General features: G+C 35.6%; 2 protein-coding genes and 1 long non-coding RNA gene across 4 annotated transcripts; 2 read left to right on the top strand and 1 right to left on the bottom strand.

The window, feature by feature from the left end:
• Positions 1 to 17,611: 17,611 nt before the first annotated feature.
• LOC117317277 lies at positions 17,612 to 18,934 on the bottom strand. Its single transcript, XR_004530155.1, has 2 exons — positions 18,692 to 18,934; positions 17,612 to 18,076 (listed from the first exon to the last, which is right to left on the bottom strand). It is a non-coding gene; the product is annotated as an uncharacterized LOC117317277 (long non-coding RNA).
• A 2,897-nt stretch (positions 18,935 to 21,831) lies between these two features.
• Positions 21,832 to 50,242, top strand: LOC117317914 (C-type Lectin CRL-like). Of its 2 annotated transcripts, XM_033872880.1 has the most exons (4): positions 21,832 to 22,168; positions 48,143 to 48,172; positions 48,526 to 48,699; positions 49,671 to 50,242. In XM_033872880.1, the coding sequence occupies exons 1-4, from the start codon at positions 21,898 to 21,900 to the stop codon at positions 49,880 to 49,882; spliced, it is 687 nt and encodes a 228-aa protein (XP_033728771.1). In that variant the 5' UTR covers positions 21,832 to 21,897; the 3' UTR covers positions 49,883 to 50,242. The 2 variants fall into 2 exon arrangements, with proteins under 2 accessions (XP_033728771.1, XP_033728772.1); XM_033872881.1 differs by lacking the exon at positions 21,832 to 22,168 and having other exon boundaries at positions 47,394 to 48,172.
• Positions 50,243 to 65,106: 14,864 nt separating this feature from the next.
• LOC117317932 (macrophage mannose receptor 1-like) lies at positions 65,107 to 67,320 on the top strand. Its single transcript, XM_033872900.1, has 2 exons — positions 65,107 to 65,396; positions 66,811 to 67,320. The coding sequence occupies exons 1-2, from the start codon at positions 65,186 to 65,188 to the stop codon at positions 67,020 to 67,022; spliced, it is 423 nt and encodes a 140-aa protein (XP_033728791.1). The 5' UTR covers positions 65,107 to 65,185; the 3' UTR covers positions 67,023 to 67,320.
• The last annotated feature ends 4,769 nt before the right edge of the window (positions 67,321 to 72,089 follow it).

Raw genomic sequence — 72,089 nt, 5'->3', positions numbered from 1 at the left:
ACCGGAAACATTTCTCGATAAAAGTATCATTATGTTCTTTTGGTCATTTGCGATTAACTCTATACCGGGTGAAGTAATTAGGCTCGCATATAGAGGTAAATGGCTGAATCCCACATGAATTTTGTGTGTTTTGCTTTAAAACAGAAAAAAAACATAGGCAAGTATTCTGCTAGAGCGTCATTGTGAGATTATTTATATCAGTTTTAAAGCGTTGTATTTAACATCATGCAGTATTGCAGGCAATTTAATTCCGAACGACATTTGAGTAAGCCGTCATATTTTTTTTCAATGGCAACCCTCGTCTATTGCCCCGTTGGAAAATAACCCACCCAAAAAATTATTGTCAATCAGCAACAAGCCTTGCGATGAAGAGTATATCAAATCACATACTATAATTTGGAAAACGTTTGTCTAATGTACTATTACATTGGCACCAAGTACTTAGTAATTAGTACAATGTACAATGTATAACACTTTAAACAATTGTTTTACCGTCAAATTGCATTTTGTTATTGTTCAAATGATTTGGCAAATGATATTTTGAAATTATGACTTTCAATTTGATATCTAGAAGTAATTTGAACCGAACGATACCTGCGTTGATATGGCTAAAATTAGGCTAAATCTAGTTATCGTTGTCATTCACATAACTAAGAGCTCAGCGATGAATGAGAGTCAAGCTAACAATAAGTCACGCTTTTTGTGTAATCCTTTGCATTTTGAATATATTTCATCTTCAGATCATTATATTATAAGTTCTATTGTGGCCATTTTAAATCCAATTGCAACCGTAGACTGAGTTTATAGGTTAATGTAGTTCTTTCCGCGCTTTGGAACAACTATTTTTGAAAAAAGGAGGTGGGATTGGGAGGTATATATGTCCATCGGTTATCAAAAAGAGTATATCGCTGAATTATTGTTTTTCAATCCAAGGTATATCACAACATTTCACTTAATTATCATTAGTATTGACTCGTCTTTTCTAGTGGTTTTCAATTCTCGAAAGCTAATCAAAATTTAGATGCCTAAAATATTACTCTTTAACGAGTTATCTTACAATATCTCTTGTTTGTTCAACTTTGAATGAAAAACAGAGAAAATATTTTGTTTCTTTTGCTTTTATTTTTATTATAAGGAATTTCTTGTCCAGTATTTGATACATTATTTCGAACATATTTCACAGGTAGATGTAGCTGTCCAACACATACTGGCTACGTATACAACGAGACCCTTGACTGGTGTTATCGTTTGATAGAGCAGGAGATAAACACAACGCAAGCTGTAGACTTTTGTCGTCTTGATGGAGCTCGTATGCTGAGGATAACGTCACTGGAAAAACAACTTCACGTAAACAATTTCTTATGTGAGTGGTTTTTAAGTAACTCATTCTGATTCGAGCATTACATAACAAATTCAGGGAAAAACAAAAACACGGCAATTTGAACAAGAAATATTCTCTCTTAAGGGTAGGCATCATCGGCTTCATCGGCGACTCTTATACTGAAGGTCTAGACCATATCAGAGTTAAGTAACATTCTCTGAATGAGAACCACCGCGGTGACAATGGAACCACTAGACGTAAATAAATGATTTTAAGATATTAAAGCATTCCATTGCGTACCATGAAATGATTTCATATCATTTCACAAAATAGGCATCATGGAGGCCCCTACGTTGAGATTCTGCAAAAAGAAAGGTCTGTCAATAAAATTTTCAACAAAAACACGGATAAAAATGTCTAATTCTCGCTCCAGAAGTATGCATGAATGTGTATATATTCAGAATTAGCTCATAATGCTTTATGTTTGCGAACTTCCAATAAGAATAAATTTGAAATCATCATGGTCCGATTCTATCCTTGATCATGTAAATAGTCCGAATGGACAGTCGACTGGGGGTCAAGTCCCTGTACGTCGCGCGGTCGAAATGACGCATCTTTAGAAATAAAATAAATCTTCAAAGGAAGTTCAATCGATCAAAACGAACTATCAGTAAACATAACATCAATGATGCATCACCTTTTAATCAGTTGTAGTGCTCGTATCAAGGTCTAAAACCAACTCCGTAACATATTTCGAATCGTATAGATGGCTGTTCACTTTGTATCTGAGCGGGTGCAACCGGAGAGCACGTCATTATTCTTCCGCGCAACTGGCGGAGCGTTTTTAAAATATATTTTTACTCAGCGACAAACTTAATGTTTCAATTCAATCATGCTATTGTTGATATTGTTTAATGGTCAATGTGTTGCGTAATCGTATTTTTGTCTTAATGATACAGTTTGGTAATCATCAAATGAGGGACTATTTCTTTTAGCACAAACTATCAGTCTTGCACAAGTTCTAGTAACTGAATACATGTACCTCTTCAATTTATTTTTAAAAAAATGCTTGTTAATTGAAATTATTATAAGGATCGAACGTTGCTTTGGTAGATTTCATGGAGTGATGAATTAAGCTGCTCTTGAGACAAATTCAACATGAACTGCTTCGCCAAATTCATCACCACATGAAATCGACCAAAGCAGCAATTCAATCCTTAAGTGAAAAACTTCACTAAAACAAATCAGCGTGATGCTGAAATTGCGCACCTATAGCGAAATGCCTACAGCGAAAAAATAAATCCGCTATTATATATGTATATATATACGCTTACAGCTTGCAGATTTACCCTGTACGGATTTTGCAATACCGTTATTATTCATTTTAGTTTCCCGTGATATACATTCAGTCTGGATCGGAGGACAGTCTGTCAACAGAGATAACATTTTCGTCTTCGAGGACGGTACACCTTTATTGTATTTCAATTGGCGGGGAAAAAAACCCTGATGGTAAAATCTATATCCGAATGAAGAAGGAGTACCACTACTCTTGGGAAAACGCAAATGGGATTTACGAACGTGCTTTCATGTGTGAAAAATAAGCGTTAAATGAAAACTGATACTGTTTGATTCACATACAAACAAAGAAAAACAAATGTGCCTTTTTCCTGGATGTTTGGCGTAACTAACCATGGATGTGCCATATGATATTTTTCAAATAATAGTATTTGCATGTAAAAGTTTAAATGCAGTATATTTACATTATGTGTGATAGTCTCCCATTACTCCTGTGTTAAACCAGATGGTATTGATCACCGTATAAATGCAGCCCAGACTTCGCGTACTAATACAGTACACAGCTATTTATGTAAACAAGCAAGATGGCCGTCATAGTCCTGATTACTTCACCTCGGCTTTGAGAATTTGACATGTTTTTTTAACAAGTATGACAGAATATCGATATTTTCACGAATGCGAAGCACGAGTGAAAAATATCGAAATATTTTGTCATACGAGAGACATAATTTATATTTAACGGAAAACCATTCAATATTCTTTTTATTGCATTTCATATGCTTAAAAACAAAATTAAAACATCGAAAAATGAATAGTGTCAAAAAGTGCGGGAATCAGTAATGACGTCATCTCTGTGCGACGTTACTCAACGTCAATTTGACGGCGCCATATTGAAAGGACTGATCAGCGCAATGTAAGCGTTTTCTGCTGTTATCGGAGAATCTGTGCATAATAGCTAACATCGAGTGAGTATTTTGTCAAAAACCAGTCAAAATATTTCAGAAATACAGCAAAATAACCAATGTATCTATCTTCGCTTCGATTGGGAAAATCGGCAAGTTTCAATATGATGAATACAAATGTTCAATCTGATTGGTCAAAATGGAAAACTCATGATTTCACTGCAAAACTTCTATTTTCACATCAGAATCTTATATTTTCACTGCTCATCGCTGCAGTGAAAATATAAGTTTTATTAATTTGATAAATTTGTATATTTCACTTGCAAGAATGCAATGAATAATATTGCTAACTCTGTCCTTGATCATCAGTACCTAAGCCTTGTTAACGCTTACGTTTCAGTTGCCAAATCGATATCACCTGCCTCTGAAACAAACACATTGCCAACTCCGTACCTATTCATCTATATCCAAAGCCATATATATCGTCATTACGTTTTAATAGAAATGTGTCATATCCCTTTAGTGATAAACTTACTCAGTTCGCCAGTAGCCTATTTGGTTACCAGTTGCATATGGCAGTTGGTTTTGTTAAAGTACACGTTTTATTACTTTTGTCTGTAGTGAATAGAGGCTAGGTATATTTTACACTGATGATGAAGTGTTGGTGAAACAAAAGCAATAGTAAAGGAGATGTTAATACGAGTCTTTTATATGTTCATTTTGTAAGAAGATATAGTTCGGTGCCTAAAGAGTTTGTATAGATTAAAAGCCTATGTACTTATAAAAAATGATATCGCTTTAGCGGAGCTGGACTGGGCTAAACGTCAATGGTCAGATAGCTCAAATAGTTCGAACGTCTGCCTAGGATTTTGTGGCCCTTCGTTCGAGTCCCAGGCTGGTCGTTGCATTTTTCATCTCCTGTTATATCACAAATACATTCCATGTATATGAAGATTTCTATCTAGTTTGATTAGTGCATATTTAAGGTATTAGGAAGTCATCCCGAATTTCTAATAGTTTCAATGAACAAATTAAGTATTATTTTTATTCTATTACCTTTACATCACCTTAACTATCAATAACAAACACTTTATACTCTGTCCCCAATTCCTTGTTGTATTTTAACCCTACAGCAATGTTAAAATTGTTAGAAAAATTGTTATATTATTTTCTTACAACCCCAGTATTAACTGTCCTGATGTTTTGAGTACAAAGTCCATATTACCTAACTTTTAATTCAAACATCTTGCTAACTCTGTCCCTGATCATTTGTACACAAAGTCTTATCAAATCCTATGTATTAGTTACCAAATTAATATCGCCTGCCTCTCAAATAAACACATCGCCAACTCCGTACCTAATCATCTATATCCAAAGCCATATATACTCTGCCCTTTATTATCAGTACGAAAAAAAACCTAATAAGCACTTACGTTCTAGTAACCAAATCAATATTCGACTGCTTTTTAAACAAACACATTGCAAACTCTGTATTTGATCATCTGTAATTGAAATAATATAAGCTGTCAGTGTCATCATTACGTTTTAATACAAATGTGACATTTCCTTTTAGTGATTAACTTACTCCGTTCGCCACAGGCCTTTTCGTTTAACAATTGCATATGGCCGTTAAGCGAACATGGTTTGTTTATATGATATATTTGTCTGTAACGTATATAGTTTACCTGTAGGGATCTGATGCACTGGTAATGAAGCGTTAGTGAAACAAAAAGTTATTGATTTGTGACCGTTTTTTGTTGTTATTTTTTATTCACATTGTAAGAATAGTTCATAATGAATGGCAAACATAACAAACAGCCTCATTATATCAAGTATATTAATCTGTCATTGTCAACACAATATTTCCTTTTTTTAGAACGCGGTCAATGAATGGTGTCGTTAATGGTTCCAGGATCTAGTTTTTTCTGTAAACGAGTAAGGACATTGAGAGTAATTTGGAAAATGATATTTTATCATATTTACGGTTTTCTTTTCTTCTCGTATTGTTCTTGTGAGATTATCACTTCACATTTTATTGAAATGACAGACATGACAGACTTAAGAGTAGAAAATGATTCCAGTGTTATTGTTTCAACCAGTAGCGTCTTTGAGTGTTCGATAAAATGCGCTAACAGCTTGGATTGCGAATCGATGTCATACCACAGTGACTCACACATTTGTATAATCTATCGTTTGCTGATAAGTAAAGATACAGCAAGGTTGATTAGTGAGGATGGGAGGAAGTCTTACAAGCATTGTGGAGGTAAGATGTTTTAATAAATGTTGTACTTAAGCTAGGCTTTTGTCGCTATGGTGACATTAACAGTATATATTTATATATCCCTCTCTCTCTCTTGTTCAGCTTCGTAAACTCTGACTTTTTTCGATTTCTGAATGTCAGATTTCGATTCAAGTTCCTTTACAGTGAATGTTATGTAGAGAATCAACCAACTTTTATCCTTTTGATACTGTGCGATTAACTCTGTGTATCTCTGACTTTTGCGTTGCATTACACATCATGCAATGATGCACACCGTTTTATTCAATACGAAAGTAAAATAAGCCGTCATAAGTTTTCAATGACAACCATCGCAGATGAGCCCATTAGGAAATCACCTGATGCTTGTTTCGGAATGATTCACTCAGCAACATGTTTTGTGGTGAAGTGTTCATTGGATAATATACTAAAATCTGGTAGAGGCAACAACTAACGTATACGTTATTAATTACTCAATGCTTATTACTATTTATAGCACTAAGATCAATTGTTGTATCGCTTAATTGCGCTTTATTACTGTACAAATGATTTGGCAAATTATATTTGAAAATGTACGTTCCTTATAAATTTCAATTTGATATCAAGAAGTAATTTGATTCGAATTTTTTTTAAAGATGACTCTAAGATCTTGCGTTGATATGGTATGAATTTGAATAAATCTAGTTCTTGTGGTCAGTCAGATAACTTGGATCTAATCATTAAAATGGAAGTCAATCAGAGCATAAACAAAGGATGCCTTGTACTTGTGGCGAAATTGTCAGAAAAATAAAATCTATGACGACTTTTCCCTAAGCATTTGGTAAATAAAATCATTTTCAAATAGACTTCATGTGCGTATCATTATATTTGAAGTTATATCGTAGTAGTTTTAAATACGATATACCAATAAGTTCCTGTTGTGTTGGAAGCCAGTGGGAAAGGAGGGATTAGTTTATGATTAAGGTAGTTTTTCCCGAGCTTGGAACAAATTAAAACAATAAATAAATAAAAAAAAAATGCTTTCCTTTTTATATGTCCACGGGTTATCACCAGGAGATTATATCTAGATAATTTTCAGTCGTTGCAATATCACAACCGTTCACCTATTTAGTATTATTATTGTCTTGTCTTTTCTTCTGGTTTTCATTTCCCGGCAGCAAAGCAAAGTGTGGATGGGAAAGTGCATAAAATATAAATCTTTGATTAATTAACTTACAATGTCCCTTGCTTATTCATCTTTGACTGAAATACGAGAAAGCCTTTTTTCACTTTTTTGTTGCTTATATTTTGATTTCTATTAATTATTTCTCAACCATTTCTTGCCTATAGTTTATTTCGTAATGTATTTTACAGTAGTGTTTCTAATATCACTTAATAAATTATTTCGAACATATTTCACAGGTAGATGTAGCTGCCCAACATATAATAACTACATATATAATGAGACCCTTGACTGGTGCTATCGTTTGGTAGGGCAGAAGATGGGCATAACGCAAGCTGCTGACTTTTGCCGTTTTGATGGAGCTCGTATGCTCAGGATAACGTCAATGGAAAGACAACATCACGTAAACGATTTTTTATGTGAGTATTTGTTAAGAGACTCACACGGATTCGAGCATTACATTACAAATCTATGACAACAAAACATGGAAATATATCAACAATTAATGTAGATGTTCACAAACTACATTAAAGGTATCAGGTTGATAGGGCCAGATGTTCCGGAATGGCGAGTTCGGCTTCATCATGTTATGTAAATCTACATCATATCTGAGTTAAATTTAAACGAGGACCACCACGGTGACAGCCGGACCACTAGACATAAATCAAAGAGGAATCAGCTTCACGTAAGGAATTCCTTATGCGAGTGCTTCTAATACTTTATACTCCTTATACGGAATTTCAGATATGACAGCATTTCATGACGTATTACTCAGCATGTTTTACCTACACATCGACATATGCGTCTTATATTTGTAACATATGACAAATTAGGAGAACGCATCATAAACTACCGTTGCTTAGTGGAGAACATGTTTACCCCATAATTCCATAACCTACAAATGTACCTCAGTCTCCGTACGTAGCAACAAAATGATGTGACCCGGATAACTACGCGACACAATATTGTTCGTAATGAAGGAATTCTTATTATTTACTTTAGATACACGACTTAAATGGATATTCCAAAATATTTGTAAGCTATGTAATTTAACAAAATGAAATATTACTCTGGCATTCATTGTGTTCGCCTGTTTAAGAAATAGCACATGTGACTCTACGCAAATATTCAAAGATACCACCGCGAAGTCGAACGTTACAGCTAAATATAAGCATAGTCAGATTCAATTAGCGGTCCTTTCCTGGACTTGATAGTTATGATTTTATTGTGTTAGCATGGTATCTCCGCATCAGTTTACTGACAAGAGACAAGTGTTCCAATATAGATTTTTATATTGTTTGTGTTTTGGATAAAATTACTGGTGAAGATCAGAAGTATGAAAGAAACGTGTTTATTTGACAGGGGTCAGTTTTGATGAAAACGTCATGATTAGGTGTATGATGGGCGTAGTTATTGGTTAAATATATAACGTGATGTTTAAGGCTAAAGTTTTCGTGTTATCATGTTGCTGAATATATCAAATTCCCATTAGCTACCATTGACTGAATTACATTAACGAGTTATGTGCCACTGGGCCTATTTTACTTTGATTAACACGTCATTTATTTATTTCTGAAAATATTCTTATCTTAATCTTATTTTAGCTTAAAACGTTAACATATCAGCATGTTGATGAAATGGCGTACCTATAATGCTTGTAAAAAGTATTAAGAACTTTCAATAAACGAAATCATTATTTAGCGGAATGCCTACAGCGCGGAAAACGCCAAACTAAGATAAACTCTAAAATATTTAGTTAACAGTAAGCAGACCTAATCTGGACGGGATTTTCACTGTCGTTATTGTTCATTTCAGCTTCCCGTGGAATAGATATAGCCTGGATCGGAGGACATTCAGTCAACAGCGATAACACGTTCGTTTTCGAGGACGGTACACCTTTGTTGTATTTCAATTGGCAGGAACAACAACCTGTTAGTAGATTCTACATACGAATAAAGAAGGAGTACAACAATTATTCTTGGCAAAACGTACATGGGACTGGTGACCGTTATTTCATGTGTGAAAGATAAGTATAAAGTGATACCGTTTGATTAACATAAAACAGACAAACGAAGAAAAAAAATGTGCATTTATCGTGAATTTTTAGCCTAACTTATTCTGCTTGTCATGTCTTAAATTATTCTGAATAATTCTTGCCAATATTCCAAGTTTTAAATTTAGAATGATTTGACCATCCTCCTGCTATGTTCATTATACATAATGTATATATCGTTCTTTCCTTTACGATTTCCATTCTTTTAACCACAAACAATAAAGAGTCCTAAATTGGCGAAATGCTGTGACATATCATTAGGCATATAAGTTCCTTCACTAAATTTGGATATCAAAATGATAAAAAAAAAACAATATTTCAATATTTATTTTCTCAGTTATGATGGCATGTATTAGTGACCTGCATCAACACTTTTTTAAATGCATGACAGGCATTACTATGGCAAATGTCACACCAGGCCTTTTCTCAGAAGCACGAGTGAAAAATATCGAAATATTCTGTCATACGAGTGAAATATATGTTATACTAAACTGGAAACCAATATATATACTTAAAAACAAAATTAAAAACATCGAAAAATTAAAAGTGTCACAAGTGCGGGAATCAGTAATGATGTCATCTCTTTGTGACGTTATTCCACGTCAACTTGACAGCGCCATTTTGAAAGGACTGATCGACGCAATTTAAGCGTTTTCTGCTATTATTGGAGAATCTGTGCATGAATAGCTAGCGTCAAGTGAATATTTTGTCAAAAACTAGTCAATATTTCAGAAATACAGCAACAGAACCAATTTATCTGTCTCCGCTTCGATTGGAAAAATCGGCAAGTTTCAATGAGGTGAATACAAAGGTTCGCTATGATTGGTCAAAAACGGGGAAATATTTTCACTGCAAAATCTTATATTTTCACTGCAGCGATAAGCAGTTTTGTTAGTTTTTTTTTTTTTTTTTTATTTAATGGCAAAAAAGGCAAAAAGACATATATGAACGACGTGATTTGTAAATCATTTGGAAAAGCGAAACCAAGCGATCGTAAAGAAGTGTTAAGTCTGTGTTACCATGTGTTATGCATAAGGAATTGAGGTTTCCTACCCTCATTAAAGAGTCTTTGTTTCCCTCTGTGGTACCTTAAAGAATGCAAGCTTGACTTGGTATACCAACGGACAGAAAAGTTTATGTTTTGTCCTGCTATGCATTATAAGTTAGAATCATTAAAACATTGTCTCATCTTAAATAAGAATATCTTCAACAGAGCTAGTGTTGTGTCTGCATATATATCATGCATTTATTCTTGTTTTAGATTTAAATAATGACCAAACGGCTTACGTGATATTGGCGTCATCATGTCATCTGTCCGTCTGTCGATTATTTATTTTAAGCAAATCTACATTTCGAATATTAAATTTTGGTAAAAGCTGATAGCAGGAATAGTATCATTTTTGTTTTAAACATTTTAGAGATCTGATAATCTCATAAGTATTATTACTCTGTAGATTTTCTGAACGCTAGTAAGGATTTAGGACTAGTTAAGCCATTTTATACTCATTACTTCAAATTGACGGAAGGTTATTTTTTTTACTATTGATTTACACTAGACCGCTGATAATACCATCAACCTAATAGTGGGGATGTACATTACGTGTAGCTAAGGTGTATTGGTTTATCAGTTAGAAGTCAGGATGTTCCTTAGTTGAGGTGTATTGGTTTGTCAGTAAGTAGTCAGGATGTCAATTAGCTAAGGTGTATTGGTTTGTCAGTAAGTAGTCAGGATGTTCATTATCTAAGGTGTATTGGTTTGTCAATTAGTAGTCAGGATGTTCATTATCTAAGGTGTATTGGATTGTCAATTAGTAGTCATTAGCTAATATTTCAATTTCTACTCAAGTTGGATTCAATGAAACTACTAAACTTAATCTGTTTCATTTGCTCATGAATTTGACCAGATTAACACTGATCAGTGCGTATGAATACATGGTTAAAATCCTTCCGCGGAACGATTTCACTTTTTCTACATTGTTGTTATAAGCATGGAATAATTATTAAAATTATCAAATTGATAATGTATTCTTGTATTCTATGAAAGACCAGATATGCTAGATACTTCTATTTTGACAAAAAAATGCTATTTTCAATCCTAAAATTGCAGACTATTTTACTCGACCGACTAGACATGCACAATCCGGAACTCCTCGGGCTTTTCCACATTTGGACTTGCACAAGCTCGAGACATTAATATCTAGACCGACTTTTTTAATCGTTAAAAAACAAATTGAAATATAAGGATTGAATCTTGATTTGGTCGATTTCATGGGATCATGAATTGAGTTGCTCTTGAGACAAATTCAACATGAACTCAAAGAAGCAGTTCATGTTGAATTTGTCTCAAGAGCAACTCAATTCATGACCCCATGCAATCGACCAAATCAAGATTCAATCCTTAAATGTGTATTGTTTTGTAATTTAGTAGTCAGGTTGTTCATTATCTAATGTGTATTGGTTTGTAAGCTAGTAGTCAGGATGTTCCTTAGTTGAGGTGTATTGGTTTATCAGTTAGTAGTCAAGATGTTCATTAGTTGTGGTGTATTGGTTTGTCAGTTAGTAGTCAGGATGTACATTATCTAAGGTGTATTGGTTTATCAGTTAGTAGTCCGGATGTTCATTAGTTGAGGTGTATTCGTTTGTCAGTTAGTAGTCAGGATGTACATTATCTAAGGTGTATTGGTTTGTCAGTTAGTAGTCAGGATGTTCCTTAGCTACGGTGTATTGATTTGTCAGTAGCACTCTACATTAACTTTATTAGCATAACAGTCAGGTGTGCGATGGAAAACGATGGATTTTAATATTTAACCATCATCTTTGTTTTATACGAAAGTGCCATGGATTGTCCAAACAAACGGCTAGATAGTCAAAACATTTATCGCAAAATTTATCTTTTGAACTTTCATATCCTACATTACTACCGTATTCTCTGTTGCAAAAACGTTTTACTGTAGACTTACCTGACTAAAGCTCGTCTGAAACTAGTGATATTCGTGAATGAATGACTTGTCGTGTGTAAATCTCAGAGTGAAATGTATGCTTTTTACGTCATTATGCTCACTTTTCCCTCTTTGTATCTTCGTCTGTGCACAGGCAAATGCTTCTGGTTAGTATTGATAGTAAAACAATTAGGGCCTAATCCTACAGCATCAACAAGGCGTAACACTTGAAGATCAGACGAAACATCGACTGTGGAACGGAAGTAGGCTATTGATTGGTCGAAATTGATAGATAGCATTGTTTACAGAACTGTCGACCAATCAGGCTGACACTTGCATACCGATCCGAAACATAAAACTACTTTCATTCCACAGTTGATGCATTGTCGGCTATCGCGATCGCTTTTGATTCGTTTGATCATCCTTAAATCACTTGAAAAAAAAAGAATAATTTCATTTATATTGAAAGATTCTACACTAACGTAAGTTACAGACGCTTGTGTGTGTTTGCTAGTTTAGTCGGATTGAATTTAAATTCAAAGTTAATCGAAGCTCATCCCTCCCCAGCCCCCTTCCGACTTTTCGCGCTTAATACCTTTTTTATTAAAAAAAGAGGGTAGGGCTAATATTTTATCTTTTTATACTAACTAGGAGCAGACCCCTGTTGAGTTTCGTGGTCTGTGTTAACCAGCGGTAGAGTTGTACTGTCATTGCATACGTAATTCATCAATTACGTTACATTATTTGTCGTTTATATATTTAAGCATGTGCGGGCGCAATAAACCAACTCTGTACCATATTACCCGTGTTCATTTCTTATTTTCTTGGGTTGACAACATACTGAGTTATTGGGCAGTTACAGTCCAATTACACTCGGAACGGTAGTTTAGAACTCGAACAGTATTTTAATTTTTCTATTCCACAAATCGACCGATTCGTCCATTCGTGTTAACTATGGGGTGTACTGACACTTTTCTTCCTGTGATTAAAACTTTCCAACAAGCGTGGTACCTAATCGAAGTCTGGCAGTGATTAGACGGAGGAGCAGGACATGATGCAAACCATCGTCAAAGCATACATTGCGTTGCCTAAAAGGTTAGCATCTTTCAATATATTTCCTATTCTGAATTATTTATAGCAAAGTACTTTGTTAATCTAAAAGAAATATTTCCTAAATGATCTTATATTATATACAAAACATGCTATGATTCGATTCTAATAAATTTCATATCTCGCCAGCCGTATGCACACGTGTGCTTACAGTAATGTTGATGTACAAATTCCCTGCTGATGTCAACAGTTAAACATTTTTATCGATGTAGAGCTGTTATGTATTGTAATCTTTTGTTATTGTCTGACTATATTCAGCCGAATGAATAGGTATCACCTGTAGCTTTCCAGTAAATACACAACAGTACACTTATTGGAGAGCTAAAGGAAAGATTTTGTAATAACACATGATTATGTTAGGCAATGGGAAAAACTATAACAACGGGCTTGGTTTTTTTTTTTACAAACGAGTGAATTTGAAAATATATATACAATGTATATACTGTATGTATATCTGTCAACAAGTAACACAGAATTTCTCTAAACTTAATGCGGTATTAGTGTACTATAGTGAACTATATGTTTTCCTTTAACAGAAGGTTTGAATCACACACATTTTTTTTACATGGAACATACATATATATGTATACATGTCAAAGCACTGAGGGACACATTTCTAACAGTAAGTGTATTACCATTGGATTATCAATATCTGCATACATATGTCATTTCCCCCTAAATTTATGTCCACAGAATTTCTTTTTCTATCAATTCCCTTGAGAGATTCGTGTATAATTCCAGAAATATGTGATATATCTCTGATGAAAACATTAAAATGTGGTATTACGGTATTGTCTTTTCACTCTTTAATTGTGTGATTCGTTTGTATTTCAATCTCTCAGAGATACAAGAGTTATTCCAGAGGAATATTCTCCAATGAACCAATCAGATTACTTGAATTCAACGCTGGTGTTTTGAATGCACGGTATATTTACGTTGTAAAGAACTCACTTTCACCGTCAGCAAGCATTATTTACATGAAGAAAACAAATCAAATCGCGTATATCTCATACACCTGTAATGCATGCACTTGTGAAAAAGCATGCAAAATATGACACATTACATAACTGTCCTATGTATCAATACCTGTTGTTGTTTGAAGCTGAGATATAATCCTCGAACTGCATATTATGTAAGATACTGAACCGTCTTCGGCGCCTGAAGTCTGGCTGGTATCTTACATAATAGACAGCTTAAGAATTATATCATTTACATACTAATCAGATTCAGACGCCTGCGAGTAATATTTTGTATTTGAGAGGTTTAAAAGATCGACAACAAGTCAAAGATAGGCATATTAGATATCAAAAGGATGTTGGATTAAGTCCGTCTGGCATCCTGCTTCTAAAGCACATAAACTATGGGCACATTGGAAGTGTTGAGATAAAAACACCACACCCCGGACTGATAGACCATTACCTTCCTGCAGCGCGCCACTTTCAGACCAATACCCCGCAACGTGATTACGAATTAGGCTCGTCGGTAAAATATAGAATTCTCTAGCCGATCGGTATATTGCGGCTAATATTACCAGGGCTACATACTCCCAATAAAGGAAAATAACTCGTCCCCACTTTGTCCATGGGTAACATCATGATTGCATCTGAAAATAACCAATTATTCACTGTGATAATCAGTCAAATATTATTAACAGTTCTGGAATGACGCTTGGTTTCTTTGTCACCACCATTTCTCATTTCTGAACTGAAATTGTGATCCGGCCTTGAACTAGATTTTCATTGCGGTGAATAATTATCGTGAATAAATCAGTTTTATCCTTCCGCTTACAATGACGTATAATTATTAATGGATTATTTTTAGAAACAATTACGCTTCGAATGTAGATCAATTTCAATTTCAAACAGTTTTATTGACATAAACATTGATGGCAAAAGGAGTGGACATCAGGCAAAGCCTATATAAGTTGTCTCCAAAACATAATAACACAGTGATACAAGACAAAGTGCATTTAATGTAGATTACCAATTACAATGTTATGCAAGGGAGACATATCTTATACAAACTGCATGATTTAAAACAGTGTTGATAACACAATATCTGTTTTAAAAAGAAATACAGATGTATGTGTATATATAAAAATCAGTTAGGTTTAAAAGACAATTTGAAGATATCGAATCTAGTTTTAGAACCCTTCTGAAACATTGTCTCACTTAACTTCCGATTTTTTGGTTTATGTAGAAAGACAACAGAGAGAAGTGAAATTATAACAAAATCGGAATTCGAGAAAGACAAAATATATCTATATTGCAGATCTGCCCATTTGTTTATGTACCCTCTAGAATTTGACTAACACTTTGGCCAAATGACTACAAATGTAAAGGGATTGCTTCAACTTTAATGATCCAGAAATAATGTTAACTATTTTTTCAAATATTAGTCTTCCGTTGTTATATTGGATCCTGACATGAATTATGGGTACATGGATGATGACATGAATAATGGCTACATGGACTATGACAGGAGTCGCTGTTACATTGATCATGACATAATTCGCTTTTACTTTGATCATGACATGATTCGCTGTTACTTTGATCATGACATGATTCGCTGTTACAATTGATCATGACATGATTCGCTGTTACAATTGATCATGACATGAGTCGCTGTTACATTGACCATGACATGACTCGCTGTTACAATTGATCATGACATGAGTCGCTGTTACATTGACCATGACATGATTCGCTGTTACATTGACCATGACATGACTCGCTGTTGCATTGACCATGACATGACACGCGGTTACATTGATCATAACATGACTCGTTGTTACATTGACCATGACATGACTCGCTGTTACATTGACCATGACATGACTCACTGTTACATTGACCATGACATGACTCGCTGTTACATTGACCATGACATGACTCACTGTTACATTTACCATGACATGACTCGCTGTTACATTGACCATGACATGACTCGCTGTTACATTGACCATGGCATGACTCACTGTTACATTTACCATGACATGACTCGCTGTTACATTGACCATGACATGACTCGCTGTTACATTTACCATGACATGACTCGCTGTTACATTGACCATGACATGACTCGCTGTTACATTGACCATGACATGACTCGCTGTTACATTGACCATGACATGACTCGCTGTTACATTGACCATGACATGACTCGCTGTTACATTGACCATGACATGACTCGCTGTTACATTTACCATGACATGACTCGCTGTTACATGTGTTACGAATTTACAGTCTACCAGTCGTAGATTATCTATATATATCATAACATGAGTTGAGCCCGACGCAAATACGTATTTCATAAGAGAAATTTCCGACAACTTTCCTTACCACGCTTTGCCGGTTGAGCATGCCGTTCAAAATGGCGAGATTCGTCAACTTAGATTCAGACACAATTCCAGACCAATTATCTTACCTTATATTGTAAACGAAGCATGCCTGGATCCTTCGTGATGTTATTAAGTTACTTATAATTGTGTTATGCATGTACACCCACTGCAAACATGGTTATTCTGCGAAATTCTGTGAGTGAATTCCGCGTTTGTTTACACTTTGGCGGACTCCAGAAGATGACGTCATTGCTCGACGCTGATTGGCTGATGCAGTACCACCAAAACGATGGGTACCCATTTAAAAATGATATACTAATCATTATTAGCGATGTTTTGGGTATCAGAGGCTTGGAAAGGTCTGTTGAAGTTATTGTTTACTTTCGCAACCAAGACTGACGTGATGCATGATGGGATACTCCCAAAAGCAGACGATACAGTTAAAGAAGGAAACAGATACCCAACCAGTCCTTACGTAATCATTACATATACCAAACAATAGTTATCAGCCCATCATAGTTCACGATCCAAGGGAAATAACTGGAATTAGAAATGGGCAACAACTACTATTTCTTATATCTATAATTAAGTATTCATAACGCCCAGAATATTACCAGTAACGTGACATTGGCTAACAGTATCAAAGTTATGTGTTGTATCCAAGAGACCTATTATCCGTTTTAATAATAATAAATGTACCACTATTTGTATTTGACGTGTTTGCCAACTTACTTTAATTCCAAGATACTGGACAGGAGCGAACCTAAATTTATGTTACTCCTTCTGTTTCTGTATTTCTACCATAAAGGTTATCTACATAAACTGGGCTGGAAATACGGGAGCAGGGGGCGAAACGTTACACATGGACTCATCACATGAGCCATTGTTAAATTGGATCATTTGAATTTCGTTATTATTGCTGAACGGTTTGGCCGGTGATCAAAACGATTTCCCCCCCAAATAAAATGTTATTTGTTTACAGAATCAATATGTCAGATTTGCTAATGGAAGGATAATGGTCACTTCACGTTCAACATAATACTTGTTCCACGGATGGAATCCTTGTTTGATCTATTGTTATTGTAATTGTAGTGCTACAGTAGGTATTGAAAGTGTCTAATGGTGTTATTATAGCACGATTGATCAATTCATACACAAACACTGGTTGTCGCTGTAACTGTGGTCAGAGCGGCACAGCCATACCCAGTATTGATAACACAATAAAGCATTCTATACAGTATATACATATTTATTTACAGTATTTATAAGGCTATTATATATACAAAATGCACACACACTCACACTCACACTACACATAAGGATATATACAGTCTTTTTAAAAGTTCTGTCCTCTTCCTTTCCAATCAACTCCTCTGGTCCTCTGTCCTATCACGTCACATGAGTGGCCAGCTATGAGCGTAGATGTAGATACTTCAGTATCTCATAACACTTCAGTGTTAACATAACAATCAGCCGATATCGGAATCATCATCACTGCCACATGGAAACCACACAGGTATACATGTAGGTCGAACTGTTGACCACTGACTTATATGAGTCAACTGCATCACCGGGAAACAAGGCTGGGTTATACCGCCACTGACTATCACATGTAGATGACCCTGTCATGATCAAAACTGTTACTGTGTTGGCTGGCCCATCTCACCCAGTTCCCTTGATAATCCACGGTAGAAAGCTGGTAAATACAGAAAATAGGACATAGTTTGTAGAAATCCGTAATATTCCAGGTAGTTTAAAAGTCTCTTCGCGTATACAAGAGCTAGATATTTATTTCACTTACGCGCTTCCATACATTTACACTCCTAACAAACTGGGGTCTCTAGATATACAATTATATATAAATTCATGATAATTAAATAACATTACTTAACTATTACTATAATTACTGAATAATATAGCATACTTATGCGAATTACCAGTTAAGTAAACATGCGGGTCCACAGCGTACAATAAATAATTACAGTCTATCACCTATGGGCCTCCATACCTATAGAAAACGCATACGCTTACTTTACACTAAATACATGACAATAACTGGCCCGTATACAACTAATACATGACTGATATACAAATATCTTGCTTATACAGCTTATTGATACTATAGTTACCATTATAACATATAGATAAACAATAACTAGTTATAGAAATTCAAACATACACGTAAACAACTCAGTCACGCACGAGTGGACCGCATCAACTATAAATGCTTGACCGGTCTCCTACAGGTAAATACTATAATCCAATCGGATAAATACATGGCAATATAAACCAAAAAGGGGCAAACACTTACCACAGTCAGCTTTCTGTGCTTTCACTCATATGAGACAAATATAACAATGTCTCCAATACCTCGAACGATCCTCCGTCCAGAGCGTGCCTTACCGATCGCCCGTCATCTGGTATCTCTCGCGCCTTATCGAAAATACTTACCTGACAGAGAGGTCCGACTTATAGGTAGCGCACCACTAAATATAAACCCTACATACATACCACATAGAAACACCACAAAAATACTTACCATGTTTACTAATCTAGTTATGCGAGCGTGACAGTCGCTACTGGGAGCTCTGTCCCCGACAAATATTGATTGCTAGTTCAAGTAGAAACTCTCTAAACAAATTAATATTTTAAATTTAAATATTGGCGTATTTCTTCTGTACGGTTGCTGACGTAAACTTGTAAAACTCACCATGCTTCAGCCTATGAAAAGTTTTCAAAGTTTCCAGTGTGAAGTATCGGCTAACGACAAGATCAGAGCACATTTCCCAAACTAAACTTTACAGACGTACAAACATGTAGTCACTATCATGCACCATAAGCAACAATCAATAAAAGGTTTTGCAGTGGCAATTTACAATTACTATTTAATTTCATACTGCATAATAAAGTACATTGTATTTTGGACATTAAATTACCATTAGTGCATTGAGAAAGCATAATTCAGAAGACGCATACCGTGCCGGAACACCTGGTCCTAATATCCTTGTACATGTTTTTACTGCATGTTACTCAAAGTAAAGCTATATTTTTTTCGTATTCTGTCCTCGTTCCGTCGATGTGAACTAAATTAGAATCACAGTTTTTTTTTAAATTATTCTCTGCTCAAATTCATTGAAAAACATTGAATGGTCGCCTTTAATGTAAATATGTCTCTGATGTCTCTCAGTCGACAAGTGTTGTTGGTAAATTTCCAGTGCTTTAAATATTGTTGAGACAGACATCCGCACAACAGGAAAAATAGAGAGTGACATATGCCTGTTCTTTGTATGATGTTCTTGCGGGTGCAACTACAATATGTAGCTACCAAAATGGAATAGTTTGTTTGGAAAGAAATCAGTTCCATAGATTTTGTCACCAACTCAGAATGTAATCCCTGTCGAACCACAGTGTTTAGGAGTTTTTTGTCTACACACTTTCCTGAAAGCAATGAAAAGGGCGAACAGACTTGTTTTAAGGACATAATGTGAGCTGCAATGACAGAAAATTATTTAGTCTGCCATTGTTAGTACTATATGCCATGGTTTAGGAAAGCTGCATATGTATGTATATTATCAGATTTTTGTATGTAGGGTCGCTTTATATATCCAGAAAATTTGAAACTTTAGATGGAAGAGCATATTGGATATTTCCTACATTGGAACATATCTAGTTCTCTTCACATTTAGGGACTAACAGCTATTAGAATATGTATGACCTGTTATGAACCTGACCTGTCTAAACACAAGCCTTAAACGACTTTGCCCGTGATTGTCTTGGTCCATATCTTATGTGACATTTTCTATACATTAAACTTGTATACACTTTCGATAATTTTCATATTATCTATGATCCATTGAAAATTCAAGTCCGGATTATATAGGCGGTCTGATAACATATGCTTTTCCAAACCAACCACAAGAGATATTTTGATGTTGAAGAAAATGCTAAAATTGAAAAGAAACGGATCTTTAAAGGTATGTATCTACCGGAAGAATTATCCTTTAACTAAAATCAGATGCTGGCCAACACACATAAGTGTATAAGTTTATTTCTCGATTGTGAACGTTGCTAGTCTTGAAATTCTTTGTCAAGACAGTTTGTTAAGTTAAGTGTCCAACATTTACATGTTGAATGTTTTAAACATATGAGACATTTAACATTTTCAAAAGTTTCTGTATTGCATACTACACAAGTAGTCCACGTTTAAACCCGATCGGTTAATCGCACCGTTCCACTTTCTGATCAACATGAAAGTGGGAAGCAAATGTCAAAAGCATTGGTTATCCAACAGAATCACACATTGATTCGGTCCTTTTGCACATTCACGATGTTGTCTATAAATGAAAATAACACGTCGAGGCAAAACTGGCACCAGTGATTAAACATGTATACGCAAAAATGAATTGTAAACTTGGTTTTTCTTGTACAGTGACATGACTCTCATAAACAAAATGGCTACCAACATGGAAAAATCGCCGATCTGTTAACGTCATTCGCGAATTTAAAGTCATTATGAGATCAGAATTCGCGAAATTATGTATTCGCGAATAAGTCAAATTAGGTGAGTTCGCGAAATTAAGTACTCGCGAAATATAAGTGATTTACAGTATGTTAAAAACTCAAACGTCCTTATAACAGCTGTTATCACTACACTGAGTCACAGAATAACCACCATCTTTTTACTTTTTACTGATGTTACCTTTGTAATTCCCAGAGTTAAACAATTATGCGGTAGATACTTGAAAATAATTTGGATGTTTGTTTGTAATGTTTGAGTTAGCTCAGTCCTTATCGCGGATTTTCTTTAATCCAAATGTTTTCAAGCAATCGACGGCAAATTAATATTGTACTAAGTGTATAATAATCGCCTGGCATCATTCATCCAATGTCAGAACCTGGTGCTCCAAATCAGGACTGTTTTAAGCCCACGCCTTCACTGGCGGACGTCGAATTATTTTCAAAATCTTCCAGGTGCATTGCATTTCACACCCGCCTCCGTGAAACTGTCCAAATACGCACTAAGATAAAATAATACAATTTTATGGATACTTTAATTCTGTCAATCTTATACAATTACGACCATTCTGGTGAAAGTGTATTGGCTAACGGCCCAGTCAATATTAGACATAAATTGCCCCGCGTAAGGATCGAACGACATTCCTCAGATCTTCAGGACGAGATTATGCTACTGATTGAGCCATTACGATACCAGTATGTGATCAGCTCGAAGATTAAACAAATATAGATGGTGATGCCCGTGAGAACAAGAGTAATATTGACGCAAATTTATCATCATGGCGTATTTGTTGATATCATGTTAACATTTGCTTTGTTTAGATCGTATAAAGCCGCATCAATATGATTGGATATTGTAACGCCACAAGGATCATTATCAAATATGTACAAAACCAGAATGTATTCAGTATATCCAAAGTAACGGGTCAAATATAGTCGAACATAGAGATTACACTGGTTTCAAAAGTTTCATAACTTAATTAGGATATATTAAGGCATCTGATGATGTTTCTTTCTATTACTTTGCTATATTGGTACTTTTCATGTTATTCCTGTGAGTTTATTATCTCGGATTTAACTGAAATTCCGGACATGGAAGGTTTCAGAACAGCAAACCTTTCAGGTGTTTTACAAACCAACAGTGTCGTAGAGTGTGCGATAGAATGCGCCAATTACTTATCCTGTGCGTCGCTGTCGTATCACAGTACCAAAGGGTTGTGTCTTCTCCACTCCTTCCTCTTCAAAGTGACTACAACAGAAGTGATTGGTGAAGATGATTGGAAGTCATATTATATAGGTAACGTTTTACGACAATAGTAGCCATGCATGTTATTTAATTATATATAATGACTACTATAAGAAACTTTTAAATCGATAACAATAGAAATTTTTCTGCATCAGACTTCTTCATCGATATCACCTATTAACATCACAACATTGATATTTTAGTTTTTGTGTTAGATCGCGAACACATTTCTTTATAACTGATAGAACCTTAATCGCGCGCATTCTTTATAATTCAGATTTTAATATATAATCTTCATCTCAATCCGGAAAATTGCGACTGTTTACCAAGCATACATTGCTTCGAAATATAGATGAGAACGAAGAAATATAATCGACAATACAATAATTTCGAAATGATTTATTTTATTTTATTTTTATTTTTCATTTATTTTGAACCTTTCTCATAAATGTACAGTGTAGCTTGTTATTTCGGAGTCACCACGCGTGTCTCAATCATGAAAATATGACATTTGTTAGACTTGAAAAGCTTAATCTTTCGCAACAATTGTTCTTATTGTTCTCGTATTTTAAAGCATGTTTAATTGTTGATCAGATTTCTTGGTTTAATTGGTTTTGCGTTGAAATAAATATTGTCTTAATAAACTGGTTTCCATTGATAATTCATACCACAGACTACTGCCCAATAGAGCGTGGGTACCAATACAACCGGACCCTTCATTGGTGTTATCGCTTGGTAGAAGGGAACCAGATGCCGGCAAGGGAAGCTTTCGATTTCTGTCGTAATGATGGAGCTCGAATGATAAGGATAAACTCACAGGAAAGACAACTACACGTTATGGATCTTTTATGTAAGCAATGTCTTATGTATAATTACAATGTCACGAGATGTTTAATGAATTATAGGTTAACGTACAGGTTTTTAACCATTTCTCGGAAATACCTTCATTGTCTTACAAAAGGAAAACATATCCCGTATCTAAAGATATAAGATACCAGATAAAAGAATGTTTTATGCAACGTCGCATATTCAAAACAGTAATCATTAGCGCTGTAGTGCTATTCTTGCGACAAACATAAGATAAAATAACAAATATAAACATAGTACAAAGAAATGCAATATCATCTAGTTAAGATATACATGTAGCATACAGGAATCACAGAAAAAACGAAAAAACAGCTAAATTAAGAATATAGCAATACACAAATCACTGAAGGCATATAAAAGCAAAGAAACAAGCGAATTGCAAGCAAGCATTCAAGATAAAACAAGCAAAGCAGCATATTAAGTAGTTAATTATCACAGAATATGTATAATGTTATAAAAGATTTTAATTTCTCTCATATCTCGCCATGTTGGATAGAGTTTGCCCATGTAAGATAGCTATGTAAGATAAATCTATCTTACATAGCATTTCACGCGCGCGGATTAATCTGCGTTCAAGGGGGACAACTCTCACAACGTCGTCTGCTTGTGTTCACATCCGACAGTCCTTATCGTCGGTGTCGGTTTTGAAACGTTGGACTTAACTATAAAAATACATACATTCTTAGATAAATATATATCATATCAGCAGTAAATCAATAGGGCTACACGGTTAAACGATTAGACATTTCGTCTGAGCGAACATATAACTCCGTTACTGTAAGAAACAGTTAGACTACGCCTACAGGCCTGTTGTAACAGTTACAGTACAATACAGACTTGCCTAACCGACAGATTTGTCATTTGTCATTAAAAACATGTAAACACACACAATCACCTGGCAATGACAGGAACTAAAATAAAAGCCATACATAAAAAAATATAAAAAAGAAAATGTCAAACGTCACAACCTATGAAATGGTTCCGTTTGCGTCAGCATGGGGCCCTGGAATTTGTTTACTCTACTGTACTGTCAGTAACTGTTAGGCCTACTCAGTAACTTGTGTATTTGGAAGTTGGGAATTGGCTCTTAAATGAACGAACATTCGGTAAAAATGACACCCCTCGATGTTCATATCAAAATATTTATTTTAATTGTAGATAACTCAGAGTCTATATTTGTGTAGAGTAACTATGAAAACTAACTGCCATCCTAGCCTTTCAATATGATCATCGTTAGCCTATCGACTGACCTACCTTCGTCATTCCATCAAAACAACCGGTTAAACACATATAATCCTATGTCACAGAAAAGATCGAATACTCGTATAGAGTCACTGTTCGCTGGTTCACACACGAAGTTGCCAAAATCACAGTGGATTTAAAATTACCAGCCACGAAACATCGCCGCGTCATGGCGATCGAGATCGACATCACTCTCAATATCCTTGAACTATGAATGGAATTCCAATGACAGTCGTGACGTCATGCAGTGACGTAGTATTTTATAAAAAAAAATTTGACTTGACATTTAAAAGTACAGTGTGTTCTGTGAAATGATTAAATATGTCGAGGTGCAAATCAAATTATATGTGAAGTTGGAAAACTCATTTCAGCGTTGGCTTTCAGTATTGTTGATAGAACTTCTTTCTCTCGGATGTTGACAATTTGATCACGGCCACGTAAAAGTCGGTCAAGTTACGGTAATTTTTATCGGCGAATTGTTCATTCGTTCATCACTTAACCACAAAATGAATGAAAATTGTATGCAAACATAGTTTGCCAATATAGGGTATGATCTTTCAGAATATCACAAGTATATTTAGTAAAAACGTCAAATAAAGAAATTAAAAAATTGAAGAAAATGGATGGCTGAGGGACACTTTCGCCAGAAATTCGGTAATGATATGAGAGAAAAAGACTCTTTCATTATGTGTGTATGTAGGATAGGGATATTCCACCCTCGGGATCACAAAATGTGGTAAAACCCTCGGCAAGCCTCGGGTTTCACCACATTTTGTGACCCCTCGGGTGGAATATCCCAATCCTACATATACACATATGAAAGAGTCTTATAATAAATTTCATAATTTCATACTATAGAATAATATTGAACGCCTGCATAATATTACTAACGGATCAGGTTAATGCACTATGATCGTCTAATGTACATACAATGCTAATATAGCAAAGGGTAAAAATTGACATAATATACACTAATATAGTGTGAATTAAAACAAGAGACAATGAAGTCGATTGAAATATAATTATTATGGTTATAATCATACTGTTGAAAGTTTGGTTAGGAAAATATGCTGCTGCTAAGTAAATAAAGTAAAAACAAAGAAGCAAAAATAAAACACATGTACAGGTTGGCCACAGTATCAGGACACCAAAAGCAAGCACACAGGACTGGATATGGCAGAAGGACTATGCATGCGCACATATGGTACACGTACACAGTTTACCATCCCAAGTGCGCAACAGTCTGCAGAAACTCTGGTAGTTTTCAGCCTTTCTGAAGTCGTTTGGTAGACTGTTTCACACCCGGGCGGCCTCAAAACGGAATGACTTCTTACCATACCCAGTGGTGTTAACTTTAGGCATCTTGAAGGTCTTTTCATTTCTGAAATTATAAGAATGTAGTAGTTTAGTCTCTACAAGATCCTTTAAAAAAGAATAGGTGCACAACCATTAACATTTTTAAAAACCTCTTATGCCATGGTCTTGAGGCGAGTAACATGTAAAAAAATCAAGTTTATTTTTGTGTAAAATATCTGAGACTGGTGATGTGACATCGTTTTCAATAAAACGAATTGCCCTTTCTTGGACTTTTTCCATTTTTCTGGTATATGTAAAGCTACAGAAATGCCAAGCAAGAGGACAATAATTAAAACTTGACAAAATAAAAAGCCTTGAAAATGGTCATTTTACTTTTTTTGTTAGATAGTTTCCTAATCTTTTTGAAACAGCAAGTTGTTTAGAAGAATTTATACACAGTCTAGAGATATATTTATCAAATTTCAGCTTAAAATCAATTTCTACTCCTAAAAGTTTCACACATTCTAGAGCTTCTATTTTCTTTCCTTGAACAGTAAAAATGGTTTAAAAAAATCTGGTTTTCTTTACTATACATATTTCTTGAAATTTGGTTGGGTTGGCCTGCATGCCATTAATAGAAAACCAGTCTATAAGAGAGTTTCACTCTTCCTCTAGGCAGTGTTTCAGGTGTGTAAAACAATTGCTGATCTTAGGTAAAGTGTTGTCATCAGCATAATTGTATAAAGTACACTATGTTAAACAGCTAAAAAATATCCTTAATGTAAATATTAAGAATCAGTGGACCAACTATGGATCCCTGGGGAACCCTCTTCGTTAGCAGCACCAAGTCGCTGCCCTTAGATCCCAGCCTAGTCTGCGGATATCGGCCACTGAGATAGCTGCGGATGGAGTTCACTGCAGTCATATCTAGCCCAAAGGCTTGCAGCTTTCCCAGAAGCAGATTGTGCGGTATGTAGTCGAAAGCTCTGATATGCTGTCTGTTGTCCAAGGCCCGACGTCAATCCTCAAGGAGTCTCAGCAGAATAGACTGGCACCCGAAGCCCTTCCTTAAGGCCGCTAATTATGGGTTAAAAATTGGCTCAAAATAGTTGCTAAGTTGATTATGAACAATCCTTTCAAAAAGTTTTGACATGGTTGGTAAGATACTTACAGTGCTGACTAAGCTTTTGCATTGGAGGTTGAACTTACAAATGAAATATAACCAGCAGCTTCTCCGTCAGAAATGGCGGTAGTAATATGGCAAAAAGTGACCCCGGCGAAAAGTTCCCTTTACTTGGGTTTTGCGAAGACGCTTGTCAGTATCGTATCTAACGTATAATGAAGTTGTGCAATAATATAATGGTATGTTGCAATGATATCGTGGTATGTGTGAATAATATGATGACGGAATAGTATAATGGATAACATAGAATGATATAACGATTAAACAAAATAATATAATGACGAGAGTAAATAAAATAAAGATAAAAGGTAATAATGCAATGGTGAAATCAAATTATATAGACAACAGCGTATATAATGTATATAATGGTGTAACGTAATCATATAATGATAACATCATATAATACAATGATAAAATCAAATAATATAATGACAACATATAATGATATAACGACAAAATCGTATAATATAATGATAAAATTGAATAATATATTGATAAAGTGTATTGATTTAATGAAAATATCAATTAATATATTATTTCAAGGTCATGTGTGACAGCTATGGCGTTCCACATATTCTACTTCAGCATTTTGTTAATTACCAATATTGTTTATTTACTTGTTTCATGACTTATATATTTCAGTTTCCCATGGGGTATCTTCCGTCTGGATCGGAGGGTCTTCCGCCGACAGAGATGATCCTTTCGTTTACGAAGACGGTTCACCTTTGTCGTATTTTAATTGGAAATCAAATCATCTAAATGGCCGAAAATATATAAAGGCATTGGCAAATTGTAACTACGAATGGGATTCTGGAGATGGGAGTGGCAATCGTGACTTTTTGTGTGAACGCTCGTTTTTAACTGTTAGTTAAATGTTGTCGATTATTTGACACGAAAATGATATACTGTATACCTGGTAATTTTCGCCCCCGTTTAATTTTCGCCATTTTCGCCCTTTGAAGATAGGGCGAATTTAAGATGGAGGCGAAAATTTCAAGCTGAGTTGAAGGATTTATAAACCATATTACAAGTGTAGTCAGATCACAAGAATACCCTCTAACTTTTCAACTGTAAAATCACGTACTAGGCTTAGCATTTTCAATTAAAAACGATACATACTAAGTTATTTTAAAAATTCAGTCAAAAATTAAGTATGTAGTCCAGTCATGATAAAAATGAAATACAGAGTGGCATCAAATTCCTGCCATGGAAAAGACTAATTTTATGAGTTCACCGTCGCTTAACTGTGGCTTCCATTCATGTACATGTATGTACATGTGAACAAGAGAAACACTGGTCAGTCATTAGTCACGGTGCGGTGAACTTACAATTGATCATGTTTGCTTAAAATCGCCCATGTTCATGTATACCCGATACTAGAATTAGCAGGGACTAAACGGAAATCTGAGCACAGGTAAACGTTCTTTGTTTGACACCTGATCACATTTTACATCTCATGCTGGTAAGACAAATGGGGAACTCGATAAGTCCCGAGTGGTTCGAGTGCAAATTGTATTGATAATTCCGAGTGGAATTTTTTGATCTGGAAAACCATTAGGGCGAATCTTAAACGGGGCGAATATGTTTTGTGTTGCTCAAGGGCGAAAAAAAACCTGGGGCGAAAGTTACCAGGTATACAGCATATAGAGAACAAATTGTAAACATCGAAAACAAAATGCAAGCGAGTCTTAAATGAATGCTCAAGATGTTTTTTGTCTCACCTATGTAATCCCAAATATCTTTATATATCGATAACTGTCATTATTTCTATATCAATGGCCTAAATAAATTCTGTTTATTCTCAATAACTTTATTACATGAAGATTGTCGTGATGGATATATGTTGATTCGAACAAAGGCCACACTTCATTTTACTTTCTAATATACGTCACAGGATGATCACGTGACTGCTAGGCAAGGGATGAATCGAAAATATAATAATCCTTAAAGTGTTTTGTAGTTGTGGATTTTGTAGAATTGTAGAATAATGACGAAGTCGTAGATTGTTTGTTCCTCTGTTTATTGATGCAGGTAGGTATATGTTGTGTCCGTTCGAAGACGGGTAGGAGTGACGTGTCCGTGAAAAGCACGGCCGAAGGAGTGACGTTAGTATGAGCGGAAGGCTACTCTTTTATAATAATCATAATGTGCATCAGCTAGACGGATAGATTTTCCCCAACTTAATATGGTTATGGGTTTCGTGACCTGAAGTCTACATGTAAATACCACATTAATTAGAACCACACGAAGATAATTGAATACAACCAGTATTACATGAACATGGTATAGATAACATCCAAGTTGGTTAGAGAACCGAGGTCTATCTAATTACTGGTAAATTAGCTAACATGTGTACATGTAGATATGATGATTTACAGGTTCTATGTATAATTATACAAACTGCTACTGAACATATTACAGTACAAATCGATCTCACATGAGGTAATAAAAAACAGCTGGCATGCGATATGACGCTCATCAAAATAGCGTAACATCCTTATGTAATTAGCGTAATCATGTCGCAAATCGATAACGGTATTGATGTCGTCACACATTCCAAGCGACATCGTTGAATACAGCGAAAGTAAAATCCAAAGTTATTGAAATGTAGGAACTGTTTTCCGCGTGTCCACCGAGGAAGTGGCCGCGGTTTAGTTACCAATGACTTTGCAAATGGCTGTTGTGTGTGGATGTGATTGTTTAGCTTTCGATATCATAAAAAATAAACGGCGTCTTCAGTAAGTTGTTTGTAAGGGAGCAGTGTTCAGCAGTTTGGTCGGTTTTTGACAAATAAATGGAATATCGTACAAATGTGAACATAGTAGAAGTTTTTATTTTTACAATATACGTATATATTTACATTCTGTGTTGCATTTGCCTATATATCGTTAGTAAACCAAATTGTATTCATGAGACTGTATACTACAATTTACAGTGATTCGGTCAGAGTAGGAATACAGCCCCAGGTGTTGCTGGTCAAAACAATGGACACCAGTTACTTTCAGCCTGGAGAGATTTCGAATGCTAGCAATTATTGTCCACAACACAAAAAATAAAGCAACTTCACAAGTTATGAGAGTTATATTTTATAATTAAAACAAAATGTAGTCAACAAAAAATAACTATAAGCGCCGTTCTTGATATAAGAATTATCAAATTGTAAATGTCGTCACACTCACAGGGGCTGGTTTCCGAATTTTCAGAAATGTAAGACACGACAACATTAAAAGTCCAGTATTTATAAAAAAAATAATAATAAAATAAGAATCTTGTGAAAAATCGGGAGTATGGACATGGTTTCCGATTGTGTATGTATATTGGATTTTAGTTTTGTGGTTATTCACTGATGTTAAAGGCCTACCTTACAAAATCGAGCTCCTGTGAAGTTGAAAATCGTCTGCTAAGATGCGACTTGAATCTGTTTCGAACGAAATATCGTTGGAATCGTTTTCACCTACTGTCAAGACGACTTTCATTTAGAATTTAAGAACTGATATTCGACGGAATCTGAAGTATTTCCGAGGAATCGAGTCTGTCCTGTGCAATACCCGTTCAAAGCCGCATCACTTCTAAATGTTAACCGTATAGCATTGCGCCGAAAAACGGCTTGGATTTTACACAATCAGAAATTATCCAATTGTGAATAATTTGGCGATATCTACAAATGTATATGAAATAGAAAATAAAGCAAAATTTGTGCAAAACCATTGTATGTGTTTGGTAGTAGTAACGACATGAGAGACTATATTAATCCTTCTGGAAATATCGGCTGTTCCGGTGTTTGAACCTGATGACGTCAGTGATAGGGGAAGCGGCAAATTTAAACGCGTCTTAAGCTACAGTAAATAAAAAAATATGAATCTAAATATAAGCACTGAACTGTTACCAAATGGGTGTAGTATACAGTCAATATGAATACAATAACGGGCGACATTATATTTATCTGTCACCCAAATTGTATTCACATTGACTGTATACTACCATTTGGTAACAGTTCAATGCTTAAATAACCACACACAGAAAAAAACACAGTGTTCTAATTATTTGATATAAAACACAACTGACGAAGGAAGACAACGTTATGACTCGTGCCCTAGCCGAGCCTCGAACTCACGATCTACAGCACCCAATCGCCTAGCCAGAAATAGTCGCAAATTATACCGCTGCGCCATATAGGCGTTTTTTTTAAAGAACGTTTCAATGGCGCAGTGATGGTTGACCAATATTCATATTCATATTATCTAATAGACGACTTCCACTATGATAATGTCAGGATATGTTCTTAAGAACGCCGATATGGCGCAGCGGTATAAACCGCGGGTATTTCTGGCTAGGCGATTGGGTGCCGTAGTTCGTGAGTTAGAGGCCCGGTCAGGACACGAGTCATTAAGTTGTCTTCTTTCGTCAATTGTGTAAATATTTCATAAATCAAATAATTAGCACAATGTATCATATGCACTATGTTTTGGTGGTCCGAAGATTTGAATTTCCTTTCGTAGTTGCACTGTGATAAATATACATAAATATGTATATACTACATGTCGGTTGCAATAATAATAAAGACGTGAAATGGTGTAGAAAGTGTGTTTCCATATTCAAACCTATACATTACACATATCTAAGTTTTTGTGTATACTACTTCTTTTTTTGAACAAAGTGGTTTTTCTTTTAAGTTAATTTCCATTTTCACTACTATTACTTTTTTCTTAAAAAGTTTCACTCTTTCACATTTCTAAATGGTGTATTTTACAATTCATTAATCAAGCGCTGATGAATTATACAGTAGTTCTGTTTATATTTGTCTTTAGTAAGCTTGAGCAAGCCTAATTTGTCACGTGTAAGCATCGATACAGACACACATAAGGTTTGTTTAGCTTTATCTTGAGGCATTGCAAATCACGTGTAAATGTATCGTTATATAATAAAAAGTATGCATATGCAATTCCATGCTATACTTGAACGAATCCTTAACTACTGTATGTGTCACATTATTGTATATGCATTTATCTCCTCTTATTTTAACACAAAGACACATGTACTTATTGTCCAGATGTCATTTTTTATATAGTAAGGGTTAATGGTAATATCAACATACAAGTAATTTCTTTTGATCAAACTGAAAATAATGTTTATCAACAAATATTTTCTTATAATCCTTAATAACCTTTATATGGATATTCCTTTAGATATTTTTTTTTATAAATTTGCGACAGTTACTACATGTAACTTCAGTCCAAAACAACCGAAAAGGGACTAGCCATGTAGTTTTCGTCGTAGAAAGGGAGCGGTATTTAACTTAAATGATTAAGCATCGATTGCTAATACCCGCGGTCGGTCAGTATTTTATTCTTATTAATAAGGATAAGCATCGCTCTTTAGATGTATATCGATGTTTTTGAAAAATGCGGTTAGGTTTTCATGTAAAGCCCTGATTACAACCGGAAACCAAAATGTGTTATATATTATAGATGTGAATCTTGGAATAACATTTTGACTATTTAATTCTCGTAAGAGTCACGTCCATTTTATGGCTGATTTTTTTTTTTTTTTTTTTTTGGAAAATCAATCTGGCTTACGCCAGTAAGTGACAGAAGCCACAAACACACTTGATGTGATGGACACACGGCTTTACTGAGCCTAAATCGGAACACGAGTGAACATACTAATCATCATTACCTGGACCCCGGAACCAGACAGTATAACCGGAAACATACATATAATGGCGCTACCATTTTCCTACCAAGATCACCAACCTGGATCGTAGAACACTTAGGAGTTAATCCTGATGGGGTTTTAGACGTCTCACTGAAAGCACGGTTTATCTGACGAGTGTTGTGTTGCTCCAGGATAAGCGCTTGGACACCCAGTGGAATGTGTTGGTTTAGAAACTGATCATTGTGAGACCGCATTTCTCTTAATGAAAGACAACGCTTACAGATTGGAGTAGTGACACGGGCAGTGGCCAAGGAAAGTAGTGCTGCTGTTACTGCGCGGTATGATGGTTCTTGGCGTAGAAACTCCTGAATAGTTCCTCTTGCTACTGGGTTCTTGTTGATGTACTTTTGGTTATCAATTTCAATTGTCAAACGATATTTTGTAAGTAGGTTATCACCTACTAGAGCTTTGAACCCTGATACGAATGACGGCGAAGGGGCATTCTAATGGACAGAGTGGAATGCACAAACGGAGAAGTCCTTCCCTGAGTGAGTCTCGACATTCATCTTCAAGTAACAGGGTTGAGGTATATGATGTTACGCATTCTCGTGCAAGGAGGACGAGTTGACGTTCACGTTTGATGACATCAGCAGCAAACTGACTGCTCACTGTTACAGTGGGATCTGTTGTACTCTGGGCTGTCAAGAATGAAGGTGTTTGCCTCATGGACACACACTGGTGGCAAATGTAGGTGACTTTGTGGATTGTACTGTCCATGTCTAAAGCGTAAAAATATTTGCCGAGCACGGATCTGAGTTGATGATTACTGAAGGATGTCCTAGCTTAATATGAAGAGCTGAAAGGAGGCCGTCAAGAGTGGCTGATTTGGCACGACAATGTAATCTGTCACTTTTCAGAAGGGAATGCTGCGTTTAACGACCAGCAAGCAGTCCGTCCCTGGAGAGGGAAGCAACATTAAGATACCCTCTGACATCAGTTGTGTGCTTCTTCGATCGGCGGGTGCCTTGCTTGAGATGCTAAGCCATGCTTACCAACTGATGAAAGGCATTGGAGTAGTTCCGTGAAGTATCTCATTTGAGCAATTACTACGCACTACGGAATACGCTTTTAAAGTCACAAACGTACAAACATAACATGTTGGGTCTTCACATGTTAGAGCGTTGCGACTGGCGAAGTCAGATGGGAGAATTGAAAAGCCAGAAACGTGTCGACTTGAAACATGAGACAAGAATGTAGTTACACATGAACTAGCAGTGAACTCGCCCCGACAAATCTTTTCGAAGGCTCGTACGCATGGCTTACTATCGGTAATGATGCTAGCAATAAGTACAGACTGCATGATGTATGGTGAAAAGTGTTTGATTGCAACTGCTATGGAAAGCGCTTTTATCTCACATGGAAGCCAACGTGTTTGGTTCTTCCGCAATTTGGCACTGAACAACCCACTGAAATCAGTATTCCTATCACGCGTTTCATAAAGAGTACCTCCTAGACCAGGATTTTTAACTGACCATCTGTCACAATCCAGAGCTGGTCCTGAGGATGGGGCAGTGTGATAGTACGGTTGGATAACAATGCTTTCTGCGCTTTGGTTAAAGCACCGATTAATTCGTCCGACCACTTAATATTGTCCTTGAGTCGCGTCCCGCAACTGCTTCATCGAGGGGTGAAATAAGGTTTGAGCAGTCCTTTAAGATTCTTGCCAATACTTTGTAAGCGCCGATAAAAGACCGGAGACCAGAGGCATTTGAAGGCACCAGGCATGTAGAAAGGGTAGATATCCTTTGGGGACTCATATCCATCCCAATTTTGACGTTTTCTTGAGAGTAATTACAGTCTTGGTTGCAGAAAGGTTCAAACCGCTCTTACTGAGTGCCCTCAAGACGGTTATCTAATAGCTTCTCCAGGGTGTTACCACCACAATATATGTCGTCTGCGACTTTAGCAACAAACCCCCTTTCCACAAGGTCACCAAGTACTCGGCATGTAAGCTCTTAAAGGGCAGTTTCTGAACCCGGCATGCCTATAGCACATCTTGCGTAAAATCGGATGCCATTGAATGGTGTGACTACCCTACATTACTTCATTGAATCCGGCGACAATGGAATCTGGTAAAATGCCTTTGTGTGGTCTGTGGCGATGATGTTCTTTCATAGCGCAATCTGGCGAAGGGCGGAGTCCACATCAGGAACTGGCCTCATGTTTACTTGTGCCTGGAATTGGCCCACGCCACCGTTGTACCCTGACACTGTTGGGTTGAAAACGTTATCAAACTCTAAAAGAACAGTTTTAAATTTGGCCTTTATGTCGCATGGCATAATGTTGTCAGGATCAAGATTGACAAGTTCCGAGTGATGAGTTGTTGTTGATTGTTTGGATGTGTTGGGCGATATAGGAAGGTCGCTAGAAGTTGTAAGGAAGGAATGTACTGCGGACAACACAGAAGTGCTCATTTTTCTTCACAAGTTATCGTTTTCCTGTGAGAATGCGGATCTTGCCAGAGATACCAGACATGATGGAAGGTTGGGGCCAAATAGATTTTCCCCCATGTTGATTGACTCATGTGGTTCTAATGCTACCTTTGTTACAAAGCCCTCAGGAAGTTCAACTTTAAAGTACTCTCCTGGCCTGATAGTTGAACGAGATGGGCTCGTAATTCTTGTACAACATGTCTGTTCATTGGTGAGCTTGAAGAACTGTAGGAGTATGATGAATTACCTCCTGTCTTTTAGCAGGCCAGATAATGGCATCGTTCGCCTCCATAAATGGAATGCCAGCTAGAATATGAGAGTATAATTCTCGACAACCAAGCACTCGAAATGGACCTCGTCTCCATGACGAGAGAACGTAGCCCGTGTATCACCCATGAATTTTAACGGAGAAGACCCATAGGCAAGGCCATTCCAGCTGCACATGATACACGCATCATGTCTCCCGTTGCGTCACTATCGACGGTAAGGCGCACAGTATTTTGGCAATGGAATACATCCATATATGTTGACTGGAGGATTCTGCCTATGACAGAAACTGAGGCTCCTCATTGTCTGAATACGGTTCAAGGTCCGCTTATTCCGACAATCTGTCGTGTTCTAACCAATAGCGTCTGGTCCTGAGCGGGAAGGAAGCTACATTTACTTAGAAATGGTCACTTGCCGTTCCTGCGGCTTTACATTACGGACATGACTTCCAGCTCTTTCTGACTGGCTTTGACTGTTTTTTATGAAACGAAGCAGCGGCTCGCATAGCTTTGGCATCCTCCCTTGGTGAATCAAGAGCTTGTAATATTTCAGGTTTTATTGACGCAAATGTGCGGGATCTTAACTCTGTGCCGTAACGCTGCTTCGCGAGTTTGGGGAGGTCGCCGTGAATGAGCCTTAACCAGGTTAATACGACAACATTTTTTTTCTAAAGATGGTGAAAGTTCTTCGCCTTCGTCAATTACCTCACCATTATGAGTGTTACCTGAATCTCTGTGTAATAAGTTGTTGTCCTCCATGAATGCCATTAGTTTTTTGGTAAAAGTCATCGGGTCTCTGTATCTTCTTATTTGATTGAGCAAACGTCAATTAGATTGGCTCCTGTTGACTGAAATCCGGAGATTATTGGGGCATAATTGGCAATCTGTCCTAGCATTAGTTCCAATATTCCCACTTTTTGTTTGCGGGTGCGTCGCCTTCTCTCGGCTACTTCCTCGCCATCGTCCACCAAGTCCCTGTGTTGTGCTGTTCTCGTTTTCTTCAGCCATCGTATGCCATCGACTAGAACCTGGGAGAAAGTTTGGGTCTTATAAGATTTTGCCTCCAAATCGAACGATTTGACTGTTTCAGTGTTTGTAAGGCACCATTGCTTCGGAGCCCTGTTCGTGTTAGTCACACAGTGTATTTATCAAGTGCGTTCAACGGCAGAGATGACATTGCGATGTGATGGTAGACTGTTACCTTATTCAGCGTGGACGTTTTATTTCTTCATACGTTTGTCGGAAGATGTTAAAATTTAAATATAACGCTGCTTTACTGAGCCTAAACCGCAACAAACGTATGGAGGCGTTGGTTCTAATTTGATAAATTTACTTTTACTCTTGTCATGATCATGTGCGCTGACATATTTGTTTTTGAGGGGAAACGAAAAAGGAAATAGAAGAGGCAACATGTTTGAAAATTGTCAGGTCGTTATTGGTTATATCTGGTCTTTTTATATGTAGAAGTGTTTTTTTCAATTTCTATAAAATATTAAAATGCCTGTGTAATGAAGAATGTTGAGTCTGTTTTAGATTTATTCTAGGTAACTTCGGAAGATGATGTTTCCATGATTTATGGAATTTTCTGTGTCGGAATGGTAATGATATAAAGGCAGGATCCGTTACGCGTCATATCTTCTCTAGAAGGTGTAACTGATTCAGTACTCAGTATTACATTTTTTGTCACTCTGATGGTAAATTGTGTTGTCAATTCTTATGCTCCTTTAGCTGGATCTTCATCTACAAGTAAAATAAGGAAGTTTAAATATACTAGTAGCGGAAACAATTTCAATAATGCCATTAAAGAAGTGAAAAAGTAAATTGGCCAAGACGGTACACTGAATAATACTCTTTGTATTTTGACTGTAAATACCATATTTCTTGATGTTATGTCAGTACCATACAAGATTACTTTTATCACAAAACATTTACTCCATTCGCTAACAAATGCAATGTATGTAACAGTAATTCGTCAACTTTAGAATCAGCTGTGGTAGAAATCACATGGGTCAGGCAGTTTATATATTAATCAATCTCATTTCTTCCAATACTATATCACATAACGCCCCTCTGTACTAATTGATCGACAAATTAGAAATAATTTCGACGTCATTATAATATGGGTACATAATTTGTATGATTCTTGTGTCTTGCTGTCATCTGTATTGACATTTTCTGTCTCTTGCATAGTTTGTAATGTTTGTGTTGAAGCGTGAACTGTATTGTTGTTTTGGCAGTTATCAACCGAGTTTGTGTTTTGAGATATTTGTTGTTTTTTGTGTCCCTGACTGCGAAGTTCCATATGAGGGACCGGTTCATCGTCAGATGATTCATTGCGAGTTTTCCTGGTACTGTTTACAATGGTAGGTTGTGCTTTACGAATTTGTGTTTTGTACGAGGATGAGGTGGAGGTGTTGATGCAGTGTCAACATCTGAATCGCTGTCACTACCATCATCGCTGGATGTTGGACAAGCATAGTGTGCTTTCCGTGTAGGTCTATATGTAGTGCTTGGTGCGGGAATGTCCCATTCAAGTTGGGCAGGTTGCAGATGACGAGCATGTGTTTTGTTTGTTTTTCCATCTAACTGGTTTTTCGTCTTCTGCCGTTTGAAAAACGGGGGGACTATAGGTCTACCCTCCGTCCGTCTGTCTGTCACGCAACAGTTGTCCGGACTACTCCTTTTAAAGTGCTACTCCGATTTTAACTAAACTTGGTATACATGATCAGTATAACATGTAGTTGTGCATCCCACATTTTTTTTCAAAAATCTATTTTTCAAAATGGCCACCGGCTTCTCATTGGTTGAGGCTTGAACGGACAACTCCTCCTAAAGTACTACTCCGATTTTAACGAAACTTGGTATACATGATTAGTATAACATGTAGTTGTGCATCATTCTTTTTTTTTTGGAGTAACAATTCTGAAATGCGAGTAAAAATGGCTATATCTCGTCACCTGGCGAGTAAAATAGCTCAAAGTCATGGGTCATTTGAGGTCAAATATCACTTTTTTTCGAAATTAGAGCTTGTCCGGGGCATAACTTCCGTGTTATTTCACCTACACGTTTAACCAACTCGGTATACCTATGTATTTTTTTTTTTTTTTTTTTTAATACTTGTTGTCCGCAACCTGAAATATTCTTCCTGTTGTTCTGTTGGAAAACTAGTTTAATATATCTATTGAAGTTCTGTCGAAAATAAATGGGAAATAAATAGGTCAGGCAGGGGACTTTGTATTGCTGTCGCAATAATATCCATCCTTGTTTATGATGAATGTGGATGGTGATGTTTGCTCAATGATGCGGTAGTGAGGTGTCCATTTTGGTTCCAGTGGTTTTGTGTTGCGTTGGGGATTTCGCAAATATACCGCGTCATTAACTTTAAATGACGTGTTTTGTGTATTGGTGTTAGCCTGTTCTTCGTTGCGTTTAGTTTGAGCAGCTTTCAAACTCTTTACTACCCTAGTCACGGTAATGTGTTGATCCTGAATGATTGTGGAAATCTTGCAACTATTTCCTACGGGGTTTCAAAATGTGTCAATGGGTAAAACTGGGTCTCTATGAAAAATAAGATAAAAAGGACTAAGTTTGGCAGTGTCATTCACATGGAATCCCATACTAGTTGAAGCATGAAGTATGTTTTCATCCCAGTCATTTGGAGTTTCAATCATGAGTTTGGATAGAGTTCCATTCAAGGTTCTTATAACCTTTGGATGTATTCACTTACAGGGCCAGTCGAAGATTGAAGAGCTAAAATATGTTTTTGTCATGATTGTTTGTGATCAGTGCCTGTTTCTCAATATCTTGGATCCATTGCTCAAACTTGCCTCGATTTCCATCATAAAGTTTACTAGCACAACAAGAATTATCGCTTAATGTTAGATTTTGACTACTGTTTTCTAAAACTCTAAGCCTTCTGTTTTGATTATGAATTAATGTAGTAATTTCAGTGGCATTAGCCGTTAAAAGCTCGATGGCATGCTCAGTGGGTGAAATACCAGTAGCTTGATCTGCTGGTTCCATAATGTAACTAACAATAGATATCAAAAATATTCTACACTGGTCAAAATTTATAGGTAATTAAATGTACACGTGTTCACTAAGAAGGACAATAGAATAAATCTACTTACAATTTGCTGCTGATTGTTGATGCTTCTTTGTGATCGTGATCGTATAGTGTTGATTCGTCTGGTGTCACGGCTCCATATAGATGAATGGTGTGGTGTTGTAAATGAAAGTTCTTGACACACGTATAGATGAATGTTTTATTCGGAGACAGAGCATAGATGTTGTTTCTCTGTTCCAAAAGGTAGTCTGACAAAATTAACAGATACAAGCTTGTCCATTTATACATGTGAACAGGCCAGTACTGCTGACAGGCCACTAAACACAAGGGTCAGGCTTCGGCCATATATTACATCACACTATCGCATTATCTTATAGGGAATAACTGGCCACGGGTAATTACATAAGTAAATCAATTCACTTTGGCCAGGTAAACAAAAGGGTCAAGCAGCTTATCACAAGGGTCAGGCAGCTTATATATTAATCAATTTTACTTCTTACACTACTATATCACACATTTTTTAGTCATTTATGATTGATATACCAAAGCTTTCAGGATTATCCTTTATCTTCACCAACCACTCCCTTGGAGCGACAATTGTACATGTTGTTATTGTTACATAAATTAAAGATAGATATGTCGCAGTGTTAAACACTCTGTCATATTTGGTTTCAAAATAAAGCAAAAATTAAACGATATATTTTATATCAATAGGACTTCTAGTTTAGATAATTTAATTTTTGTATTTCACTTAAAATGAGAAAGATAATTTTGACTTTAAGATTTTATTTTGAACAGGAATGTCCGCTATTCCTTAAAAGTTGTATTATAACACATCAGGATTACAAAGTGTTTATAAGATATAAGCCTTCGTTAGAATGTCAGTCAATATGTCAGCGATAAACAAACATATAAAAAGCTGTCCTTAAAAGATTCGATCACAGGTGTTCCAAGCTGTTATTTCTGAGTCGTTTTAGGAATTAGTGTCAGGCCATATGTCCAATAACTTCAAAAGAAATGTTTTCACTTAGCCGGCAATTAAGGGGTCTAGTGACAATTGTTACGTCACAATACCTCAGCTAACCTGAGATATTGGTGACAGGTCTAAACCAGTAATTAACCGGTCATGGCCAGTTCGGTAAACAAACAGAGCTACTGACCATTACGCTAAATTAGGTTTGATTGGTTAATAGATGAAACTTCAGCCGAAGTAATTTGTAAAACGTAATTTGATTGGTTTAGGAAAGTTCCGATGATTCTTAACTTACTGTGTCCAGGTGGTTCTTGTTACTTTCGAACAAGACGCCACGAATAAAACATCTATTTGGACACAGAAACAAGATTCATCTTTGTTTGTTGAAGGTGAGAACTTTCCTTGTTTATCAACCTAATTTTATATGTTCTGATGATTTATGAATGTAAAGTTTTCGTTTTTGTTTCTAGATATGTAGATAACTATTCTTGCCTTAATACTATTTTTATAAATAGATATGCATTTTAATAATGCTTGTTTTAAGAATATACTTTGTATGAATTTAGTTTAATAACGTTAGTTTCTCGTTGTAAAGATATTTCGTATATATCATGTTAATATTTTCTTGTAATAGAAAGTCAGTTAATAACTATCGGTTTGTAGTATTTGCTTTATAAAGAATCTTTGCTTTTTGATGTTCGCATTTATCATGTGGTTTATAGTTCCGCGTCATTAAATATGTAATCAATTTTAAGTTTAAATTGATGAGTAGGAATTCTCATTATTGGTATTTGTCTTCTTATGAGAATCAGCATTCGTTCTTAAAGTATTGAATCACACAAATTGCCTAAATCAATATTATTCCGGACATTATATTTCGGTTTCGATTTAGTATTTATAAAGTCATGTAAGTTCCCTTTGTTTTTCACATTTTTGCGGATAACCATTTTGAGTCTTATTTCGCTAGTTTTATCTTTCTCATTGCATTATTGGAAAGAATTTGTTTTATATGTCATGTTATGTATATATATTGTGCCACAAGTATTCAGTTATAATTAGGGTCGTTTGTGACCTTGAACTGCGAAATTCTATACACTGTATATAGGGTCATTTAATGACTCGTTCCTTTGTATAAGCGTTATGCATTTCTAACGTAGTTATTACGGAATTAGACTTTCTAAGTCCGTGGTTTTATTAATACTTATTATAAACAATTATTTTGATATCATTGTTACAATATATAACTTGTTCTTATTTCGATCTTTCCATTTGTACGTAAATGTGTAAATTAATATAAAACGTTTCATTCCTCAAATTTATATTGTATATTATGTATCATTTGACTTTCGAACAAGACGCCACGAATAAAACATCTATTTGGACACAGAAACAAGATTCATCTTTGTTTGTTGAAGATTCCTATATACTACGTGACAACGCTGGCCTATACGAGCTAATTCCCTAGCAACCAGCCTTGTCACAGATACAAAATGACAAAGACTCTCACAGGCCATAAGTCGGAAACGTCATTTGAAACATATTCAGGCAAAAAATGATAAAACCTCAAAGCGGTGGATGTCTGCAAACATTGTTGATGAGATTAGGGAAAGTGCCAAATTGTTTCAAAACCTATCCCTTCCTACTTTGTTCCTATGACTAATATACCAGTCCAAAGTCCAAGCCACAGCACCAATAGATCAGGAATTGCAAAATATGCATATGGATGCAATGCTACAATTGTTTGATTCGCAAACAGAGATCCTTATTGAAACTCTCAAAAATGAGTATGACCTTGTCGACGACATTATCGAAACTAACAAGTCCTATCGACACAGAATATAGATTTCTGATATCCTGTTCAAATGTAATAATCAACTACAATAGCATCACCGAAAAAATAAAATCTGATGAATTCATCATATCAATGGTCTCTGTAGTAATATGAGCACGTGCAAATAAAATTCCAATGCAACATCATTTTTGTCCATGAAGTTACTGTAGATAGGTGGGCTTTGCCAATGTTTATACTACATGTATCATGAATACAAATAAATATTATTAAACGTTAAATATTATCATCATCATTTAATCCATGTTGGATCTTTTAGTCAACAATTTACATTGTTATCTTTATTAAATGGTATTAGGTGATGCTGATTTTTAAGTTGTCATCCAACCCATCCCGTTTTTCAAATTTCTACAAAGTTAAAAAGTAAATATCAATGCAATTTTAGTATACTACTTCGGTCGATATATGCCTATATTATGTCTGAATGCGATCAGGACATGAGTATTGAGGTTGATGACTTTTGGCGAGGATTGCCCACAAGAAGATGGAACTATAAGAGTTTGGGCCTTTTAGAGAATCTAATCTGAATGAAACGGACTCTGACAATGACCGCTTGGGTAACACAGACTGGTATGTTTTGCACAATTCAGTAATCGGCCAATCACCAATAAATGTATCAACAATTTGTTATAAAACAATGTGTCATCTTATTATCGAATTAATATTCAAATAATCATACATCGACCTTTTTTTTCTCTTTGTATAAAAAACAGTGTTCGAACCTACAATGGTAATTCTACAGATCCAGATTATTATATATTTATATATGTGTGTCGTGGCTTACCGACAATTAAATACTTATGAAAGATATATATATATGATCATTGTAAGTGAAATTATGTAAAAATGCTTCACAACAACTAGGTAGACAGTTTGCATGCGAGTAAATATCCAAATGAAGTTATGAATCGAAATATCTTGATACGATACAGGACACTAAATTTACCTGTGATGGTTAGTTAAAAATCTAAAGGGTTAAAGTGTTCTATAACCCATGAGCTCACTCTCAACATTATATCCTGGAAGCACATATTTACATTTAATTGAATGTAACCGAATGTTTTTAAAATTCAGCACATTGCGAAAATTGTTATTTCATTTAGAATTTCATCACTCATATGGAATACTTTCCATACAAGCAGTTGGAGAGGCAGACAGCACACTACATAAGAAGGCATTACATCGAAGAGGTATAAAAGGAACTCAAGTGTATTTGTATATATTCTAGCCATAGCCCACTCGTCATTGTCAATAAAATGCATTAACATATTTTAAATGTTTGATAAAAGAATCTATCACAGGTTATCATTAAAACTATGACTTCAATGCCGTTTTTGATCATCTTAAAAAGCCGGGAGCCTGAAGTTGGTTCCAAGTTCCGAGTTCCGTTTAAGATAAACGGAACTACGAACAAGTTCCGAGTTCCGTTTAAGAAAAACGGAACTACTATGTATAAGCTTTACGGGTTTTGGTCCCAGTTCCGAGTTCCGTTTAAGATAAACTGAACTAGGAACCAGTAAAACTGTATGTGTCAATGGGTTTAAAGGCAGTTATCAGTAACGTATAAAATTTACAGGACTTGGTCCTAGTTTCCAGTTCCGTTTAGGATTAATGGAACAAAGAAACCAGTTCCGAGTTTCGTTTAAGTAATTTAAGATGAAGGCGAAAATTTCAAGCTGAATTGAAGGATCTATACACCATAGTGCATGGGCAAAGTGTAGTCAGATCACAAACATACTCTCTTACTTTTCAACTGTAAAAATCAAGTACTAGGCTCAGCATTTTCAATTAAAAAACGATACATACAAAGTTATTTTAAGAAGTCAGTCTTTTTTTCAAATCATGTAGTCCGGTCACGATAAAAATGAAATTCAGAGTTGCATCAAATTCCTGCCATGGAAAAGACGAATTTAATGAGTTCAAAGTCGCTTAATTGTGGCTTACATTCATGTACATGCATGTACATGTGAACAAGAGAAAACACTGGTCAGTCATGAGTCACGGCGCGGTGAACTTACAATCGGTCGTGTTTGCTTAAAATCACCTATGCATACCCAATACTACTTGAATCATTATAAGGGACTAAAAGAAAATCTGAGCACAGGTAAACGCTCTTTGTTTCACACCTGATTACATTTCACATCTCATGCTGGTAAGACAATTGGGGAACTCGATAAGTCCCGAGTGTTCCGTGTGCAACTGTATTGAGAATTCCGAACGGAATTTTTCGATTTTACAAACGAGGAAAAGGATATTTCTTGAAAACCATTTAGGGCGAATTTAAAACAGGGCGAATATGTTTTGTGTTGCTCAAGAACGAAAATATACAGTTTATATCACAAAGCGGTGATAAACCTCTCTATGCGTATGGGGTTTCCCTTGCACATTAAAACTGTTCCGAATTGATGCTTTTACAATTCGTATGTAAATTTAGCTTAAGTTTTCCGTACAAGCAATCAAAATTGGGTAAGTAATCAACTTTAGTTGGCTCATTCACATCATATTCCATTGATCGTGGTAAGAAAACCACTCTGACCAAATAGCCGTGCGGTAATTGCAAATTGAACACTCTTACAACTTTCTCAGCTAAAATTTCAAACTTTCCGCTTAGTCGGCAACCGTAAATCAAAAATCAACCGACCATCAATCAATCTGTAACCGAATAACAGATTAAATTTTATCATCAATCAAAAATCGATAACTGAAGAAAATCAATAATTGCTCACGAACGAATAATCTGTTTAGAACAATTGCTAAAAATGTAATTATGATGTATCACAGTATCATACATTACAATCTAAAATTAATTAGTTTCCGATGACCATTTATGACTATATTTATTTCTATAGCTGTCGTCGTCCGAATGATGTTAATGTTGTCAATATTTGTACGTTATAAACTATAGTTATAGTGGACACTTTGAGTATCTGCATGTTTACATTTGAGGGAATTAAAATTATTCAAAATACGTTCATATTTACTACTTTTATACAAATAATCTGATAGTGAAGAACAACAGTCAAAACGACCCGTATTTGGGCTGGCGAGAAATAGTAAGGCCATGTGTACATGTGTAAAGGTGCCTATCAGGAGGTATAGCGTTACATGGTGTTGGCTGCGGTGTATATATTCATGTACATACACTGGTATACATGTGCTTTGTAACTATAACATTAAAAATCAAATTTTCTTAAATTAAAAGAATTCCAATTGATATCTAATATACTTACTGTTATCAACTCAACAACTTCACAATACCTATTATCTACAAGGTGCAAAGCAGCACATTTTTCGGCCGCTGGCTATAGTTCTCGGGGCTATAGGGAACATACAACCAATTGAAAAAATATATTTTTGAAACAGCCAATGTGTATAGAAAGTTGAGCCAAGGATAAAATGTCTGGCAGCCACTGATTGGCCAGTATGTTATGAAGCGAGAAAATAGATATGTAGCCTGATAGGTAACTATCAATAAGAAATGTTGATATAAATTTCGTAAGTCCGATTTATTTTTCGAAATTCACCCATTTTCAAAATGGCTACCCTGGAGAAAATTTGAGCTGAAGGACCCAACTTTTTTTTGATTATGTGTTATATCAGACCCTAAACTTTTGTTATAAACCATAATTGTCATCTTGAATTCAAGAATTTGAATGAAATACTCCAAAACGTTAACACTTAAGTCTATGGGAAAACAATTGGTTGGTTGGTCCCTATAAATAGCCCCAGAGAACTAACTATTCAAATGTTATATATGGCGCGTTATGATACATATAAGTAAGATGCTACACGTTATATACGACCCCTGATAACAGAATAGTATTCAAATGGTACATGTTAAGTATGGGCTGTTTTAGTAGAAAATGTATGTAATCATCAATTTCTGACTATTAATGTACAGAATGTTAGAAGTACATAGTAATTATGGTTACGAACATTTTGACTCCTGATGGATCCGTTTCGGTTCTGTTTAGGTAGCATTTGTTATTAACTTATTTACAAATATATTTCAAAAAAACGAATCAGCACATGCATGAATGTTAAATTCGCATTCATCAGAGGCACGTGTTCACGCTTGTTTATATATTTCCAATAGGGCGGTTCTAATCCCGTTAAACCTCTGACGTCACCGAAACGCCCTTGGGCTTCAGGTGTGTTTTCGAGAAAAATCGCAATTACTCTAAAACTAAATTCTCTATGAAAGACGCATTTTCAGCAAATATTTTCATCTCAAATGACATTTCATCAGCTTGATATAGCAAATCGTTCTGGATACACTTTAATAACGCGATACATTATACACTGATTCAACCAGCATTTCTCGTACGAGTTAGTGTTTTATTGCCCTGGAGTCAGCATGAGGTCACTTCTATTAAAAATAGATTTTGATGCCTTCGCTCTACCTCTGACGAGTTTATTTATTATCCAATGGTCCTGATACACTTCATTCACTAGCAAACATTACATGTATCTCTTAGTTAAAAATGATGTCACTAGTACTTTATATAGATTGTCGTTGCCCTATCTCTACCAATTCCATTGATCAATCAACTAAAGCCATCATCTGTTGTACAAATTCATTATTATTTTTATCATTTTGTGATCAGCTCAAGCGCTGATTTCCGGATTCTCTGGATTGAAATGATATGATTCATTGCTACTCTCAAAACACTATACATGTTTTCTATTGTAATATTTCCTATAGCAAAATAGAGTGTTCCTTTGTTGATTCTTGAATGAGAACATATAGAAAATTGATTGTATGTATTTTTGTATAATCCTATGAACTCAAATGTGAATGACAACCGCATCTGATTGGCCTTTTATCATTATTTGATTTGGCGGGGCTTTATGCTACAGAGTTTTTGTTATGATAATTCAGTGTGATGACACTATAAAAATGTTCGTCATATATTCTATAATTGACTGACAAGATAAGATATAAAACAGTACCAAACATAACCCAGGGGATTCATTTGCATTGTGTTACAAATTGCAAAGTAAAATAAATAACCTTGTACGCAATAACTGGATATGAAGAGCGAAGTACCGTTGTCCTACCCTGACTAGTTTCTCATGTATAGTCTGACCTGTGACCCTAGATTAATGGTCCTGACATCAAATAAGTTAGCACTAAGAATATTATTTTACGGTTTATAAAAGCCCGTGTGAGCGATATCAGCCAATAGGGATACTTTATTACCATCGCTTTAACTAATGTAGGTTTTTTTAATTTTCATTTTTTATCGAAACATATATCTAACTGTATACAAGAGCAATAGGACAGATGAACGGATCGACTCCGGGTTAAGGCACTATAAGTTGTAAGATAGAAAAAGAAACTCCCTCCCTCCTTCATCTAGAATAGCAAAGTTGAAAAACTGCTTGCCTTTAATTGAAGTAGATATGCCTAGCAAACGCTAGTATTTTATAGGGTTGAGAATACGTTGTTAATTTGTCAACCGCTTGAGACGGCCATGGTGCTGTGATGAACAAACAATTGCATAAATTTATGAAGATTAATGTCAATATTTCAATGTTTTCGGCTTCCTGTACGTGGCACAGCCTGAGCAAGAATCGAAATACGTATCTCGAATAGTCAAATGTATTTCATTAGTCCAACCTTATATTAGCCGAGCATATGATAGCGGTGAAAAATCGGTTGTGTTAATGGGCTTAAATGAATTATCGACCTGGACAAATTTACATTTACTTTGTGAATCGACAACCCCCGGGGGCCCTATCATACGTATTTAAATCTCGAATGTGTTTATTGGATCCACAGTAACGTCTATAAGCGGCGGTGAGTGGAATGCCCCTGATATTTAAGTTGGAAAATCACAAGGCACCACAAGATGTTTTCCTGCCTTATCTTGATATTTTTTATGTTGTTCAGTCTGTTCCTGTGTGTTTGTTATCTCAAGTTTAACTGAAATAACAGACATGACAGGTTTAAGACTATCAGACTTTTCAAGTGCTTTACAAACCAACAGTGTCGTAGAGTGTGCGATAGAATGCGCCAACAATGTGTCCTGTGAGTCGCTGTCGTATCACAGTACCAAAGGGTTGTGTCTTCTCCATTCCTTCCTCTTCAACGTGACTACAACAGAAGATGATTGGAAGTCATACCAATATTGTCGAGGTAATGTTTTATGACAATAATAGACATGTATAATATTTGTATTCGAAAATCGAGGCCTTGAAAAATTTTCTTCGCAAAAAAAGGAAAAGTGCTGTTGGATATTGGACAGAATTTCATTAAGGATCTGTCCAATGTTTTGCAGTAATTATATATTATTTGCCATTTCTTGGCACTGATAAGTTTTACCTTCCAGAGCAACTACTATTAGTCGCATATATCTTATCTTATCGTATCATGCACAGTCCTTCGTCAGGTTTCCTGGTTTGTTTCGATAAATGTTTTGGAAAGATTTTGGTATTTGGTCATTTTGATCGACTGGTTAAAAAAATATAATATTGTCATTTATTTCACAGGAAACTGTCCAACTGAGTGTGGCTACGTACACAACGAGACGCTTGACTGGTGTTATCGCCTGGTAGTTGAAAAGAGGAATGCATCGCAAGCGGCAGAATTTTGCAGACTTGACGGAGCTCGTCAGATCAAGATAAACTCACTGGATAGACAACTGCACATAATGGATTTGTTATGTAAGTTAAATCCAATTATGATTAGGCTATTATGACAAAATAAACACAGCAGAAAGGGAAAATGTAGTAGCTGTACCTTTCATACCATGTAAGAGTAAGTAGATATCGGCCAATGATGAACTATACTGCGTTATCGTTTCTAGGACTCGCCGATGATGGAGTTGTGGGCGGCTGAAGAGCTGTCATATCTTTTATAATAGTACACTACTTCAATAACGAAATTAAATATAAACAAGCTTAAAATCATTTCTTGACACTACATTTCTTTTCTTGTAACATACATGTAGAAACAAATCATGTGACATATAAACAAACAACAGTCACTAACTAAAAGGGCAGGGGAAATATATCAGAATGCCTAGGTTTTTTGGGTAACAGGTAACAGGTAACATAGATTACTAAAAATTGATATCATTGATATCATTTTTTAAAAGAAAAGACTACAAATGTAGTCGCCTCTGACATATAGACCATTACGCCTGCAGTGCATTTAAATTAATCAAAGGAACATCTAAGCAAGAGACACTCAATTTTAAAACGTTAATGATTGCAAACAATCAGTTTTAATATATACATTTGAAAACAAATTTAAGTAGTCCTATAGATTAATCAGAAAGATGTATTACTCTCTATTTAATATTATCCCAAGGCTGTCGGTCATAGGTTCATAGGTCATAGTCATAGGTTCTCGATATTAACGTAAAAAATATTCATTCTGTTTTCAAGGAAAAGATTTTATAGTTGAAGATAAAAGTCATTAAATTGTTGTTGTTGTTTTTTTATTATTATTATTGCTGTCATAATCTTAATGAAGGAGATATTGACGGCTGTTTTTCGTCAGAAATTGCACCGATAATAATTGTTTTTTAATATGAAAAATTCGTGCATGTATTTCTTTTTTTTAATATATCAAGTGCATGTATCGTATCATTATGGTACATTCCTTAGTTTTTCTTACTTGTCTATTTCAGTTTCCCAAGGAGTTAGGTCCGTTTGGATTGGGGGTCAGTCCGCGGAAGAAGATAACAATTTCGTCTATGAAGACGGTTCACCTTTGTCGTATTTTCATTGGAAGTCAAATAGCCCAAAGAACCGACGATATATAAAGATACGTTCTGATGATAATTACGAATGGGAAAATAAATATGGAGCTTCTATTCGTGCTTTTATGTGTGAACGTTAATGTTCTGGGCCCAGTTGTTCAAATGGTGATTAAGCTAATCACAGCTTAACGACAGTCTTAAAATCACACTTAAATATTTTCTGGTAAAACTAACTTTCAGGAAACTATAACAATCGCCAGTATCTTCCTTTCCATCCTTATTTAAGGAATACACACACTTACGTTTTGCAGTAAAGGAGAAAATGAGATTTTAACAATCTAGTGATTAAGGTAATCCCCTTTTGAACAACTGAGCTCAGAGAGTTTCTAACTGTAAGTAAAAATAAATGCTACCATTTGTTTGACAGAAAATAGAAAATTTGATCGTGAGCGAAAATGTAAATGTCAAAATAAAACGCCGAAGATTAAAAAAAAAAAAAAGCACAAAGCAAACGCCTTTAAAACATTTGTAAATTTTAGCATTGGCTTTAACTAATGTAGATAATTTCCAGTTCAGAACAATATGCTAAAGAAGAGAAGCAAATTATTGATAGTAGTAAGGTTTTTCTGCATATAATTTCAGTAATAATATATGTTACCATGTAATGTGTACTACGGACCAAATTTCAAAAAAAAAAAAAAAAAAAAAAAATCATTCCAAAAGCATTATTGTTTTGTTTTTTAATTATCCAATTGTAAAACGTTTTTTGCCAGTTCGCGAGAAATGTTGTATAGTAATATTGTGATTTATTGTTGATTTTCTGTGACATTATTTTGTAATATTTTGTAAATAGAATAAAATTGGACATACGTCATTGTAAAATAATTTGTTTTGTTTTGGTGAAAAAGGTTCAGTTTACTTTGGCAAACTACAAATATATGATTCCTATGAAAATAACCGGCAACTGATTCCAACCATCATGACGTTTGTAAAAAGAACTCCCTTAGTGACCTTTATGTGGATTGTTATGAACACGTCTGATTGCAGATGCATATTAGAATTGGTAAGGGTTTGTGTTGTGACAGATCAACGAAAATACACAAATTCATAACAAAGGGCCGCAACTCTCAAAATCCACTACCGCCTCTCTCGTATCCTTACTTTGTTACATTGCACAACTAGTTCTTCGTTGATATTACTTTTGTGAAGTATATACTAATGTTGATTCTCTGGTTCGTAATAAGATAACAATACATTTGAGATATCATATAAACCCAAGGACATATAATTATTCACAAAACAAAACTAGGTTTGCTAAATAAGTCTTTTCATTCTCCTGACATAGAATCTCAAATCAACACTTTTCCCAGCGAGTCCGATGATTCAGAATCCTATTTATAGTACACATGGTATATATGGTTATCTTCACAAGCCACAATGAATTATATAATCTTCTTTAAACATTTGGTTGGGTTCAGAAATTTATACTGACAAAAAGCTGTTGTCGCTTCGTCACCATTTTGACTCAATTTAGGCCGAGTCTCCTTTTAAAAATTGGAGTGAAGAAATTCGTCCAATTACATAATACATAGGTCGGCAAATGTCCCCAACTTCCTGTGAAACGTAAATCTGAGTACGATCGAAAAACCGATCTCAAATATCAACATACCGCCCATTAGCGCCATTTGCTAGTGATTGAACAACCGTCCTTTAGAATACAATATGTATTGATCGAGGTGTTTATGAGAACCAGTGTGATATTGACCTAAATTCAACTGTCAGATTTCTTGTTAATCGTATTTTGTACCTTGTTTTTGTGTGTTTTATTTTGATGTTTTGTTTTTGTTTTATTTTATTTTAATTTTTTAAGCAACTTGTAAATAAGAGACATGTTGAACAGTATTGCTCGTTGTTGTAATTGAGCTAGAATGACATGTAGAAGTGAAATGTTTAAGTCCATTGTCTTGTTATTTCCGGCAGTTCTATGCTGTTCCAGTAGTTTGTTTTCTCTATTGAAGAGACGAATATGAAATGTTAAAAATTATCGACAATGCCATATAGTGTATGAGATATGTATCCTCTGAATAAATGAAATATTGACCTAAATCCTATTATCAGGTATGAACTCTATAAGTTTACATAGTAAATATTTACTTTGCTTATATTGACAAAATGATATAAATTTTATTTTTTGATGCAGTAGCCACAGGAACCCTTATCAAATGAATACACTTTTTCAAAGCAACCAGTCAATTTTAGTCAGACATATAACGATCGCCCTCATTTTAACGGAATTTGAGTTGCAAATACATCAAGGCAACAAATGATGTTTCTCCTCACAATGTCGTTAAGTGTGTGGTTCCACTGTTATTATCATCTCGGATTACAGTCAAATAAGGAATACGGAAGGTTTGAAATTATCGAATTCTGAAGCTGTTACACAAACCAACAGTGTCGTAGAGTGTGCGATAGAGTGCGCCGAATATTGTGAGTCGCTGACGTATCAAGTCATCCAACTGATTGTGTCTTCTCTATCTCTTTCTCTTCAGCAAGAATCAAACGGGATTGGGTGGTGAAGCTGATTGGCAGTCATATTGTATATGTAATGTTTTACGGAAAATGTCATATACATATATAAATATATATATATAACTTTACTTAACATGTACATGTTTGAAAAAGTTTTCATTTTGGATGAATTATTTGTTTAGTAAGAGATTATATTATTCTTGATCAACATAATTACACACAAGGCCGATGCCTTGTTGATCATACAAAGAGACCAAACTCATCTCCTGAAATAAAAATTACGGATCTTCATATCGCAAACACATGTACATTAATATCAAAATATGAGCACCAGAGGCTTCCTAACACTCACTCATTAACTTTTGCCCTCTCAATAAATCACCACTGAGTTGCATACGACTTTTCATTACATTTTTACCAGTGAAATATCGAACATTATTCATTCTATTAAAAGTGAAAAATATCTCTTTTTCTGACGACCAATCAGAACACTGCTTACAAACGACGTGCTGCACTGTGCTGTACTGTAATGCACTGTATTGTTATGTAATGCACTGTACTGTACTCTGTACTGTACTGTACTTTGCTGTACTGTTGTTATCTGCACTGTACTGTACTTTGCTGTACTGTTGTTATCTGCACTGTACTGTACTGTACTGTACTGTACTGAGCAATACTGTACTGTACCGTGTTGTACTGCTATGTACTGTTCTTTACTTTATTGTACCGTGTTGTACTGCAATGTGCTGTGCTGCACTATACCTGCTGTACTGTACTGTACTACAATGTGCTGTGCTGTACTATACCTGCTGTACTGTACTGTACTGTACTGTTCTGTGCTGTACTATACCTGCTGTACTGTACTGTACTGTACTGTACAGTACTGTACTATACCGTGCTGTACTGTACTGTACTGTACTATACCGTGCTGTACTGTACTATACCGTGCTGTACTGTACGATACCGTGCTGTACTGTGCTACACCACAATACACTACACTACACTACTATTCTGTATTGTACTGGGATACATTACATTACTGCTCTATACTGTATTGTACTGTACTACATTGCACTACGCCACTTTTATGTATTGTATTGTATTGTATTTTAACACATACCTGTTGTATCTTATTATAGTAATACAAGTAATTTCCATACCATGAAATACAATGGTCTGTATTGCACATTTGCAATACGGAATGTTGTATTTACCTTCTAGCCGGAACAATTTTTTTATGGAAATCCCCTTGTCATTGGACACGTAACATATCCGGGTATTGCATTGGTAAATATTTTTGGATAGTTTTTAAAGTTTGAGATTTAAAAAAAAAATGAAGCATACAAATATTTTTTAATTAAAATTCCGGAGTTATGGACGTTACTTAGGCTTTCTAAATAAACATTTAAGAAAGAGAAATAAAGTTGGCAGTAAATATAGAAGCAAGTTGTCGTCTGCTACGGAAGCCTGAGAGGGTTTGTTTACAATGGCATTTGCTGGCAATTTTGACATCTTGCATGATCTGCTGATGGATTCAGACATAAGTGATGAATCCAGTATTCATGAAGCTGGATGTATGTGTAATGAAATGGCAATATCCGGCAATGGAATGGGGCCCAATTCACATTCATCAACCATCGCACCGTGCGCTCCCCCTCCCTCTGACCCCATCCCTGAGGCTGAACCCCATGTTTCATCTTAAATAGACGACGCGGACGTGATTCCATCCTGTACGTATACTTCCGGTATCTCCGATTTGAGAAATTATATAATGAGTAAAAGAAATGAAAATACTGTTAAGAAAACTGAGGGATGTATTAAAAGATTTCAAGAGTGGATTCAGTCTCCTCCTAGGTATGACAGCAGGGACGTTCTTCAGATTCTGCTATTTGAACTAGATACATACATTGGTGGTTATTTGCTTTCTCTTCAGAAGAGTGATGGTTCTAATTATGAACCTGGCCCCGCTTGTACAAAAATACTTAAGTGTTGAGATTTCCTCAAATCTGAAGATTTCCTCAAATTACATGAGATTCATGAAAATGGCTTGCAAAACCCTTCCTTAACCTCAACTTACCTCAAATTTTGAGTTTTTCCTCAAATCCACTTGTTCAAAAGTAAAATATGCAGTTTTCCTCAAATAAATTTGAGATTTTCCTCAAATATTTGAGGTACATTGTAGCTACAGAGCAACCTCAAATATGGCTAATTTAGGTCGATTGAGACGCAGAAGAGGACAAGGAAGGAGAAATCGTGTGTTTTTACCCAGAGTGAGTCTCGGAAGAATGTCAAGTGAAAAAACTTTTAGTCGCTTCAGGTTTTCGCTAGATATGCCTACATTGGTATATACCACAAGTCTGATAGACACAGCTATTGCAAGACCAACAAGGAGGAATCAGTCCCTATCACAGCTGCAAGTGCTTCTTACCCTCCGATTTCTCGCTAATGGAGCTTTCTTTAAATTGATCGGCGATTAAGTTGGTATATCCGAAAGTTAAGTTTCCAGAACAGTATATTCTATGTGCTTAGCAATCGTAAGTTTGGCAAGAAGATACATAAGTATGCCATCCGGGGCCGAAGCATCAAGGATGAAGGCAGATTTCTCCAGGATAGCAGGTAAACTTTCATTCGCAATTTTGGTGACGACAACATCCGGCTAATATTTAATGTAAAAGTGAACCCGAAGCCCGGTTATCATTATGCGGCGTGCGATAAAAAGCAAGCAAAATCACATACTGTCACGTCCAAAACAATGCCACCAAGGTAATAAAATTCCTTTGAAACATTGGTTTACACAGAAACTATTTGACGTGCATTGCAATACACAATGAACTTACAATATTGGTGACGATGTCTCTGATCCGGGAGTGTATAAAAAATATTTTTTCAAAAAAAAAATTTGACAGTCAATTAAACCTTATTGAGAATAGATATTTTCTTACAAAACTGTAAAATTTAGAATAAAATAAATACAATAACAAAATGATTTCAAAAAATTTATATTTTCGTTAAACTTTGTCACATGACAGAACCAACCCTAAGTTATGAAAATTCAAAAGTAATGATAGGTCGCTGAACAAAAATTTGATACCCACGAACAAACAAGTATTCAAATCATTTTTTATTGTGATCCCCCCTCCCCCCCCCCTACACTGTAATGTGTGGTTCGAAGCGCGATTGTACAGCAATATGGTGTACATGAGACAACAATATCCCGTTAAGTTGTATTTATCACATACCTATGTAATCTAACAATAGTGATACAACAAATTTCGGTGATTGTTTTCTGTCGGTTTGTATCACACATGTGTGATACAAGATGTTGTATCACCATACTAGCCGGAACTACTTTTAAGAGGAATTCCCTTTTCCATGAAACTAAAAATAGACAGTTCATTGGAAGAAATAAAGTGAAGCTGTATCTTACAACATTGATTACAAATTATGAAAACATTTTTTTTAAATAAATGCATTTAATTACAAGTAAAAATCAATTACTTGAATATTTTAAATGTACGTTTATTTCTCTTGAGTAAATATTGTCCTCCGACATTTCTGTCGCCTGCTAGTCTGTTTGATAGCTCATAGTCTATCATCATAACATGGAACTTTCGGACGTTAACTTTGAAATTCTTCATGATATTATATTTGATGAAGTGGTAACGAGCAATTTAATGAAAGATCAACGAAAACTCGTGGAGGCAATTCAACTCACCAGAGGTCATTTAATCCAAAACTTTTTGTAAATCCCGAGAATTCATCCAGATGTCCAATCAAATCATTTAAACTTTACGCGAAACACAGGCCACACGAAATGAACACTGCAGAATCTCCCTTTTATCTTGCTGTCAATCACAACGAAAACGGTAAACGTTGGTTTAAAAATCAGTCAGTGGGGAAAAACAAGCTTTCTGATATGATGAAAACCATGGCAAACAATGCCGGTCCTCTTGGGAAAAAGACCAACCAATCCCTCCGAAAAACTCTGTGCACAAAACTTTTGCATTCTGGCGTAGCACCGACAACAATCATCACTCATGGTCATAAAAATGTCAACAGTGTGAATAATTATACAGTGGCAACCATGCAGCAGCAACGATAAATGTGCGAACTTCTACAAAATGTCCCCGAAACATCTTTGTCAACAAAGTCTGTCCGATCGACAATTTCTCGTAGTGAAGTGGCAAAGAGAAATTCCAGAAATGAAAACGTGGTCGAACCAGTGAAAAATCCAATGCCAAGGTCATTTGGAGATTGTCAAAATCTTGCCACGGGAATGTTATCTGGGGCAAATATTACTGGCGGCACATTTAACATTTCCTTTCAAATATCTTCCCAATCTTCCTCTCAAGTTATATCTCCTCCTAGGAAATATCGTAGAATCCTACCAATCACTGACTCTGACGATGACTCGCTGTGACATGTCGCTTGTTTATGTGATTGAATTGCACGCGCTGTGACGTAGTCGCTCAACGACAGCACATTAGCTACATAATGTATATGTCTAGGTATGGAGAATGTGTTTGATGCCATCGATATATAGGTTTAATTTGATTTTTTTTTTACTATATCCATGCTTAACTAATGCTAAATCAAATTAAATTAAACAGTATTTGTAAATTTTGCTGCTTGAAGTAAACGATGTTGTATTTTAAATCATAATTAAAAAATGCCGAACACTTTCACTGACAGTTGGGAGAATTTATTAACATATAAACGTTATCTGATTGCAAATAAATGATTTTGCATCAATTAGTGTTGTGATTTTCCTTTACATTATCAGTTTGAAAACAGAAAGGAGGTAATCAGTACAAAAATATTGATAAGTGTAAACTGGCTAGATCTGTCAACTAGGCCTACACTTTTACTCAGTTGGCGAACTTATGATGACGAGATGACGATTTTTTTTCTTCATCGAAAACGAAAATAATACATAATGATGTGACGTCACTTGAAACCGCAAATGGATTTCATAATTAAGGAAAGTTGTAATTAATAAAGGTATGTGATAAAAGCAAAACCACCCATATGTGTTGATCTGTCGAGTCGGATCGCCCTCGTTTCTTGCGCGGAGGAAAAATATCACTCGTGTGCTCCGCACACTCGTGATATTTTCCTCCGCGCAAGAAACTCGGGCGATCCGACTCGACAGATCAACACATATGGGTGGTTTTGCTTATGTATCAGAGTCACAGGGAGATTGAGTGACCGTCCAAGGAGCTGACACCCACGCATTACGTCGTGACGTCAGGATAGAGGCATACGTCTCTCGCACCTCCGTAACCGATTTCAGATGGCGACATCAAGTTTCATTTAAGGCCATGACGACTCTATATGGGTCTGCCACTTACTCCGAGGCTACGCCAACCTCGAATGCAGTGACTTCTTGCACATTCCCCTAGTCGCTTTGGTTTGGCCCATTGAAGACGCGTGTTGACGAGTCTCGCTTTACAGCGTTTGCGATCCGGCAGGGATATATCAAGGCGTGAAAACACCTCTCGTGGTTATCCATGGTAATCTTACAGCAGTTAGATATCGGGACCAGGTCTTGAGACCACACATCTATCCTCTTATCCATCAACGTAACCTTACATTGCAGCAGGACAACGCGAAGTCCCAAGTTGCTACGGGTTTGTAGTGACTTTCTGACTCAATACGATGTCCAGTTCTGATTGATCACCATACAGTCCAAATGTGTCCCCAATCGCGCATTTGTGGGACGAGCTAGACAGGGGTTAGGAAGCGCGTCAACGTCCCATATAACGTCGCTCAACTCAGGAGTGCAATAATATCCCTCAAAGGGCAATAAACAAATTGATGGGGACAACGTTATTGAGAGTAAGAGCAGCGACTGGTGTCAATGATGTGCACACAAGCTACTGATTTGAATCAGGAAACGGCGTAGGGTACCCTTGTTTTGTGACAGGACAACATAAGTCATCAAAATGTATTCGGTTATGATGAAATAATCGAAAAATCCCTTACCATTAACATCAAAGAATCATAGTACAGGCCATACTGTTTCAGTATGGAACAAGTTGTTTTTTTTAATATTAAATTTAAATTTTTTATGAGAAATAAGCAGACGATTATTTGTTTTTTAGTATTATTTATTAGGCCATAAACTCTTTCAAAACAAATGTTTTAGGAAAAAAGGTTAATGCATGATTCTTTAACCCTTTGATTTTACAAGTCGATAACCATTGACGTGTTGCTTTAATTTGTTATTTCCTTTTTGCCATTCAGGCTATAAAATGTTAAAATAAACCTTGTATGGTTGGGTCTTTGAAATAAGATAGTCCCGATAAATATGATGACGATGAAGGCAATTGTTTGAATTTATTTCAGCGTCGCAGGTCGGCACCGCTGCGATTACAGATAACACGTGGCTTCCATAGGACTAAAGGCGTGCAGGTATTTGAACATTATTTCAAAACCTTAACAAAATTTAAAAAAATATGCACAATTAACAAATGATACAAAACAGTGTTATTACAGTTTCGGACTTTATTTTGAACTGTACAACAACTTGTAACTTGGTAACATAGATTAACCAATGGAACACAGATTAATTTAGCTTATCAATTGCTACATGTATAAGGTCGTCAGTTTTAGTACATCTTTATTACAAGTATAAAGAGGTTTTGTCATACGAGCTAGCATCCTTCGGCACCATATATCGTGACCTTTACATATTTCTGTGATAATAAATGTAGTATTTAAAGCACGCAAAACAGAATCAGAATTTAATATAGATGGTGTGATAGCGGACTTCCACTTTATGTCGGTATTAAATGCTCTGTTGTACATACAATAACGAAACACAATACTATCATATTACAGAACAAACAAGTTATTAAATTGATGCAAACGACTAAGAGGATATCAATAATAAGAGACAAAACAAACTTTATAGTCAATCCTTTTTTACCCTATCAGTTAACGTTGTTTACTAGATCAAATATTTTACAGCAGGGCGGTGAATTATCTGGCTTATCCAGAATTACTAATGAAGTTTATTACAGGACATGAAGACATTTACGATAATGAGTTAAGCTCTGTTGGTAAAATTACAATATTTTGGCATGAAACAACATTTATAGATATACCTTCACCCATAATATGAAATGTTATCCATTTATTGGTTAAAGTGGAAAATAATTTCAAATTATACAGTTTAATCATTTTAGTGGGTTAATGATATGGATAATACATTGATATCGGGACCATATGTAAATCCCAGTAGTAAATAGGTCATGTAAAAGAGGCTAGACTTACCATAACAGTAAGATGTAAATGGATACCGTAAGGAAAAAGTGGAGAGAGGACTTGGTCAGGTGTTGAGGCTAATATATATAATGGTTGACAATCATTGATAGAAGTGTGATGTCTGTTAAGAAGTTGATGTTGGTAACAAGCCCAGGAGTGAATACGTCTCTAACAAACCACACGTATATGCATGAATCCACTTAAATGTATCGGGTATAGAGGTCAAAGATCTATGAAAGGCATAATAACTAAGGGAAACAAAATGATTATTTCCGAATGTTACTAAAGATTATATGATAAATAGTTGTGTTTGAAATATCGCAAATTTTGGAAACATCTAAAATTATAACGACTCATTTCTTTCCTGTTTTATCTATTATAACTTTGATGTGTCCTATCAAGTACCCATTATATCTCCCTTTAATATACTGTTTTAATCCGAGTTAATTATTTTTGGATTTTTTTTTTTTGGGGGGGGGGGGTTGTATTGTTAAATACCCTATCAACATCTAATGTCATTTAAGGACGGTCGCCCTTTGTGTCAGAAGCTTAAGTATGGTAAATGTGTGTGTGCTTTTGGGACTGTGGTATGGTTGTGTTTGTACTTTCGTGTAGCGCGTAACTGATGAAGACTACTACTTCCTCACTGAAACATACTTCCGAAGACACCAAATAGGACACCTATATCTGTTACATCATGCTGACAACATTAAACCAGCCGCCCAACTCTAAAAACTTCCGAGCTCTAACAAGAATAGAAACTACCATTTCTACTGGCTTTGGTATATCACTGACAGTGGAAAGGACATCACGCCTTACTCACTGGAGTACACGCTCAACTAAAGGACAAAAGTAAGGCATTTCAATACGCCTGGTAAATTACAGCGACTTTGATATCCGAAACTTTCTCGAATCGAAGAATATATCGGTTACACAAGATGTGATATGACATGGAGCCCTTCTCCACTTACTGAAACAACACGTTTGTTCAAGACGAAGCATGTTCTGCTGATGACATGCATTTGATCTGCTGAAATAGCTGTTATGAAATGTCTTGACACGACTTGAGCGCTTCAAAAACTAAATGAAGTACATCGGACTGAGACAGTATTGCCACAATGCCGACACTCCAACTAAACCCCATGACTGTTGATATTTTGATGAAGACAATCACGTTAGACTTGTTGGCAGCAATAGATGTAGAGGTCATGTAGTGAATAAACACAAAATCAAAACGACTGGGACAACAAAACCAAATAAAACGACGAATGTTTGTGAAATAAGAGAGACGTCCACCATACCATGTTTCTGTTGGCGCCAAAAGTAAGTTTGTAGTTTTTATACATATAATGACAACTAAGAGTAAAGAAATGCCAACTTACACGTATTTAACTGTAGCTATCGTTGATCTCTTATCTCAGCATTAAAGTGATATGGACAGAGAAACATAAAAACAAATGCAGATAACCATGTAAAATGAATTAACCTAGCCCATCCACAAACATAGCTTAGGATTTCGAAATGAGACAAAACGAAAAAGCATGTTTGGGCAGAAAGACAGGACAATATTAGAGCAACTAAAAAATTGGTTATACTCCTGTAATTCGACAAATAAATAAAACGGTCAATTTAAGGCTCCACTGGGAGCTGCCCAACTCATAGTGGCTACTATACATCCAGACCCGTGACTGGTCGTATCGCATTGTAACGGAGATCATAAATAATGCCTCACAAGCTGCCGCCATGACGGATCTCGTATGGGCAGGGTAAATGCACTAGAAAGATAACTGCACATAAAGGGTAATATAAGTAAGCTGTGTTCCCCATTATAAGTACATTGATTTTAATGAAGGATTGAGAAAAAGACACACACAGCATTGGCATATTTCAATAAATATCAAGGCTCAGATACAGCTACAGTCAAAGATGAATTAAACTTATTTATATCGCCGTTCCGGTCAGTAATGTTAAAGACTCCAAGTGACGGAGACGTCTGCGTAAGTGGAAGAGCTAGCATGTCAGAAGTTTATGACGTTGCAAATTATGTTTCCATGCTGCTCTCCGTGTATAAAATGTATCTAGCTTAATTGCCCAGCAGACTACCAACTTTCATTGATGGTAGTATGATCACATCCTTCCATGTATGTTTTAATCATATCGTAGAAAATCAGGTGATGCTGGGTGTCAATACATTTATAAGTAACGTGTTTCATCAAATACTGTCCAGCTAATTTCAAGTTACCCAAGTAAGTCCTTTTATCAAAAACAGAAAAATATGAAATCAGTTAGATATCAAAATCTATAGTTATATGTTTCTTTCTGTCCTATATGTTAACCAACTGTTCATTTCCTGAAAGTCATGTCGGGTACCAAAAATGATTTCCTATCAGAGTGGACTCACTCTGCATATCGTAGGTGATGAAGGAGAAGGAGCTTACTTGTTCGTATTCTCCCTGTATATTTTTAATGGGGTCTCCTTGCAAATATATTTTTTTTCGTAATTTTCATTCGTTTTCCTGATTTCTAGTTAGAATTACAGTTTTGCTTTAGTGTCGATATTTTCTGTCGCTATTGGCCTCCTTAAAACCAGTTTGGTTTGAATGTCAAACTTCACACTTCTTTTAATGTCATTTCAGTTAAGGATAAGTAATGCTAGATATGGTTATATAGGCAAATTTATGTGTGCGTCCATCAACTACCTAGCTTACTGTGTCCACGTTGACCATAAATGTTTGCCATAAAAAAACCTGCAGCGTACGTGTTGATGATATGAAGCAAGATTGCGGAAGAAATTCTTCCTATCATTGATAGAAAATTGAAAATATGCAATCTTTATACAAAATATCATCCAGTGACAGAACGGTAAATCACATCAGTCAATGACCCCTATTGTGGATGATTTTACGGTGATTCCTTCGATATGGAAACTGGCACATGGTACCTGCACACTTGTCCTCAATCAACCTTTCACAATCTACGACGATTGGTATGATTTTCCTTGAATAGGAACATCAACAACTGCCGGTATATTACGGAAGTGTGTGCTGACCTTTAAAAGTTCATCACGTGTTTGTAATTGAAATTATTTCTACGAGTATGTGCCCTTGTAACAAAACCTTGAAAGATTTAATCAAAAATAAAATAATAAAGAAATGGGATTCAAAACGAGATAATATGTTATCATCGTTGACAATCAGCTTTCACATACACTTTGTATATGCTCTACACACATTATATAAGCACACCCTTTTACACACAAGAAAAGGTCGTTTTTACCTGTATAAATGACCCTCTTTACTCCTGACATTTGCATGTATAAATAAAGATCGCCTTATACTTTTAACTGCGTGATTATAAAAAAAGTATCGATAATTTTGATGACACCTAAAATGCATAAAATTTAATAAAAGATGAAATTATATTACCAAGGCATAACGTAGAATGGAATTTATATCTTACTCTCGCCATTTACGTATTAACTATGATTGCATCGTTCCCTGTTCCCATTGTCACGATTTCCGTTACAGATGTTGATCACTTACGGAGAAAATTACAACGCAGGGTTTTGAGAGGTGGAGGTTGATGAAAAATTTGTTTTATGGTCGAGAAGATAATCTCATTCGGAAATAATATACCTTTCCATTAAATATGATGGTAGACATGTTCGATGCTTGTTTATTTGCCTTTAATGAATGTCGTCGATGAAGCATAGGACGCTTGCTCTTTTGGAACACGTGTTGTTATCCTCCTTGTACTTTTTGAAGTACATTATTGTATCTACATGCAAATCTTTCGTTAATATTTTGGCCTCGTTTTATAGATTCTATGTTGAATTATGCGCCCTCTAACGTCATGTTGCACGGTAACATTCCGAACGCTATGCCCGAACATTGGGTACATGACCCCGAGGCGAAAGAACGGTTAGCAGTAGTAATGCGGCAATCGACAAAGTAAGAATTTCAGACTGGTTTCATATCAGATAATTGCTAGATTATATAATAGTACAGTGAAGTAGTTTACAGCTATGTGATTGGTATAAGCCTTTGATGACGAAATATTATAATAAATATTATTTTCAAGAAGCCTAAAAAGGTAAAAAGTAGTTTGATATTGAGTATTCATATCTTAGTGAAATCGCTACCAGCCTGTGTTATTGTAAGATAGTGATACTTATGAATACTGAATTATAATCCCGAAACATCTTCATTCTGGTATGAACATACCCACATAACTAAGTAGCTCTCCGTATGACAAATTAAATAGTTACAAAGGAAAACAAATTTTAGATACTTATTTTAGAAAGTTCACACGTTAAACATCAAAATGCTAAGGGCTTAATCAACGATAAATTAACAAAGAAAGCCATTTTTTGCCCCATTCAAAGTTCATGACGTCACTTCATTGTCCATTTTATGACGTCATAATCGATTTCTGATTGGCACAGCCAATGCAAAACGCTTCAGTGTGTATTACACAAGTGACACATGACATCATAAACCACTTCGTGATCTCGACTTCCTGGGAAAGGCATACTTGAGTAAGGATCGAAATGTTTGACGCAAATATAAATATACGACCCATTAGCCCGATTGAGCAAACAGTGGCTCTGATTGTCACACAACGATATAATTCGATAAAAAACAAAGCAGATTTTTGTGTAAAAAAATAAAATATTGTCCTGAATCATATTGCTATACTGTATGTATTCATAGTTTATGTTGACACTGTTAAGAAAGAAGGAGTTATTTCAATTTGGCTTGATATTGTAAAGTAAAATCCACAACTAACCGCACCATAGGAATACAAAATCTAGATTGTGCTCATTTGATCATAGACGAATAATCTGAGGTTGGTCGAAGAAATATCTTCCTTTGATTATTTTGGCATTTAGGTATGTTTCTCTCATTCATCTTATGTTTGTGCTTTTTATGCTGTTGCTGTGATTTTAATATCTCGGATTTAACTGAGATGATGGACATGGAAGGTTTCAGAACAGCAAACCTTTCAGGTGTTTTACAAACCAACAGTGTGGTAGAGTGTGCGATAGAATGCGCCAATTACTTATCCTGTGAGTCGCTGTCGTATCACAGTACTAAAGGGTTGTGTCTTCTCCATTCCTTCCTCTTCAACGTGACTACAACAGAAGTGATTGGTGAAGAAGATTGGAAGTCATACCAATATCATAGAGGTAACGAAGTATATACCTGTAGTTTCTGGTTTAAAACCTACACTGATAGAGAAAAATCCTGTCATGACGAGTAGGCTCTGCATTTGATAATTCTTGTTGGTAAATGGTATTTTAGCTATGCATCAAATATATAAGGATGTGCTCTGTTTGTATAAAGGTTAAAATATAACAGACACCGAGATTGAAAGTGAAACAATGTCATTTATTTAAGATATAAATGACAACATAAAGTTCCTCTTTACTTTTTTGTACTAACTTGTACAAAGATATCTGTTACATCAGATGAAAACCAATATTTAGAACCCCTTTATACAAAGATGGGGAACAAATTGCTTGAACAACTAAACAAGTTACATCATTTTAAAGCATATACATTACTAATACAACTTGCATCTATTATAAATAGAAAAGACGAAGTAAGGAGGAAGGGGTGGGTGGTGGCTTAGATTCTGGACTGATGAATTTTATGTCCATTCTCATGTACTTCACAGAGAGCTGTTCAACGCAAAGTGGCTACGAATACGAACAATCCCTTCATTGGTGTTATCGTTTGGTAGAAGGGAACAAGTTGAATGCAGCACAAGCTGCAGATTTTTGCCGCCTTGATGGAGCTCGTATGATCAGAATAGATTCACTGGAAAGACATCACCACCTAACTGATCTTTTATGTAAGTTTTATGGTGAGTTTGATAGCACGACTCGTTCAACACACAAGCAATCTATGTAGTACATGTATAATGAATAAAAACAACGTGGGTAATTATTATAGTGTTATCACGCTGAAATAACAAACTTGAGACACTGTTTGACCATGGCATATACTTGATATAATGTTATATAATGTTGAAACCCATTATTATTGTTAATTGTAAAAGTTGAAATAGCCACCAAAAATATTAGCGATATCATTCATTAGAATAAACACCTGCTGATTCATATAAGATAGATAACTATGCATAACTAGTATCATATTGGACATCAGGAATGACGATTCAAAACGGCTGGTCAGTTATTTGTATTTCTAGCTCGCTTAAACTGATAGGAAACAATATAGTAAACAAGATACTTTTATATGATATACTCGAGGAATGGATTAGAATGTGAGATAGCTTCGAGTAAGAGTAAGACTTGCGTTAACGATTTTCAGCAAGTTTTGCAAGCAAAACGAAATAATAAGTCAATAAGGTGTTGGCTGTTATTATGAAGTGAAACCGAATATATTTAACCATATAAATTATATAAAACCCATATAAGATGTTGGAAGCATTGATATTGAGAATTAGCAATATTGGGAACCATATAAATGGTATGAAACATTTGTAAGTTGTTGGAAGCATCGATATTGAATGTAATCAATATTGGGAACCATATAAATTATATAAAAACAATTTGCAGTTTGTTTTTAAATGAAATATTGATACTGATTGCATGCAATACAATAGTGATAGTGTCTTTGATATGGATTTGGTCTTTGGTTTTTTTTTTTGTTTACTGTTTTCAAGCTGTTGTTTTTTATTTGTATTTTGGAATGTTCTCAATATAGCTTCCAGGTTGTTGTTGTTTTGTTTTTTTTGTTTTTTTGTTTTTCGATTACATCATCTTTTCCACTGTCATCTATTAACCATTAAACAACATATGTCAACAATAGGCAAGCTGCGTTGGGCTGAAACAGCTCTCTTTTATCTCAGCACTGTACTTATTCCGCTGGCGTTCCTTCGTAGATTAATATCGTATGTTGAAGTATGAATTTGCCTTGAATTCGATTACACTTTATCTACAGTAAATTCATTGTATTACTACATTGCTGCTTCATCCAGTGGCACTGCGTCCGTCTGGACCGTAAATGTAGTTATGTTCTTATTTCAATGTACATTTCATTTTCTCGTTGCTCTGCTTATGTCTGGATCGTAGATCTAGTAAGGTCCCAATTTTAATGACCGTGTCAGTGTCCCAAGATATTGCTTCCGTCTGGAATAAAAATATAGTACTGTCCTAATTTCAATGTACATTTCAGTTTCCCGTGGCACTGCATCCTTCTGGATTGTTAATGTAGTAGATCTATTATTTTAATTTATATTTCAGTTTCCCGTAACATAGATTCGGCCTGGATTGGAGGTCATTCCGCCAAAGACGATAACACATTTGTTTATGAGGACGGTACACCTTTGTCGTATTTCAACTGGCTGACAGGTTCCCCATGTTATGAGAAGTATATCAGGATTAGGGTCGTGGGAAATTTCTTATGGGAAAATGGATTCGGCACACAACCTCGTGACTTTTTATGTGAACGTTGACAACTTATACGTTGTGTACCATAGTTCGTTTGACCCAAATATCTACCGAGAGCAGTGTTAACGTCGGACGCAAATACAATGTACCTGGATGTGGATCTAAAATACAATACAAATTTTACACCATAATGAAGACGTAGGAATTTGTCAGATTTTCTACCTAGGGTGCATTCTTTTCTGCGTCTAGTTGTATTTTCATCACTTTTCATTACCGCCCATCATCAACTGAACTTTTTTTCATTTTTCAGTCGTTACTTACACCATTTATCATTCTTAATTAATGCTTTAATGACACTGTTATTATTGTGATGCAGTTGATTAATATTTGTTGTATTAAACAAGTTTTACAACAAAAGTAGACTTAAATATTTTTTATTTTATTTTATTTTTTTCAAATGTTTTGTTAACAGCATCCTCAACCGTGAAACTATTGATATATTGACAGTGTATGCCTTCTGCGTATTCATTCAGAAGTTTTCAGCAAATCAATATCAGGGAATGCTAAACACCCGATGGAATTTTGATAATGAAATAGACAGAAGCAACGGTCAATGAAAAGCACATATCCATTTTTTTTAATTTAATTTTATTTCTTATCCGTAATCTTTATCCTTCACAATCACACTTTGGAATACCCACATAGGTTTTCGTTAAGTGTTGATAAGTTTTTAATCAGCCGTCATTTTTTATGATTCTGGAATTCCCGCAAATCTCTATTTGTAAACTTATAAACAAAAAGGTTCGATTAAATGAAATAATTCCGTATATTTTGTTGGTAACAATATAAATTTCCTTACCTTCTTATTGCGTGAATTGAAAATATGCAATCAATTTAACGCTATTCAACGTCGCGACCTTTTCACACACAACAGCTGCATATTTGGCACAGCGACAACAGTGCACGTGCTGAGGGGAACACGAGGGTTAACAACATCTGTATGACAGTCATCGGTATGTTCCTTGATTTCAAACGGATGTTTTATTCATATGGCCCTACATGTACAATACATTGTCTTTGTAATGTCCCATCCAGCGTCATTACGGTAGCTCGCAAGGAAAAGTTTTGCACACGTGAACTTCATTTTATTTTACTTCTTCAAGCAAAGGTATACTATTCCATCAATTCCCATGGAAAATTATATTTATGATATCATAAAGAAAATAGAGGAAATTGGTACATGTATGTGCACGTGCAATGTTAAGAAAAATGAGAAAATCGAAAGTAAATTGAACTTCATTGACAAACTATGATAAATGATGAAATATAATTCACTTTACAAAAATTATTACAATGTCAATCTTGATCCTAATCTACTACCAATTATATCCGAAATTCTCCAAACCGAACCCTCTGTAAACCGAACTAATATCTATGTCAATGCATGTTTTGTTTACAGAGGTTCTACTGTATATCATTTAAGTTTATTCGTGTATTAATCATTTATCACTTTATAATTGATACCTGAATGTCATTTTCAAATTACCGCAGTATTCTTAGTAGATTTGGATAAATGTATATGCAATTTCATGTTGTAACAAAAGCATATACAAAATGTATGACTGCACTGATGTCTGATATAGCAACTAGGTCCAAATCCATATAAGGTTTGTAGGGGTTGAGAGATCTAAACTTGGTCGAACCCTCTTGTTGTAGGAGTTTGTGGTGAAGATATTTGTGTAGAGCGCCTTCACGAAAAAAACTTATTGATTGACTATTTAAATCTAACTCATCAACTAGATATCTTCTTTTTCACGTTCGTTAAAGCATATGTAATGCTTCAAACTACATTGGCTTCTTCTAACATGGCTTTGCATGTGCACGTCGTGAGAGGAACACGTAGATTTACAAAAACATCTGTATGACAGTAATCATGAACAAGTCTGTGCCTTTTTATTGAACAGATTCCATCGGGTGTATACTTCACTTATTTCACTACAGAGTGTAAAATCTAGAATAATGAAATATTTATGAGTACAAATATGTATCAAACATGTTTTCTCCGTGTAACTTAAGGCAATGGTAATATCGTAATTGCTGTACCTCACTGTATCCTTTACATAATTCTTATCACTCTTTATTCATATCTATACTGTTTGGAATTAGTTGAGTTACTCAGTAAAAATAGATACATACGAAAGTGTGCCGAGACATTTGTGTTGATTTAAAGATGCTACACTGCCGACAGCCTGCACGCTTCTTGTCACAAAAATGCAAAACAGTATCCATTGTAAAAAAAATAGATAAGTCGTAATTAACGACAAATAAAAAAACATATTGTCAGTGTTCAAATCATCATCATTCCATATAAAGATACAGGGGACATTACAATGTATTTTAAATGAAATTAATTATTATATAAAGAAAACGAAAAGTTTAAACTGGCGTGAAATATGTAAGTTTCGGTATTGTATAAAAATATGTAACAGACTTTATCCAATGACGCCTCGGTTTTTCTTTGATCTTTTGTTGGCGTTATATTGCATACTATGTGATATTTCAAATATCACATATGTGATATCTGAAATATCACATGGCATTTCTGATTGGTCCATGCCTCAGTCTTGAGGCGGGGCCAATTTCAAATGTGGGCGTGGCAAATGAACAAAGACAGGAAAACATTTTAAACAAAATTTAATGAAATACGAGTGCCGTTTAGAAATATTCTTTGTTGTCTTCTTTCTTCACCTTGTATGCATACAGCCGTGCTGCGATGTTCCGTCCTGTCCATATTGAGTTGCTCATCAAAACCTGACGAAACAGAATATAAAACCCTGTTGAGTATATTTTAGGTCTAACAGATCAGTAAAAAAACGCATTCATGATTACATATAAAATTTCAGTCATTTAAAAAAAATGGTTATACAGATTACGCCAAATGTAACCATACATTTTCGTTGCACAAAAATCTTATCATAAGCAAAATAGTGATGAAAATGATAACAGGACGAGTGGATAAAAATACCGATTAACCGATTCATCGATGTATTTAAACAATTTCATGGACTTTGAAAGATTCGTGACATCGTGAACGTCGAAATTTACGAAAAATATTTCATTTTACAATTTGTTCAAACAATATGATTTTAGACTTACCTGCTTGGTAAAGGGAAGTAGCGCAGGTCCTCTTTCCGGAGCAGTTACCGTTTGTGTAATTTCCCTCGAATCCTGCAGTCTTTCACATGTTTTTCACATTACCGTTCAGTTTATTTACAACAATTGGTTACGTTAATTCCTTGGTATCAAATAATCCAATGTCAGTAGCTACAGTGTCACTATCTTCCAGTTCATACTCATACTTGGTCGGTAAATACATCGACATCAATGATCAGTTCATGATCCGCCATGGTTGACAGTCTCACTAGAAATGAATGGACTAGACTGTGACAGAATGAAACGTGTCAGAAATTGGCGGGAAACATATCACAGTGACAGGTTTTGATCAATTTTATAGCTCCACCCCTAGGCACGTGGGTGACAAAACCTCGGCTGTCATTGGATAAAACAGATACAAAATGGGTACTCGTGACGTATCGCATATATCACACTCGTGCTACGCACTCGTGTGATATATCCGATACATCACTCGTACCCATTATGTATCTATTACATACAATGATCATCGAACCTGTCTGACTCACATGCACAACGAAACAGCATGCTTCTAACATGTCGTTGAATATGGAATCAACTGGGATATGTTAGAAATAGTTTATACATGTATGCGAAAACAGGTATGCTACTATCTAGAAATAAAAAAATAACCATTTGGAAATCATGTCTGCTGTTACTGACAAATTACTATTGTTGTCCTGTTCTCCTTATACATATGTAATACATTTTAATGACATTGAAGTGTGTAAGGATAACTTAATGTTCATGGTTAAAACCCCGTTTTAATCCATACTTTGTTAGTGGTGGTTTTGTTTAGATATCGATATTCCTTGTTGATACTGTGAAAGATAAAGGTGCTAGTAATATTCTTCTTTCATTTTTACATAGCAACGAACAATAGATTTTAGATAATGGATTACATCCTCAATCAACGAATGTCAGAATTGTCAACAGAAACATTTACTGGAATAGAAAAGTTCATTTTCAATCAATAAATGCTAGCATATGAAGTGGCCGCGATAATAATCAGAGCGAAGAATAAATGCTTCTGGAATGACACACAGATGTAAGCAAGTATCATTATCAACATATAATGCAGATTTGTTTTGCATAGTTCGTCCTGTGGTGGAAGTCATAAAACATTGAGGTATGATATCAGCCAATCAAATAATTCTAAACGTATGCTTTTTGATGACGTGTATTTTAAAATAGCACTACAACCTCTTGATAAACCATGTTGTAGACCATCACAAGTAGGTAAGTCGTCTTGTCGAGGGACACCATTACGACAGCACAGAAAGGCTCGTTTCTCAGCTTCCAGAGAAACGCACACCAACAAGGGTAGAGAACGCACCTTGTATCTTCACCTGAGATATTGTGACTGGCGCTCTAACCGACAGAGCTATCGCAGCCCCGAAATGATGATGGCAGATAAGTCTTATCCCGACCGGGTCTCGGACTCTGCGTCATTAAAGCATTAGGTCGCGTCTCTATAATAGATATTTCTCTGTCGTGGTGTAGTAGGTTATGGCATGACAGTTGGGGAATTAATCGTATTAACTCGATCTAAGCTTGGCAGTGAGAGATCAGACAACCATTTTCTTTCCTTTGCAAACTTTTTCTTACTTATTTACAGGAGAGTTCCACAAAAGGGAGACACGTGTGGATGGTTATAAATAATATATATAACAGTGGGAGAAGGCTGGAGAACCCCGAGTAAACACAAATGGTGAGGAAGGTGACACCATACCATTTCACGTCTGATTGGAAAATCGAAACCCTAGACACCTGGATCGCAATGTACAATGACTATACATACAGGATAATAACAACTATTACTAAATACAGTTAACACCTTACAGTCAAAACTATACATCGACATCAAAGCGGCTTAGTCGTTATATGCCACAAAAGTACATGATTTGATATCATTCCAAAGTCGATTTTTGATGTGTATA

This window comes from Pecten maximus, chromosome 19 (genome assembly GCF_902652985.1).
Source record: "Pecten maximus chromosome 19, xPecMax1.1, whole genome shotgun sequence".
Classification (NCBI taxonomy): Eukaryota; Metazoa; Mollusca; class Bivalvia; order Pectinida; family Pectinidae; genus Pecten; species Pecten maximus.
This window is presented reverse-complemented; position numbering and strand designations above follow the sequence as displayed.

Coding starts and splice junctions, on each gene's coding strand:
- LOC117317932 (XM_033872900.1), top strand. CDS start 65,186: ATGAATTTTATGTCCATTCTCATGTACTTCACAGAGAGCTGTTCAACG. Junction 65,397..66,810: donor CCACCTAACTGATCTTTTAT/GTAAGTTTTATG, acceptor TTTATATTTCAG/TTTCCCGTAACATAGATTCG.
- LOC117317914 (XM_033872880.1), top strand. CDS start 21,898: ATGATGTTTCTTTCTATTACTTTGCTATATTGGTACTTTTCATGTTAT. Junction 48,173..48,525: donor GTCATACCAATATTGTCGAG/GTAATGTTTTAT, acceptor TTTATTTCACAG/GAAACTGTCCAACTGAGTGT. Junction 48,700..49,670: donor GCACATAATGGATTTGTTAT/GTAAGTTAAATC, acceptor TGTCTATTTCAG/TTTCCCAAGGAGTTAGGTCC.